Source organism: Oncorhynchus keta, chromosome 26 (assembly GCF_023373465.1).
Source record: "Oncorhynchus keta strain PuntledgeMale-10-30-2019 chromosome 26, Oket_V2, whole genome shotgun sequence".
Taxonomy (NCBI): domain Eukaryota; kingdom Metazoa; phylum Chordata; class Actinopteri; order Salmoniformes; family Salmonidae; genus Oncorhynchus; species Oncorhynchus keta.
Genome location: NC_068446.1, coordinates 27,756,143 through 27,828,231, shown reverse-complemented (window position 1 = coordinate 27,828,231; position 72,089 = coordinate 27,756,143). Strand labels below are relative to the sequence as shown.

At 44.5% G+C, this 72,089-nt stretch overlaps 1 protein-coding gene across 3 annotated transcripts; it reads left to right on the top strand.

Annotated features, from left to right (window-relative positions):
- The first annotated feature begins 13,568 nt into the window (after window positions 1-13,568).
- LOC118359194 (neurogenic locus notch homolog protein 2-like) lies at window positions 13,569-68,775 on the top strand. Of its 3 annotated transcripts, none has more exons than XM_035737550.2 (34): window positions 13,569-14,154; window positions 25,330-25,411; window positions 39,313-39,578; window positions 39,990-40,331; window positions 46,303-46,425; window positions 46,600-46,833; window positions 46,989-47,144; window positions 47,292-47,477; window positions 47,562-47,675; window positions 47,773-47,886; window positions 48,018-48,251; window positions 51,478-51,588; window positions 51,722-51,914; window positions 52,009-52,154; window positions 52,276-52,389; window positions 52,506-52,625; window positions 52,744-52,896; window positions 53,090-53,318; window positions 53,563-53,764; window positions 53,852-54,005; window positions 54,163-54,347; window positions 54,448-54,580; window positions 54,719-54,970; window positions 55,067-55,179; window positions 55,815-56,356; window positions 57,012-57,365; window positions 57,501-57,643; window positions 57,867-58,071; window positions 58,365-58,446; window positions 59,183-59,336; window positions 59,438-59,757; window positions 60,470-60,617; window positions 63,046-63,143; window positions 64,830-68,775. In XM_035737550.2, the coding sequence occupies exons 1-34, from the start codon at window positions 14,082-14,084 to the stop codon at window positions 66,213-66,215; spliced, it is 7,461 nt and encodes a 2,486-aa protein (XP_035593443.1). In that variant the 5' UTR covers window positions 13,569-14,081; the 3' UTR covers window positions 66,216-68,775. The 3 variants fall into 3 exon arrangements, with proteins under 3 accessions (XP_035593443.1, XP_035593442.1, XP_035593441.1); XM_035737549.2 differs by having other exon boundaries at window positions 47,280-47,477; window positions 58,365-58,440; XM_035737548.2 differs by having other exon boundaries at window positions 47,280-47,477.
- The last annotated feature ends 3,314 nt before the right edge of the window (window positions 68,776-72,089 follow it).

The window sequence follows — 72,089 nt, the reverse complement described above, 5'->3', positions numbered from 1 at the left end:
CCATAATAAAACCATTTGCTTACCATTGCTTTACAACAGATTTGTTCCCACCATGATCACATGCAGCTACTGTGTCTGTTGCTGTGTAGCCCTAAACACACATCAAAATGGGAGAATGTATGGCAAAGTCACAGGCCTGGCAACAGAAATATAAAATGTGCACTATGTACTTTATGTCTGAATCGGTCAGATATTAGGTCACTGTCTGCCATTATATTGGGTACACCGAGATACAGACCATTTACAATTTCACCTGACTGTGGAGGCCTATGGTTCTTGTGTTGAGAGGGTCATGCATCATCTGAGTTTATTAATAGTGTCCTATGTGGATCCCTGGCATCTTCTCTGAGCTAGAATGGTGAGGTGTGAATACCAGTCATGCCTGTCCTCTAACAACTCCTGAATGTATGATACAATTAACCCCCGCCTGGAGAAACGACAGGCTCACTCACTTTACACTATCTCTAGGCTAGTGGCAAAGCCCCAAATTTATTTTTAGATACCCATACCCAAGGTATAACAAATTACAAGCATGTGTTTCCATATCTGTAAGGTCTCTTTGTAAGGTCTCCCATGTACTGCAAAAGTGGTTAAATTGATAGATATTCAGCGCTGTATAGTTCTGCCTGACAAAAATGCATACAGTTACATTGTTTTTGATGTTGTGACTTGTAATTGTCTCTAAGAAAACTAAGTGGGCTCAGACATGTTCCTTAAATAATTTTGAAAATGCATCCCCTAGTCTTGCAATTAAATCTGATGATCTTCATATTTAGCCTCAAATCCAATATGGTGTCCAAAATCCAATATGGCTACCATAACAACTTTGATGGAGGTTAAATCACCTGTAAATATGTTTTTTTATTATTTATTATCGTGTACAACACTCACGCCTATAAATACTGTTGGTGTGAATAATTTTTATTCTGAATCCAATATGTCCAACATGATTACACTCAAACACTGTTGCCTGATTGTAAGTAGCCCATGTTAGTTTCGTATTGTGTTATTCTGTCTTTAAAATGGTTTCGTAAGGCTCTTGGTACATCTTATCTAGGACTATGAGTGGCACTGCCATGACTCTGTTGTGTTTGAATAGCTGAAGCCAACTAGTTTTTCAATGTGTGTTCCTGCTTTAATCTCATTCACACACTTACAGCATATCAACAATGGTAAATTTCACAAAATATAATAACAAGCCTTTCATGACACGAGCACACATTAGCGTAACCAAGTTACAGGAAAGCAACCATAGTACAACAGTTAACTACTCTAATAGTTTATATGTATAGCCCTCTTTTCCCCACTACAACTAAGTATGCAAGGTTGATTCAAAGTCTTTGAGGTGACCAGGACATGAGTGTGTCCTTAACGGGTGTGGAGACAAAGTAGCCAGTGGTGGTTGTAGTTCTGGGGCCTGACCAGCAGCAAGTGGTGGTTGTTCTACTGGGGCCTGACCATCAGCAAGCGGTGGTTGTAGTTCGTGGGCCTGACCATCAGCAAGCGGTGGTTGTAGTTCGTGGGCCTGACCATCAGCAAGCGGTGGTTGTAGTTCTGGGGCCTGACAAGCAGCCAGTGGTGGTTGAAGTTCTGGGGCCTGACAAGCAGCCAGTGGTGGTTGAAGTTCTGGGGCCTGACCATCAGCAAGCGGTGGTTGTAGTTCTGGGGCCTGACAAGCAGCCAGTGGTGGTTGAAGTTCTGGGGCCTGACCATCAGCAAGCGGTGGTTGTAGTTCTGGGGCCTGACAAGCAGCCAGTGGTGGTTGAAGTTCTGGGGCCTGACCATCAGCAAGCGGTGGTTGTAGTTCTGGGGCCTGACCAGCAGCCAGTGGTGGTTGAAGTTCTGGGGCTTGACCAGCAGCCAGTGGTGGTTGTAGTTCTGGGGCCTGACCAGCAGCCAGTGGTGGTTGTAGTTCTGGGGCCTGACCAGCAGCCAGTGGTGGTTGTAGTTATGGGGCCTGACCAGCAGCCAGTGGTAGTTGTAGTTCTGGGGCCTGACCAGCAGCCAGTGGTAGTTGTAGTTCTGGGGCCTGACCAGCAGCAAGTGGTAGTTGTAGTTCTGGGGCCTGACCAGCAGCCAGTGGTGGTTGTAGTTCTGGGGCCTGACCAGCAGCCAGTGGTAGTTGTAGTTCTGGGGCCTGACCAGCAGCAAGTGGTAGTTGTAGTTCTGGGGCCTGACCAGCAGCCAGTGGTGGTTGTAGTTCTGGGGCCTGATCAGCAGCCAGTGGTGGTTGTAGTTTTGGGGCCTGATCAGCAGCCAGTGGTGGTTGTAGTTCTGGGGCCTGACCAGCAGCCAGTGGTGGTTGTAGTTCTGGGGCCTGACCAGCAGCCAGTGGTGGTTGTAGTTATGGGGCCTGACCAGCAGCCAGTGGTAGTTGTAGTTCTGGGGCCTGACCAGCAGCCAGTGGTAGTTGTAGTTCTGGGGCCTGACCAGCAGCCAGTGGTAGTTGTAGTTCTGGGGCCTGACCAGCAGCCAGTGGTGGTTGTAGTTCTGGGGCCTGATCAGCAGCCAGTGGTGGTTGTAGTCCTGGGGCCTGATCAGCAGCCAGTGGTGGTTGTAGTTCTGGGGCCTGATCAGCAGCCAGTGGTGGTTGTAGTTCTGGGGCCTGATCAGCAGCCAGTGGTGGTTGTAGTTCTGGGGCCTGATCAGCAGCCAGTGGTGGTTGTAGTTCTGGGGCCTGATCAGCAGCCAGTGGTGGTTGTAGTTCTGGGGCCTGATCAGCAGCCAGTGGTGGTTGTAGTTCTGGGACCTGATCAGCAGCCAGTGGTGGTTGTAGTTCTGGGGCTGATCAGCAGCCAGTGGTGGTTGTAGTTCTGGGGCCTGATCAGCAGCCAGTGGTGGTTGTAGTTTTGGGGCCTGATCAGCAGCCAGTGGTGGTTGTAGTTCTGGGGCCTGATCAGCAGCCAGTGGTGGTTGTAGTTCTGGGGCCTGATCAGCAGCCAGTGGTGGTTGTAGTTCTGGGGCCTGATCAGCAGCCAGTGGTGGTTGTAGTTCTGGGACCTGATCAGCAGCCAGTGGTGGTTGTAGTTCTGGGGCTGATCAGCAGCCAGTGGTGGTTGTAGTTCTGGGGCCTGATCAGCAGCCAGTGGTGGTTGTAGTTCTGGGGCCTGATCAGCAGCCAGTGGTGGTTGTAGTTCTGGGACCTGATCAGCAGCCAGTGGTGGTTGTAGTTCTGGGGCCTGATCAGCAGCCAGTGGTGGTTGTAGTTCTGGGACCTGATCAGCAGCCAGTGGTGGTTGTAGTTCTGGGACCTGATCAGCAGCCAGTGGTGGTTGTAGTTCTGGGGCCTGATCAGCAGCCAGTGGTGGTTGTAGTTCTGGGACCTGATCAGCAGCCAGTGGTGGTTGTAGTTCTGGGACCTGATCAGCAGCCAGTGGTGGTTGTAGATCTGGGGCCTGATCAGCTTGCACAGCTAACTGGTCATTCTGTGCAAGCTGCAGCGACAAGGGTAGTATCCTTTCTGTGACAGTGAAAGGGGTGTCACAAACAGACTTTTTAATGTTGAATGTGGCAAAAAGTCTTGCAGTTCACATCCGACATATTTCTTTATACTCCTTTGGAAGTCAGATAGGATTATAATTTGGCTGATGGGTGGTTGGCATTGATTGCGGACTGGAGCATGCCCAGCAGGAGATGAGGAGAGTAACTGAACCGGTGAGGGTGAACTCAGGTTAATTAGAGGTTACTTGGAGTGTAGGTCATAGATTATGACTAAGAATCGTTGGTTGTGAGGGACGAAGCACAGCTCCACACACATACATTTGAAGATGATCCCTGGGCTTTGATGAACAGTAAAATGGTTGCAGAGCAGGTGGAGCTGATGAAGCATGGTCCGCAAAGACCACTATCTCACAGTCAATACCCAGCCGCCATAAATGATCACATACAGCAAGTTTTACCATCCTACTGTGCCTCTTGTTTGCCATAAATGGCATGTCCGTACAGGGATGTTGGGATTACTGTAGTTTCCCAAACCAATGCATGAGTCACCCCAGCTTGAATGCTCATTCTTCATGTGAGTCCAGTTCAAGTGTAACATGGGCTGGTCAGCCAGGGTTGGTAGCAAAATAGGTACATATGAGAACAATGCACGGCAGAACTTTCCAGACAGCATTTTGGCTGTGGAATGGCCTCCTGACATGTGGCAGTCCAGTTCCATGGTGTCTCTGTCTCTAGTAACTGCCTGAGGGGAGGAGTGATGGTGGAGTGGGCCTATCATGGACAGTTCTGGGAGATTCAGGATAACATTGATATTTGGGAGGTGCAAGTCCTATGACATGAAGGCCCAATAAGTTGATGGTATTTCTTATCAAATGAGTGTCAGGTTGTGTTGGTTCATTGTAGTGAACCATGGCTTGTCATGTGTGGTTGCATCCTCCACATACACCATAACTGTCACCAAGTCAACATATATGGCAACTCCAGGCCAGACAGTCAGGATAGTGGATGTGATTGTCTGGAAGAAGCAATGCGGCAGGTCAACCTGGTCAACCTGCACCGGAACATCCTAATGTACATCACAAATGCTGTGAGCCAGGATAAGATCATGTTGGATTCAAGCAGATGTATTGGACTAGCAATGAATCAAAGCTCACTTCTAAATGATAAGGGAGGTAACTTAAGAGCCCAATCCTGGAGGGGCAAGTTATACCACAGTGGGGGCAAGTTGTAGAGTTAGGGAGAGGATGTTAGAGTCCAGGGTTGGATTTTCTTACCTTTCGTTGGAGCCTCCTAGTTGTCTTATTGATCCTCAAAAAGGCTTGTGACTAAGAATACTTGGTGTTGCCATGCCAAGCTGTCTGCTGCCGTTTTATATATCCAGATAAAGGTGTTTGAGTGTATATGGTGGGCATATTGGATTCTTAACATACAGTAGTTGACACACACAAAAATAGTATTGAGTACAGGTCAGAAGTAAAGTACACAAATCTGAAAAATGGCTCTCATTTAAAACATGTACAGATACAGGTGATTAAACAACCATTTAATGGTAATGTGGCAGCCATATTGGATTTGGAGTCAAATCTAGGGGGGCCCCCTAACGTAATTGCAGGAGTAGGGGCTAAACATATAACATCCACAGAGGAACCTTTGACTGGGAAAAATGACAATTTTCAGTGTCTGAGCCCACTTGCCTTAGAGCTAGTTACAATGGCCATAACATCAAAAAACATGTATTCCTTTTTCTCAAGCAGGACCATACCACAGTAGGTTGGTGGCACCTTAATTGGGGAGAACGGGCTTGTGGTAATGGCTGGAGCGGAATCAGCGGAATGGTATCAAATACATCAAATGGTTTCCAGGTGTTTGATGCCATTCCATTTGCTCCGTTCCGGCCATTATTATGAGCCATTCTCCCCTCAGCAGCCTCCACTGGCACCATACAGCACTGAAGGAGAGCAAATTTGAACAGCAACCAAAAAGTGAGGTTTATGTTCATCATAAATATTCATAGTTGATATTTCAGACTATTGTATCTGTGTGTTTACAAGTCTATATTTCCAAGATGCATTAAGATAACCTAATGTTGTTGTTTGTGTATGTAGTGCAGACAACTGACTACTTGCTCATTTTTTGCAATATCAGAGCTTGCGAAATTGGGTTACATGAGCTGAGGTCACTCACCACCCCTCCAGCCAGGCATTATTCTGCATTGTTTGAGTTAAGGGGGTGTGTAAAAAATATCTATCACTTTAACCATTTTAAAAATATTTTAATTTTTATATGGGAGACCTTAGTGAAAAACATGGCTGTGCTTCGGGAAGGGGACTATCAAAAACCAAAGCCCTTTTTGAGCATTGGCTACTAGCCTACTCAGTGTGTCAAACTCGCACACAGAAACACGCACAAGTACAAACACACACACATGCACTCATACACACACCATTGCATTCACTTGCACAAGCCTGATAAACACTCGCTACTGACTTACAGCACCAGTAACATTTTATTTTCATTTTTTCTCTCTCTTCCCCCTCCCACTCCCTTCCTCTCTCACATTCTCACCCAGTCAGTGTGTTAGTGTGGTTAAAATGTCATGGACTATGGTAAATTAGTTTGACCTCAGTATACCCTGGGGCTAGAGAGGCAGGGGGAGGGATCTGACACTATGAACTCCAACCTCAGCCCATATACCAAGTCAAATGACTCCAACATACACATGCATTTGTTATGGTGTATTAAAGAGGTCCTGGTGTTGACCTCAGGACTCCCCATTTATTCCTCTAACTAATCTGCTCCAGTCACATCAGCTTCAACCCTCCCACCCTACAAGCAGACCTGGACCCTGTGGCAGACAGTTCCACATTTCATGTCTTTGAGCCTCCGGGTCATAAATATTACTTTGAGAAACAAACCCTGCAGAACCCAGCTCACACTGCTGGGGCCATCCTTTTCCCACAGTGCAGTATAAATAGCCCAGGATAGAGTAGGGTGGGGTGACGGCAGGGCCGCTCAGGGAAGATCCCATGCACAGCAGCACATTCTAGCCCACCTGGCCCTGCCAGCACCCAGGTCACCTTTCAGGACCTATTCCTCCTCTCCCACTTCCCCAAAGAACCTCACACCTTCAAAGTGCTTCCCCACCGACCACTGCTTTCTCCACATCCCCCTTAGCAGGACCCATTTGCTCTGAAGGTATCCAGCCTATATCCTGCCTGCCTGGTCAATGGGTCTGCGGTTCGCGCTCAATGACCCTCTAATCCTGACCACTGTGGAACACCATGACTTGGCACGTTGGCGCGCCAATGACAGCACAAGCACAAGCCTCATGCACTGCTAACCAACTTGTTCTGGTGAGGTCTTGAAATAAGCAGATTTGCATGCATTAACATCAAGTGAAATATGATATTGTGTGCTGCTGTAGAACCTGATGGAGTTTTGTATGGTATTTTGTAATAGGTCATTCGCTGCATATCTCAATCAGTGTGTGGAGACAGTACAGAGACCAAGGTCTCAGGCCGCATCTCTTATCTAATGGACATTTACCCTACCCCCAATGGACATTCATCATTGTTACAGTTGTAAATATGTATATACAGTATATATATATATATTATTTTTATTATTGACTTCTGTTTTTGACCTGCACTGTTAGATTTCCGAGTTTATGAGTTCCACGTTAGTCACATGCACACGTTTGCGACCCTGTGCATGTGACTAATAAATTAATCTAATCTAAATGTCAAATCTTACAGGAAGGTCAACAAAAAGAATGCTGTGGTAGCCATCCTGGTTGTGTGCCTTGAATTCTAAATAAATCACAGACAGTATCACCAGAAAAGCACCCCCACACCATCACACCTCCTCCTTCATGCTTCACAGTGGGAACCACACATGCAGAGATCATCCGTTCACCTACTCTGCGTTCCACAAAGACACGGCGGTTGGAACCAAAAATCTCAAATTTGGACTCATCAGACCAAAGGAAAGATTCTCACCGGTCTAATGTCCATTGCTCGTGTTTGCCCAAGCATTTATTTGGCCTGCAATATCTGAGACTGGTAACTCTAATGAACTTGTCCTCTGCAGCTGAGGTAAATCTGAGTCTACCTTTTCTGTGGCGGTCCTCATGAGAGCCAGTTTCATCATAGTGCTTAATGTTTTTTTGCGACTGCACTTGAGGAAACTTTCAAAGTTCTTGACATTTTCCACATTGCTTAACCTTCATTTCTTAAAGTAATGATGGACTGTCATTTTTCTTTGCTTATTTGAGCTATTCTTGCAATAATATGGACTTGGTATTTTACCAAATAGTGCCATGTTCTGTATACCACCCCTACCATGTCACAACACAAGTGGTTGGCTCAAATGCTTTAAGAAGGAAATAAATTCCACAAATTCACTTTTAACAAGGCACACCTGTTAATTGAAATGCATTCCAGGTGACTACCTCATGAAACTGTTTGAGAGGCAAAGGGTGGTTATATTTTGATTTGTTTAACACTTTTTTGGTTACTACACAATTCCATATGTGTTATTTAATAGTTTGATGTCTTCACTATTAATCTACAATGTACAAAATAGTAAAAGTAAAGAAAAACCCTGGAATGAGTAGCTGTGTCCAAACTTTTGACTGGTACTCTGCATATAAGATGAGTAGAGCAGTATGTCAACATTATTTAAACATTATTAAAGTGACTAGTTTTCCAATATTTTCAGTTTCCCCCTCCCCACTCAGACCACTCCCAGACAGTGCTAGAAAAAAATATTGCTTGAGAAATTGCTCTTGCTAAGAAGCTATTTTTGTTTCTTTTTGACCATTTTGATTGAAAACTATCACAGTAAGGTACTTAATTGTTACCTAGAAATGATTTGATATTGAGATAAAAATGGCTGCATTTGGGCTTTTAACATTGGCTGATGTAAGAAAACAGTTGCATCCAATGCAGTGTCCACTCACAAAATATCTGTTCGGTGACAGAGGGCAAATCTTGTCTCTCATCTACTAGGATCTTGTAACTCATCTAGTCCTCTAACTGATAGCCACTGTATATCCACAGTATAGCTGTCTGTAAGTCTAAACAGGTCAGTGACAAGTCGGTGAGAAAGGGGTCATAATCTTCCCTAAATATACCCGTTGCTTCCTGTCACCCGGCTCCCATTTCACTTGAAGGGACATTAAGATGGGTGATGTTTCCGGCATGGTGTGCGTGAGGGGTGGGGGGGGGGGCATCGACACTTCAACACTTTAGGTCCACTGTCCTGTGGTCTTTGATCTTTGTTGGTCTCTGTTCTGTCGACCAGTCTAGGATGCCACAATGAGGGGCCATGTTTGATGCATGAGGTTAATTAAATAACGCCAGCTATCACTAACTGTATAACTATTTCTATCCGTTTGTATGTATTCACTTCTGTTTAGTGGATCAGTCCTAGGCGACATGTTTTATAGATGAGTGTAGTGAATTACATGTAAACAACTCCACTAGCCAACTAAGCCCCTACAGAACGTTACTTCCTTCTAGAATGACAACCGGTGATTTGGTTTCCCACAGTTATCAAATAAGGGTGGGGGAGTTGTGGTGTGGGGGGGGGGACCAATCCATGGCAATTACTCTGCAGCCCTTTATCTGCCCCCTGACACCAATGTCCATCGCTATAAATCTATTGTCTGACAGCTGGAGTATTCCTGATGATCACTACACTGGTGTGAACTGCACTGCTCCAATATCGATTGACAAACACACATGTTGAATCTCCAGTACTAAACATACACAGAACTATACAGAACATTTCAATATCTATTGGCCTACATCTTCCTTAATTGAACAGATCAATTTCTTCATCTTAATAGCTTGTATCCTTGTTTTGCCAATCCACATCAGGAAGTGGGTGCTAAGACGAATTGTTCAGGTCATCCTTTGTGACACTGCACTTTTCAATCAAGGACTCTGAAGTGAGTGGGGTAGTTTCCAGCTATATGTCCTTGGTTATTAAAAATACTTGAGTTTTTTTGTGAGAACAGTAATTAATGAGCATGTGGCAGCCAGACACCAATGCACCAAGAAAGGATTGAAAAAATGAAAGCAGAGAGACATAAAGCAACCCGTATTCTAGTAATAAATCCATTGTTCAGAGTTGATGCTGAGGTATGATGCCATGTGTTATAGCTGACCAAGTAGGGGTTTTCCAACTCTATTATGATGTATTTGATTTATTTTCTCTTAAGTCCCTGCTTCTTTTTCATCAGTGCAATAGTAATGAGGAACTGCAGTAATCGGCTAGTTCTGCACATGGCTAAGCTAGAGGCCCACACTCTCATACACACTTCGGAAGGCCACATCCGGAGTTACATCATATGAATACAGTACACTAGACAATGACCGTATGTAATGTTTCCTTTTACATTACTTTTGACACATATGACCGCAGACTCCATTGTGAAATGTATATCATAGTACCTGTTTAAGTCTGCGTCATTTTCATGTATCTTGGGATTTTCACATTTGGGATAGAGTGTATTTTCACAAGGCCAACTCATGATTTACCATTTACCAACTCTTTTGATATTTTTTTACTTGCATGAATTGTTTCTACAGCAGTGAATTTGTGTCCTGGCTGTTAAAAGAGAATATATAGTGTTTCATGAAGCCAGATGGGAGAACAGAGAGAAAGAGAAATGGATGTTACTGTAAATAAAGGAATAGAAAGTGAGTAAATGTGTGATCAGTTTTGTGCGTTTTTTTGTGCTTTACCTAACATTTACCCTGCAGCCTTAAGGCTTGTCTTGACATTTATTATAGCAACAATAGAGTTAGGTTGAGAGAATCCTGTCGGGTTGTATCACTGCCTGGTACGGCAACTGCAAAGCCCACAACCGCAAAACTCTCCAGAGGGTGGTGCGGTCTGCCCAACGCATTACCGGGGGAAAAACTTCCCGCCCTCCCGGACACCTACAGCACCCGATGCCATAGGAAGGCCAAAAAGATCATCAAGGACATCAACCACCCGAGCCACTGCTTGTTCACTCCTCTATCATCCAGAAGGCGAGGTCAGTACAGGTACATCAAAGCTGGGACCAAGAGACTGAAAAACAGCTTCTATCGCAAGGCCATCAGATTGCTAAACAACCATAATTAGCACATCAGAGGTGGCTGCCTATAGACGTAGATTAGGAATCACTGGCCACTTTCAGAAATGGACCACTAGCCACTTTAATAATGTTTCCGTATTTAGCATTACTCGTCTCATATGTATAAACTGCACTCCACATTATTCTACGCTATCTTAGTCACTTTTAAATTGTGTTTACACATTGCATCACCCATTTCATATGAATCTACTGTATTGTATTCTATACTACACCCCTGACTGTTAAAAAGCCATCTCCAGCACATCAGAAGCTGCTGCCTATAGACATAAATTAGGAATCACTGGCCACTTTAAGGAAATTAAACACGAGCCACTTTAATAATTTTGGGGTGGCAGGTAGCCTAGTGGTTAGAGTGTTGGGCCAGTAACTGAAGGGTTGATGGATCAAATCCCTGAGCTGACAAGGTAAAAATTTGCCCTCGAACAAGGCAGTTAACCCACTGTTCCCCGGTAGGCTATCATTGTAAATAAGAATTTGTTCTGAACTGACTTGCCTAGTTAAATAGAAAAATGGAAGATGATCGCAACAGTCAACAAAGAGCTATTTGAAAGATTAAACCATCAAATTGTTTGGGTTGGAGACAACTGAAGGCGATCCTTGGTAAAGATTGCCACTCCCCCACATTTGGAAGATCTGTCTTGCCGAAAAAGGTTATAACCAGAAAGGTTAACATCAGTATTCAAAACACTGATTACCAACACATCTGGATTGGAGGGGTGAACCCACACTTTCAATTGATCCATTTTAGGTAATAAGCTACTAGTGTTAACGTGCAGAAAACCCTGGCTTTTACTGGAGCAGAAATCAGTGAAGCAGATATCAGAGCAGAATTGGAGCTAGCAACAGTAGATGGGCCAGGGTGTACATGCACATTTCCAGATATCATCAACAGTAATACAATCAAGGCACGGCAGAGGACAGGGAGAGCTCTGCAGTGCTGATTTATGACATCTGAATGTGCATCAGACGGCAACAAGATCATATTGTACAGCAATTTCATCAGGTAACATGAATACAAAGCAGTCGAGAGGTGGTTAGAATGGGATGGGAGGCCAAAAGTCTGTGTAACCAATAGAGAGTCAGAGTCCCGACTGTGAGAACAAAAATAGTCTGTCCCAGTGGGTAAAGAAAGTTCGTAGTCAACAAAGAAACTCATCTCATATGTATATACTGTATTCTATACTATACTGTATCTTATTCCAATGCCGCTCTGACATATATGTATATATATTCTCAATCCATTCCTTACTTAGATTTACGTGTTTTTTGGGTATATGTTGTGAAACTGTTAGATATTACTGCACTGTCAGAGCTAGAAGCACAAGCATTTCGCTACACCCGCAATAACATCTGCTAAATTTTGAGTTGTGCCGTGGCGGAGATCTTTGTGGGCTATACTCGACCTTGTCTCAGGATGGTAAGTTGGTGGTTGAAGATATCCCTCCAGTGGTGTGGGGGCTGTGCTTTGGCAAAGTGGGTGGGGTTATATCCTTCCTGTTTGGCCCTGTCCGGGGGTATCATCGGATGGGGCCACAGTGTCTCCTGACCCCTCCTGTCTCAGCCTCCAGTATTTATGCTGCATTAGTTTATGTGTCAGGGGCTAGGGTCAGTTTGTTATTTCTGGAGTACTTATCCTGTCTTATCCGGTGTCCTGTGTGAATTTAAGTATGCTCTCTCTAATTCTCTCTTTCTCTCTCTCTCTCTCTCTCTCTCTCTCTCTCTCTCTCTCTCTCTCTCTCTCTCTCTCTCTCTCTCTCTCTCTCTCTCTCTCTCTCTCTCTCTCGGAGGACCTGAGCCCTAGGACCATGTCTCAGGACTACCTGGCATGATGACTCCTTGCTGTCCCCAGTCCACCTGGCCGTGCTGCTGCTCTAGTTTCAACTGTTCTGCCTGCGGCTATGGAATCCCGACCTGTTCACCGGACGTGCTACCTGTCCCAGACCAATTATTTGACCATGCTGGTTATTTATGAACATTTTAACATCTTGGCCATGTTCTGTTATAATCTCCACCCGGCACAGCCAGAAGAGGACTGGCCACCCCTCATAGCCTGGTTCCTCTCTACGTTTCTTCCTAGGTTCTGGCCTTTCTAGGGAGTTTTTCCTAGCCAATGTGCTTCAACAACTGCATTGCTTGCTGTTTGGGGTTTTAGGCTGGGTTTCTGTACAGCACTTTGAGATATCAGGGTTATATAAAGAAATGTGATTTTTGATTTGCTAAACACGTGTATGTGACCAATACAATTTGATTTGATTTGATTTAGGTGGAACCCCTGAGGAGATCAATTTGCTCCCCCTGGTCCCAGCTCTTTAATGAGGGGTCAGTAGGGACAGACGGACGTCCTGGATTTAATGTCTATGGTCCCAACTGCAGGGGTCCTGCAAAGTTTCTCTAACAGGGTGTGAAAACAAACAATGGGATGAGCTCTGTGTTTAGGTCATGAGTCAGTGATTTACACCTGGATCAGAATGATGTGACCATAATAGCCTGCAATAACTGTTGTTAGTATCTGTGAATATAAAGTAATTCAGTTTATTGTTATATTGGAGGTTAAATGATACCAATAAAGTGCTGCTCTTGTTCTCTCACCTCATGATGGAAGTAGGCTATGATATCACAAATCACAAGCCTGTCTTATACTGTATGACAAGGCCTAAAATTATTGAAATGTATAGCCTATCACACCATATAAGGTAGGCTACCAGATTGCACTGTGACTGCACGTTTATTGATGTTGCTTATTTGTTTTACTAATCTGGTTATTGAAAGTAATATTGTTCATCAAAGCAACATTGACAGTAAACACTATGGTATAGTTATTGAAGGGAAATATTCTGATCACCTTCATGAGTCACAAATACCAGTAAACCTGCCAATGAGGGCAACCTATAGTAGTACAATTAGGAAAGTGTGGGAGTTAAAAGGCTGAACGGAAAAGCGTCAACATCTAGGCCCATGTGGGGAGAGAAAAATATCTATGAACGGGTTAAATTTCAGTCATACGAAGCTTTGAGAAGTAGAAAATATGTGAAAATTCCTCCGCCGCGGCGACAGAGAAAAATAAAAGTAGAAAAGTGGAATTCTAAAACAGTTCCACAAGTACAAACACAAAAATATCTCAGTAATCAATTTGTAATGCGATGTTGGTTTGGTGAGTGTCAAAGTGTACTTTCAAATGTGCCGACACTCATATATACTGCTCAGATAGATCCTCCTCTGTAACTTCTGCGGAGGAATAGATTTTTCTCTGAGTGACTTCAGCGACGAGGTGAGGAGTGAAGAAAAGCAATAGTCTTTTATAGGAAAATAGAAACGAAAACGAAAATTTTAAAGTAAAAACAGACAGGGACGAAACAAGGGGAACGGGGCCTTTATTATTTTAACTCCGTAATAATATTGTTCTTGACGACACATTTAGAAGATTAGTTCACCTAACCGGAGACAGAGCTCAGCCTCGCGCTGGCGACTCTATGTGGATTTTACAGAAAATATGGGCCAATTACCCGTTTTCTCTTCGGGCAAAGTATTAGTCATCGTCGTCTGCTGTGTTCGACTTTCTTTGGGTAAGTTACTGAGATAAGTTTTGCTTTTGATACATTTCTATGACCTAAATCGTATGCTCTCGCTAATTACTTAGCATCTGTGCTGGCATGGGGCGAAGCATCTGCACACGCTTCTGCATAATAACAGGGGCTGATTAGGCGACTTTTGGATCCAAAGTAACACATATCGACATTAATACTTTGTCACGTGCCTCTTAAGCATCAGTTTAGTAACTTTGTAACAAATAAAGTAGTCAGTAGCAGTTCGCGACAAGATGAAGAATGGGAAAAAGTTACAACACAGCTGTACTGTTTTATTTGGCAGTTTATTCTTTAGAGTACATTGCATACGTCTATCTTAAATCTAGTGTAACCGACAGTACACACACACGCTATCAAGTAAGATTTGTGGATGGTGTTTAATTACAAATTATATTTAGTTGCCACAATTTAGTTATTGACACCTATGCTCGATGTCTCGCAGCGCTGCCCAGATGTTAGTTAACCAGCGCGCTCGCCCAATATATTTAGGGTGAAAGGAATTCAAAATGGTTTTGTTGTGTTGACTACAAATAAGTATATATTTTGTAATTTGAGTTTGATGGAGTATAGATTTGACGTTTTTGTATTTTTTTTTGTTATAATGCTTATTGCTGATTGACTACTTTTGGCTCATATTTTTTATGACAACACAACTCATATTGATGATAATCACAATTATCATATTATGATAATTCATAATCACAATTATCATAACTCTAATACAGTACTTTTAATCGTTACACAATGAATAATTGGGCTAATAGCAATGATACCATACTGAAATTGTTACTATTACTATCTGCTCAGCACTATTATTGTTCCTTTGTGATAGTTCCCAAATTCAACAAAGTACTGCTACAGACTCAGTCATAGCACAGAAATGGTGGTTAATAATAAAACGCATGAATTCCAGCCAGGTAAGGGACATTAACATAAAAGTGATTACATGAGCCATGTTTCTGCCTCGACCTCATGTATGCATGTGACAATCATTTCTCACATTTGGGACAGAGGCCTGACACAAAAGAACACAAGAAAACGTAAAGCTGCTGCATGCAGGAGAAGAAGTGGGTGGAATGTTCCTGTTGGTGTTTCACATTCCTCTCTCTTTCTTTCTCTCTCTGACCCTCTCATGCTTTCTCTCACACACACTCACTCACCCAGCCACTCTTACAGCATAGAAATCGGCTGTTGCCTCCCTATTGTGTCAAGCAGATTATGTCCCTTGAGGATGAAGCTTCTGACTTTTTTTGTGGCACATGACTTGGTGCTGCCTGCCTGCCTCCACTGCTTGGGTCCATGGCTGCATGTATTTACTCAGTCCTGACAGCATGCCTGTGCAATGAAAAGCCCAGTGATTGTGCCTGTTACTGCATTGCTTGTTCTGCAGTCTGACCCATGCTGGAGCCTGGTGTGAAATGTGATTTATCTGTGACATGCTGCACCCTCCACGTGGAACAGAAGCTTCTGTTTATTGACCTGCCTGCATTACTGAGCTGCTGAGCACTGGCTCTCCACAATGCCGGTGGAGGGCACAGTGGTCGGAGCATCAGTTCATCCCAGCTCCGTCTGCCTCCAGACAATTTAAATATTTTTCTATGTTTGTTGATTCTTCTTCTTAACCCATTCCCCTCCCTAAGCTATATGTACATATTAGAAGAAAACACATGTTTTTTTTGCCTGTTTCTTTTGGTTGTTGTAGTAATAAATTACCTCAAATTACAGCAGCAAAGAACAGCTGTGTGATAAGAACGGGATAGGAGTGTGCTCCAGATAGGTTTTTAGTTGAGTAGAGGCGATCTGATGGAAAGGGGGGCTTGGTGTGGTTAATGTGAGGTGCTGCTGTAAAGAGTGGGGGTGATTTACAGAGGGTTGTGACTGCACTGTTGAGCAGGTTAGCAAATGAACAGAGAATTAAGATGTCCTACATTCCTGCCCCAGCAGAGCTCAATAATCCTGGAGCCATGAGGGCAGAGCACTGGTGCCCATGTCCACGGCGCTACACTACACCCCAGCACTGCAGTGTGAAGGCCACTCTGCCTGCAGAGGATGGCCCTCTGTATACACAGATTTAGATCAGGGGTGATAATTCTTCTTCCTAATTGTAACAGCAAAGTTATCATCAGGACTTTACTGTTGCGATTGGAATGGGGCAATTTGTAACGTCCCTTGCTGTATGTGACGTACTAGTCCAAGTACAAACCCAGCTTGATGTTGATGCTGCTGTTTTTGTGGGCCACAGACATTAGTAACCCTCGGGCAAAGTCGTTTAGCTTAGTTTCTGTGCATGCTAAGTCAACTAGGAGTAGTACTGTTGACCAATCATCGACGAAGGGGCGTAGACTTCAGTTACCGAACTTCAACTTGCCTCAAGATGTTTTTTTTGTGTGCACAAACTGCTGAAAGAACTTCCAAAGACAAAAATTAACCAAAACATCACACAATTTTGTCATAATATATGCGCAAACTGTTTCAATTTGGAAGCATACGGTAAGCTTTAGCCCCAAATATATTAAACGTATGGTTCTGCAACCCAATATTTATTTAACTCATTTTTTTGTAATTTTAACCTTTTCTCTCCCCAATTTTGTCCAATTTGAAGTTACATTCTTGTCCCATCGCTGAAACTCCCGTAAGGACTCGGGAGGCGAAGGTCAAGAGCTATGTGTCGCACTGCTTCTTGACACACTGCTCGCTTAACCCAGAAGCCAGCTGCACCAATGTGTTGGAAGAAACACCATACAACTGGCAACCGAAGTCAGCTTGCAGGTGCCGGGCCCGCCACAAGCAATTGCTAGAGCGTGATGGGACAAGGACATCCCGGCCGGCCAAACCCTCCTTAACCCGGACGACGCTGGGCTAATTGTGCGCCGCCTTATGGGTCTCCCGGTCACGGCCAGCTGTGACAGCCTGGGGTCGAACCCGGGTCTGTAGTGATGCCTCAAGCACTGCGATGCAGTATCTTTGACCACTGTGCCACTCAGGAGACCCCTGCAACACTTTTTAACAATAAAATATAACAACAATAGCTTAATTGTCAAACCAACATGCATGACAATCACTGGATTGGTTGCACATGAGAATATTTAGAATCACAACATGAAAAGATGAAACATTATTTCTTGAATACCATCTCAGTAGACTATTTGTGCTGCGAATTATGTTATAAGATGATACTCATTTGTTCTATTGTGTGACGCTGTGGAAAAAAATTGGTGCAACCAAATCATGGGCTGATGCCACGTACTGAAAAACTTAGTGACATCAGGGGAAAATGTTAGTCTGGAGCCCTGCCATGGCAACTGTTTGCTTGTCGTCTGTTAGATATGGCTGCACTGTCGGAACTAGAAGAACATGCGTTTCGCTACACTCACAATAACATCTGCTAACCATGTGTATGTGACCAATAAAATTTGATTTGTTTTGCCAACGGATATGGGCTATAGCAATTCCAGGAAACTGGGTTACTTCCTCAGTTGGTGCGAACAACTTCCTGTCCTCTCCAATATGGGACTAGAGCCTGTGCTTGGGGACGCCCATTCTTGTGCACTCTTTGTCAGTCCGTCACTCATTCCCTCTCCGCAATCAGACTCAACTAACAGAGCCTCCCCTCCCCAGGATTTTGTAGTGGTTTCAGTGACAAAGCAGTGGTGCGTGTTGAGGGAGGAACCAACTTGTGCCAGCCAGCTGCACAGCCAAATGCCAAGGTCCATGACCCTGACTAGACATACTCTTCGTTTGTATGTCCTTGATCTGTTCTTAAAATGGATAGAGAACAACATACAGTGCACAGAGACAAAACAAGAGAGAGGGAAAGAGAGCGAGCGAGCGAGAGATTCACTTCCATTTCTACGAATGTGGGGATTCCATTGTCTAGCCCACACAGTCTTGTCTGACCGCAGTCACACATGCTCCTGCTCACGCCACTACACGTGTGTGTCTGGCCTACTAGCCTGGCCTGAAGGACGATAAGTATGTTTTAGTCATCTCATCTGTGTGTTAAATACCATTCCCCATTCCCCCCCCTTCCTCTTCAACCATCTCCAATTTCCCTGTTTTCCTTCGCCGCCGGGTTCTTATCATGTCTACAATCCCAAGAAAATTCCCCTAAACCAGCTTTCACTGATAGAATAAGAGAGCCTCCATTAGAGAGAAGAAAGAATGTCAGTTGTAGTTACAATAGGCTGGTAAAAGTTATTTGTCAGCGGGGTCTGTGACACGTGGTGGTATTGTTTGTTTGTTTGTTGGGTCTGTGTGAGAGCGGTGGGGCTGAGCTGCGATGGGGGGATCCTCTCCTCTCCTCCCACCCTCCCCACCCTCTCCCCCCACCCTCTCCCAGAGCCTGGGCTGGTGGCCTGCTTCAGAATGGAAATTGAGTAATTAGTGTTAGCCTGTCCCAAATCCTGTGAGATCATTACGCCTGGCGTTGTGACAGCGTGCGTGTATGTGGACTGGAGCTCGTCAAACCAGTCAGGGGAAAGAGATTTCTCCTCTGCTTACTCGCTCACTCTCTCCTTCTCACCCTTTCTCTCCCTGTTGCTCTTTTTAGCACTCCTCCTTATACTATTTGGATATCCTTATACTCAGTTGCTCATTGTCTACTGTCTTTATTTACCCCTGTATATTTTGCTTCCTGTCTATTTCTCTCCTTCGTGTCTAAAAAGTTAAATTGTGTCTGGCTGGAGCAGTTTTTTTTCTGAAGTATTTCCTATTTAATGAGCCAATGTCAGTAGAGAGAGAGTGAAACCCCAGATGCGAACTTCACTGTTCAATCATGTGCATATTTTTGGCACCTCCTTTTTAACCACAGTGACCACCAATGAGACGGCATGTCTGCTTCTAAAGCTTCCAAATACATTTTAGGCCTAAGTACTGTATATATTTTCTTGACATGCATTTTCATGCAAATATCTCATTAATAATCAATGCATAGCCTATTTATGCCTATAGGCTAAGCTATGTGCATTAACCGCATATCACAAGTTAGCCTTGAATGATCAGTCATATGGAGATGAAAGTGAAGGATCCAGACAGGGAGTGACCTCCGTATGATCTGTGATGTCTTACTGTCTCGTAGCATGAGTAATGGGGGTTATTATGTTCATGGTCAGTCATCATGCAAAGTCACACATGATATCACAGCCTAGCTGTATGCGGCACAGCAGTATATTGTGTGATATGTCAGCTGATATTTACTGGCCTTATGAGATGTGTGTCTTGCCACAGGTCTTCCAGGCTCATTGTGTTGCTCTAAATTGTAGTGTGGTTGTGTGTAATACCATTGTTCCTAAATTTGATTTGAACCAATATCCGCTATGATTGACTGAGTTTATATCTGTGATTCTTGGACCTTGGAGTCTGATTCCAACCAGCACTTGGTTGTTGAAATGACTAGGCTTGTCCTTTACAGTCGAAGTTGCTCCAGATGTGTGTGTGTGTGTGTTCATGTACTTCTTCCTTTCATAGTGGTGCATACAATATGCGACGGTCTTGTCACAGGAAGTAGTGTTAATGCTGAGCACACTTCCTGTGCATTGATGATGTGGCTGTCATGTGAGGATTGGCGTTGCTGTGAAGTCATTTGACCTGCCCTTTCTTCCAGGAAAGAGCGCTGTGTTTTGGGTTTCCCAAACTCGGTGCTGGGGCCCCCCCTGGTTGATTATGACAGTGAACCCCAGGCTAAGATTCAGACTAAGTTAAATCAAACATCAATGGAAAAAATAGAACATTTATTTTGTTCTTAAAACAGGCTGGATTGAATGGGCCTTAGTTTGCCCCCCCGCCCCCACACACACACCATTCTAGGAGCTAATGATTTTCACAAACACATGTTCTTTTCCTTCCTGTTATTCATATATATATATATTGGAAGCCCATTGGACGTTTCTTACCGTAATGCTAACAAAATGTGCACAAACTAATAGCGAAATCACAAAGTCAACTAACAAACTAATTGCAAAGCCGTGCAAATCCAGCTCATAAAGTTGTACAAGCATAGCTAGTAGCTACCGAATGTCATTTTTAGTGAGTGTGGACATTTTACAAGTGAAAGTGAATGAGAAATTGTACAAATGAACAAGTTGCGATGCATGCTTTTCTGAAGGAATAGCAGCACGTGTACATGGAACAGAGGGGAGAAGAACAGAGGAGGGGGAGATAACGCTAGTAGGAATCACAAGAAAAAAAAATTGAGCTTTCCAGGCAACTCATCCAGAGCTCTTTGAATTCTGGCAGAAAGCCATTATAAGATTGCAAACATTTAGTAGTGAATTGTTTTATTTATTTTTTATTTCACCTTTATTTAACCAGGTAGGCTAGTTGAGAACAAGTTATAATTTACAACTGCGACCTGGCCAAGATAAAGCATAGCAGTATGAACAGACAACACAGAGTTACACATGGAGTAAACAATTAACAAGTCAATAACACAGTAGGAAAAAAAGAGTCTATATACATTGTGTGCAAAAGACATGAGGAGGTAGGCGAATAATTACAATTTAGCAGATTAACACTAGAGTGATAAATGATCAGATGGTCATGTGCAGGTAGAGATACTGGTGTGCAAAAGATCAGAAAAGTAAATCAATAAAAACAGTATGGGGATGAGGTAGGTGAATTGGGTGGGCTATTTACCGATGGACTATGTACAGCTGCAGCGATCGGTTAGCTGCTCAGATAGCATATGTTTAAAGTTGATGAGGAAGATAAAAGTCTCCAACTTCAGTGATTTTTGCAATTTGTTCCAGTCACAGGCAGCAGAGAACTGGAAGGAAAGGTGGCCAAATGAGGTGTTGGCTTTAGGGATGATCAGTGAGATACACCTGCTGGAGCGCGTGCTACGGGTGGGTGTTGCCATCGTGACCAATGAACTGAGATAAGGCGGAGCTTTACCTAGCATGGACTTGTAGATGCCCTGGAGCCAGTGGGTCTGGCAACGAATATGTAGTGAGAGCATACAGGTCGCAGTGGTGGGTGGTATAAGGTGCTTTAGTAACAAAACGGATGGCACTGTGATAAACTGCATCCAGTTTGCTGAGTAGAGTATTGGAAGCTATTTTGTAGATGACATCGCCAAATTCGAGGATCGGTAGGATAGTCAGATTTACTAGGGTAAGTTTGGCAGAGTGAGTGAAGGAGGCTTTGTTGCGAAATAGAAAGATGATTCTAGATTTGATTTTAGATTGGAGATGTTTGATATGAGTTTGGAAGGAGAGTTTACAGTCTAGCCAGACACCTAGGTACTTATAGATGTCCACATATTCTAGGTCGGAACCATCCAGGGTGGTGATGCTAGTCGGTCGTGCGGGTGCAGGCAGTGCAGCGAATGGTTGAAAAGCATGCATTTGGTTTTTACTGCCGTTTTAAGAGCAGTTGGAGGCAGCGGAAGAAGTGTTGTATGGCATTGAAGCTCGTTTGGAGGTTAGATAGCACAGTGTCCAAGGAAGGGCCAGAAGTATACAGAATGGTGTCGTCTGCGTAGAGGTGGATCAGGGAATTGCCCGCAGCAAGACCAACATCATTGATATATATACAGAGAAAAGAGTCGGCCCAAGAATTGAAACCTGTGGCACCCCCATAGAGACTGCCAGAGTACCGGACAACATGCCCTCCGATTTGACACACTGAACTCTGTCTGCAAAGTAGTTGGTGAACCAGGCAAGGCAGTCATTAGAAAAACCGAGGCTACTGAGTCTGCCGATAAGAATATGATGATTGACAGAAAAAAAGCCTTGGCCAGGTCGATGAAGACAGCTGCACAGTACTGTCTTTTATCGATGGCGGTTATGATATCGTTTAGTACCTTGAGTGTGGCTGAGGTGCACCCGTGACCGGCTCGGAAACCAGATTGCACAGCGGAGAAGGTAAAGGGTGGGATTCGAGATGGTCAGTGATCTGTTTGTTGACTTGGCTTTCGAAGACCTTAGATAGGCAGGGCAGGATGGATATAGGTCTGTAGCAGTTTGGGTCCAGGGTGTCTCCCCCTTTGAAGAGCGGGATGACCGCGGCAGCTTTCCAATCCTTGGGGATCTCAGACGATACGAAAGATCGGTTGAACAGGCTGGTAATAGGGGTTGCTACAATGGCGGCGGATAGTTTCTGAAATAGAGAGTCCAGATTGTCAAGCCCAGCTGATTTGTATGAGTGCAGGTTTTGCAGCTCTTTTAGAACATCTGCTATCTGGATTTGGGTAAAGGAGAAGCTGGGGAGGTAGCTGTGGGGGGGGGGGGCTGTTGGCCGAGGTTCCTGTTAGAGCTACAGGAAAAAAGCTGAAAAAGCTGGCCTTTGCTTTCTTGACTGACTGTGTGTATTGGCTCCTGACTTCCCTGAACAGTTGCATATTCAATGCTTTTGCAGTCCGCCACAGGATGTTTTTGTGCTGGTCGAGGGCAGTCAGATCTGGAGTGAACCACGGGCTATATCTGTTCTTAGTTCTGCATTTTTTTGAACGGGGCATGCTTATCGAAGATGGTGAGGAAGTTACTTTTAAAGAATGACCAGGCATCCTCAACTGACGGGATAAGGTCAATATCCTTCCAGGATACCCGGGCCAGGTCGATTAGAAAGGCCTGCTCGCAGAAGTGTTTTAGGGAGCGATTGACAGTGATGAGGGGTGGTCGTTTGACCGCGGATACAGGCAATGAGGCAGTGATCGCTGAGATCCTGATTGAAGACAGTGGAGGTGTATTTGGAGGGCCAGTTGGTCAGGATAATGTCTATGAGGGTGACCATGTTTACAGATTTAGGGTTTTACCTGGTACGTTCATTGATGATTTGTGTGCGATTGAGGGCATCTAGCTTAGATTGTACGACTGCCGGGGTGTTAAGCGTATCCCAGTTTAGGTCACCTAACAGAACAAACTCTGAAGCTCGATGGGGAGCGATCAATTCACAAATGGTGTCCAGGGCACAGCTGGGAGCTGAGGGGGGTCGGTAGCAGGCGGCAACAGTGAGAGACTTTTGTTCTGGAAAGATTCATTTTAAAAATTAAAGTTCGAACTGTTTGGGTATGGACCTGGAAAGTATGACATTACTTTGCAGGCTATCTCTGCAGTAGACTGCAACTCCTCCCCCTTTGGCAATTCTATCTTGACGGAAAATGTTATAGTTGGGTATGGAAGTCTCAGAATTTTTGGTGGCCTTCCTAAGCCAGGATTCAGACACGGCAAGGACATCAGGGTTGGCAGAGTGCTAAAGCAGTGAGTAAAACAAACTTAGGGAGGAGGCTTCTGATGTTGACATGCATGAAACCAAGGCTTTTTCGATCACAGAAGTCAACAAATGAAGGTGCCTGGGGACATGCAGGGCCCGGGTTTACCTCCAAATCACCTATGGAACAGAGGAGGAGTAGGATGAGGGTGCGGCTAAAGGCTATCAAAACTGTTTGCCTAGAGCGTTGGGGACAAAGAATAAAAGGTGCAGATCTCTGGGCATGGTAGAATATATTCCAGGCATAATGCGCAGACAGGGGTATGGTGGGGTGCGGGTACAGCCGAGGTAAGCCCAGGCACTGGGTGATAAGAGAGGTTGTATCTCTGGACATGCTGGTTATAATGGGTGAGGTCACCGCATGTGTGGGAGGTGGGACAAAGGAGGTTTCAGAGGTATGAAGAGTGGAACTAGGGGCTCCATTGTAAACTAAAACAATGATAACTAACCTGAACAACAGTATACAAGGCATATTGACATTTGAGACATACAGCCAGGCATAAAGTAATCGCAGGTGTTGAATGGGAGAGCTAGCTAAAACAACAGGTGAGACAACAACAGCTAATCAGCTAACACAACAAAAGCAGGTAAAATGGCGATGACTTGGCAGAGTGGGTCAGATTAAGTACACACAGAGCCTGAGTTCGCGGCTGGGGCCGACAGATTAAATAAACAGAATGGAATACCGTGATTAATGGACAGTCCAGCAGGCATCAGCTATGTAGCCAAGTGATCATAGTGTCCAGGGGGCAGCAGTAGATGGAACAGAGAAGCCGCCACTACGCTATCACGCGGGCGACACAGCGTTTAAAGTTAGTAGCCCGGGGCTAGTAGGAGCGTCTGCTCCGATGGAGGCCGGTTGAAGGCACAGCGGATGGAGTATTCATCGGCAGGCCAGTCGTGGTGGTACGGTGGGGCGCCGTGTCGACAGAGAATCCAAGCCAGATGGCGAAAGAGGTATTGTAGAATTTAGTTTGCTAGCCGGAAGATGCGCCTGGCTCACGGCTAACTGGTGCTAGCTTCGTGGCAGTGGCGTTAGCCACTAGCCAATCGGTAGCAGTGGTGATCCGGTGCCAAGGTCCAGAGTTTACAACAAGGATCCAGTGGAGTATGTGACGGGTGAAATGAAGTACGCAATCTGCTTTATCTCCTAACGTTCTGCACAAATTACTGCAGGTATTCATTAATAAAGTAGATACAAAAACTTAAAATAAATAGTTTTGACGGTATTAATAAAAACATCCCTGTGGCTTTTTTTTATACGATATACCGCCCAAGCCTAACTACCACCTGGTATGCATCAGGAGCACTTGAGTGCCGTCTCTGGTTGCATCCTCCCCACACAATAGAGGAAGTGTTTATTTTTTGAATCGTATTTTTCTTAACCTTTATTTTGACAGAGAAGTCACGCTGAGCCTGAGTGTCTGACCCCCGGGTGCACGTATATATTGTTTTTTGCCCTAGTACTACACAGCTGATTCAAATCATCAAAGCTTGATGAAGAGTTTGTTTGAATCAGCTGTGTAGTGCTAGGGCAAAGGCCAAAAGGTGCAACGGGGGTTGTTAAGAAAAAGGTTAAGAAAAATACGATTCAAAAAATAAACACCTCTATTGTGGGAAACCCTGACGTTTGGGAAACCCTGACGTAGATGAGCATTGTGGTCTCTATCAAGACTCACTGATGTCTCTGTCTGCTGCATGTTCACTGGCTGGCCAATGTGGCTCTTGTAGTTTCCTATATTAATATGATCACCTTGGGTGGCAGGAGTGGTAAGATGTGCTTGAGTTTGGATGGCATAAGACTGAAATATATTAGGATTTTTTTTTAAATGCATGTTTTCAAGAAGATTCTGAATAAACAGATCAAGGCCTATTGGAAATAATCCCTAAAGTTATTAATCAGGTTGTGTGTTCTTGACTGATGTGTTGTATTCCTGTCTGTTGCAGCTCTCCAGTGTCTGGATGCTATTAAGCCATGTGTCAACAATGCTACATGTGCCACCTTCACCAACGGGACAGGATACTGCAGGTAAGACTGGCTTGGCCGAGGAGAAACCCCTCAGGTGGTTGTTGGGTCCAGTGCCAACCCAAGGATCACTGAGTAATAACAATACTGGCAGCCCCACCAAAGAATACTTCCACCTCCAAGCTGTTTTTTTGTAGAGATTGCGGGGGATCTCCCAAGTCGTACATTTTCAAAGGGGTCTTGTGTTGCCAAATGAATCAAGACTCTTCCACTGTATTCAATGGCAATGGTTCACTGTCTAAATCCAGATTGGGTATAGCTTTTTAATGTTCTGTAAAGGTCTGCAGTTATTTCGGTTTGTCATGATATATGCCTAGTGCTTTTGACAGTGCTTGTAATTATACATTTACTTAGCATAGAAAGAACGGACACTCCCAATCTATACACCAATTATAGAAACACACAGCTGGGTCATGAACCTATCACGCTGCATGTAATGGGGTGTGAGTCACGCTCTGTTTCTGTTCCCAGATCTGTGGAATCTGAAAAGTTTGCTGCTTCCGAAATAAATAGAAAACATCTAGGCTATAGTCAATGTTTTCAATTCAACTATAAAGCAAATATGTTCCCCTACAAGTGTATGGAGTCCATTAATAGGGCCCTATAAAGTCTGCTTTATTTTTTTCCAAATTCTGTTTTATCCATTTTTGTTTTTCCAGGTTTCATTTTTTGGGGGGAGGGGTTTCGCTCTCAAAATCACACCCTTTGGATGTTTTAAGTGCTTAAACCCCTACAGGAGACCACTTTTGGGGTCTGGGAAAAATCTAATAAATGTAGATGCTCTTTAATTCAACTGAGCACCAGCAAGAGACTTGTTTGGTTAGCTGTACCACACATGTAATTGCAGAGTTTGCTAAATAAATCGCCACTGGATAATTACATTTTATTGGCTACATGGACCGAATACAGCAGTTGTAGACTTTACCGTGAAATGCTTACTTACCAGCTCATCCACAACAACACAGAGTTAAAAAGTAAGACAAATATTTGCTAAATAAAATCATAGTAACAGAATAAATAATCAATGCACGGGCATTCCTGTGCGTTGCCTCTTCAGAAAGTTGAAGGAAATACAAATCACTGAATAATTTTTGAATGTCTTGGGCAAATGTAATACATGTTGTAGTAAGTTGAATACATTATTTGATTTCATACTACTAAGTTCAATACATTTTTGAATGTTTTTGAATTCCGTTTTAATGTCTAGATTCCGTGATTCCGTCTGCGTCCTCCGCTTTATGTATTTTATAGGATCCGACATTGTGTGCCTCTGGTGTAGAACAAGACACTGACCTAAGCTAGGCCTAGCTTTCAAAGTCAGTGGTTGTAATGAGAGCGAGTAGGAGGACATGTGAGCCCAAGACAAAGAACACTGAACAGACCGCTTGAGTCACACACTGGTTTTAACGGTGACTTGTGTAACTGGCTGACTGCCCCAGAAGGAAGTTTCAACATTTGAGTTTGTCCCTCTTCTCTATTATCTATTTGAATTAATTTAGTCCTTTGTCCCATATCGGGCAGAGGGTTTCTCCTCCTGAAGAGAGGAGTCTTTCAGTTCAAGGCCAGTCGGGTGACAGAGGAGGGCAACTGTTAGACTGATTAACCAGTCAGACGGCACACACAGTCCCAGCTCTCTCCCTCCTGCCTGCCCGCTGGCTGACCTTAAAAGTCATTGTGTGAAAATCCCATTGTGTTTATAAGACTTCCAACATGTTAAGGCAAGCAGTGAAAAAACAGTGCCTGGTCCATCCCTCTCAAGACAAGTGCAATTATGGACTGTGCAGCAGCCCAGGGGTCAGAGTTAATTGTAAAGACTACTGTTGTGTTGATATGCTGTCTTTAGGACAAGGCTGAACACTGCCGGGGGACAAGGGAGGCAGGCTGAAATGTGCTCCAAAACAGATTGATGGCTGCCTGTTGGCTTTTGTGCAAAGGGAACAGGAGGATACAGAGAAGGAATTAGGGGAACATTCAGCTGATGCTTAGTATTGCTTTTTTTGTGGAGGTGACACCCAAGCACTCATTTCTGTCTGTCTTTTTGCTTACTGGGAACCTAATGAGAGAATTGTGAGTCTGGGAGGGAGAGGCTGGCTGGCAGAGCAGGGTGTGTTTAAGCTGTTGAACCGGTGGGACTACAAGCCTTCAGCCAGGGTGTGAGAAAGAGGCGTGTGTCACCACTGTGTGTTTGTGTGTCACTGTCTGTTGAGCCTGGGCTTACGTTAGTGCCCAAGTGTACTGGTAAGTCACAGCAAAGTGTGTTGATCTTTATTTATTATTTTACATATTTGACGTGATAAACCCACAGAGGGCCAGGGAGACGCGTGTGATAATCTGAAGGACACAAAAAGGCCACTTGATGTCTTGAGAGAAATTACATCAAATCTTTGAGTTATCAAAATTCTGGTAGTTTACTGGTAAACTTAAAAGGTTTTCAATAAAACATTTATATCTATCTATCTCTCTCTTGCTTTCTCACTCTCTCGCTCAGGATGGATTTAGAGTTGGGCCTAGTACCTCATCACAGCAACCCTGGGGCAAGAGTAATGACATCCAAACCTTTTTTTCCCTGAACAAGATCCCTTTGTCTACTGCAGTGCCATGGTGCAAACTGATAAATTTTCTCTCTCTTGACTGAACAGAGAAGGGGAGAGAGAGAGTTTGGTGTGTAGTAGTTGGTTTGATCTGACAGATAGAATTTAGCTTGGGGCAGAGAGAGGAAAAAAGAGGGAGTAAAGAAAGGAGGATGCCTCTTTAGCAGTAATTTGAGGAGAGTATCTCAGAGCTGACTTGTCACTGATGAGAGGTGTGGGAGGGGAGGAGAAAGGAGAGGGACAGAAATGACCTGTCACTGCCCCTTCCGCATCACTCTATCAATCATCCCTCATTCCGCTGAGCTAAATGCCTCTGGTAACATCTCACCTGGTGTCTTAATCCTTCACTCTCTCTCTCTCTTTCTCTCTCTCCCTCAATTTATCCCCCTTTTCATTATTTCCACCATCTCTTTCTCTTCATTTAACCCCTCCACTCTACTTTTAGTCTCTCAGACCCTCAAATCCTCTGTTACCCCTTGCCTTTGCCCCACTGACTTAACCTCACCCCCTTTCTACTCCTGTCTATGTATGTAAGTTCTCTTTCATCATGAGTTTGCCCTACAGAGAGCCATGATGTGATTTCCTATCCCCATTGAGCCTCCCATAGCCTCAGGTGAAATAGGAGAGAACCAGAAACTCCAGCACAAGGGAGGAGGGAAAGCTGAGTGGAGAAGCACTGCTTTAGCTTAATCTCTCCCTCACTCCTTTCACTGTAACCACTCTGTCTCCTCTAGTCCAGCAGACCAGCACACACAACCACAGTAGCTCATAACACACACTGAGTGGCCAGGCAAACCTGAGTTAACAAAACCCTGTGATTTTGAAGAAACAAACCCAGGGTGTTGATTTTCCACCCAGTCCACTTGCCCACCACAGCTCAATGAGATGTACTGACAGAATGAAACCACACAGATGAGAGACTAAAGACAGGCCCAGGGGCACCTTGAGACAAGATAGTGGCTGGCCTGTCCCTGGGACAGTGGGGCAGGGAAAGAGCTGAAGTGTGGCTGGAACAGAGGGCTAAGAAAGGGGTCTGCCGGTGGGGGTGTTGGTGGATGTTAGAGTGGGGTATGACTAGGCCTGTGTGTATGGTCTATGGCAGGGGTCTTGACGGGGTGGAGACGAGACCATTCATCATTGTCAACTCACTAGATAGGGTCAACATGGCCTGCTGGCCAAGAGGGACTGTCCCTTGTTGTGTGTTTCACCCCTACACCCACTCAATCTGAAAGGGAGGAAGCCCTACAGAATAGTGGGGAATGTAACAACCAGATTCTAAACCCACAAGACACTGCAGTGACGAGCTGTGGTGATAATGACAACAAAGTAGGCTAACCCTGTGAAGTTCAAATGCCCAGTGGTTACATGCCAACATCTTTCATTGAAGTCCTCAGGCCTCCTAGAGATTCATAACTAAATGACACCACACAACAGAGGAAAGCAGATGGAGCATACAGAATCAAAATGGATTCCTTATTCCGTCTGTCAGATCTGGATTACTTTGGAGTGTTCTTTTAAATATAGTGTGCTATTTTACCACAGCCCAAAGTCAGTCTCCACTCTCCGACAGTCTCTTTTTCTACCCTCTCCTGCCTTTCATTCCTTCTCCCTCATCTCTCTACAAGGCACACATTTTCTCTTCATTTCTTGCTGTTCGCAACTTCGCACCCCCACCCCCCCAATCGCTTGTTTTTGCAGCCTTCTCTTTATGAAAGTGTTTGCTTCCAAAAATACTACTAACATTTCCTCTGAGTAAAGAGCATAGAAGGTATTGAGCAAAAAGGAATGAGATAAATTGCTTTATTGTAAAGAAACCAAGGAAGACTTCCTATTATACTGTGTCATATAGCCTAGATCTCATAAGACACACATCTCAAAATCTTCTCAACCTACAACATTATTTTTGGTTTTGAATTGAAACTTTCTACTGTAGAATATAGAGCACTATATTACATACTTGCACCAGAGAGACCACCTCCAGTCCAACCAGCCAAAGTGAATGTGGCAAGTGTGAAATGTGAGCAGGAGCACCTTGTTTATGCAGCCTGGTCTATGTGTGATGGCCGGAGGGAGAGGAGGAGATAGGGCTGTCCTTGACTAAAAACATACTAAAAAATGTAAAAGTTTATTTTTCCATATATAGACCTACACCCTATGTGTTTTAATATATATGCCATTTAGCAGACGCTTTTATCCAAAGCGACTTACAGTCATGTGTGCATACATTCTACGTATGGGTGGTCCCGGGAATCGAACCCACTACCCTGGCGTTACAAGCGCCATGCTCTACCAACTGTGCTACAGAAGGACCAATAATAAAATCAATTATATGCATTGAGCTTGTCTGATGCTTTAAGCTTACTGGTTGATAAAATAAGACATGCCTCAAATGGGTGCCAGAGATTTAGATAACCAGAAGAAAAAAAACCTGGCCCAACTATTCTCCTCCCGCTCCTGTTGGCTTTCAGATTCTGCCATCACTCTCCTGAAATTGCTGGTTGTCGGCTACTCATGGAGTCGGCAACCTTTCTCATGTGGAATGCCAATTTATCCTACCATTTCTACCGATCTGTGTGCCAGTTATGGTTTTCATATGCACATTTTCGTGAAACAGTTTCATATAATTTATAACTTCTTCATATCTAAATATCATTGGCATCTAAATTAAAATTATACAAACCTAAAAAGTAATTTCCAATGCCATTTCCAACAATGTAAAAATAGCCTCCATAAAGCCAACAAATAAAAACATTGCAACCTGCAGGTAGAAAATATCCTGATTTAAAAAATAAATATCCTATAAATCACATTGGTTACACATGGCCTGTCTGCAACAAACTTGAAACATTGTATCAACTATTTAACTTCTTGATGCACCCATCCCGTTAGCGGGATCATTTTCGTCAACATCCGCTGAATTGCAGAGCGCCAAATTCAAATTAAATTACTAAAAATATTACATTTTCATGAAATCACAAAGGCAATATAGCAAAACACAGCTTAGTTTGTTGTTAATCCCCCTGGCGTGACAGATTTCAATAAAGCTTTTCGTCGAAAGCATACCAAGCGTTTATGTAAAGACATCTCTCTCAGCAGACAAAATATTACAAACCGCTAGCAGCCAAGTAGATAGGTCATGAAAGTCCGAAAAGCAATAAATTAAATCGCTTACCTTTGATCTTCAGATGTTTGCACTCACGAGACTCCTAGTTACACAATACATTTTCATTTTGTTCCATAAAGATTTATTTAATATCCAAAATACCTCCATTTGATTTGGCGCGTTATGTTCAGAAATTCCCAGCTCGAGCGGTCACGACATCGCAGACAAATTCCAAATAGTATCCGTAAAGTTCATAGAAACATGTCAAAACGTTTTTTATAATCAATCCTCAGGTTGTTTTTAAAATATATAATCGATAATATTTAAACCGGGACTGTAGCTTCTTCAATAGGAGAGAGAAATGTCTGCTCCAAGCTGTTGCGCATGCAAAACGCTGCTGGCACTATGTCTAAAAGCCTGAAACTATGTCTAAAGACTGTTCACACCATGGGGAAGCCATAGGAAAATGAATCTGGTTGATATCCCTTTAAATGGAGCAAAGGCAGGCAATGGAACAGAGAGCTTTCAGGAAAAACAGCACTTCCGGGTTGGATTTTCCTCAGGTTTTCACCTGCAATATCAGTTCTGTTAAAGGGTCAACCTAGTTAGTTTCTAGTAATCTCTCCTCCTTCAGTCATCTTCTGGAGGTTGGCAACCAACTTTAAGGTGCATTACCACCACTAACTGGACTGGAGTGTGGACCTCAGTACAGTTTTCAATCACCCATGTGGGTATATGTTCCTAAAAACCAATGAAGAGATGGACTTGTAGCACATCAAGTGTAAACATTTATTTATTTTAGGACCAGGGTATGCAGTCGCACGTGAGCAGTTTGGATGAAATGCTTGAATAACATGTACACTACTGGTCAAAAGTTCTAGAACACCAACTCATTCAAGGGTTTTTCTTTATTTTTTAAAACTATTTTCTACATTGAGGACATCAAAACTGTGAAATAACACCTGGAATCATGTAGTAACCAAAAAGTGTTAAACAAATCCAAATGTATTTTATATTTGAGATTCTTCAAATAGCCACCCATTGCCTTGATGACAGCTTTGCACACTCTTGAAATTATCTCAACCAGCTTCACCTGGAATGCTTTTCCAACAGTCTTGAAGGAGTTCTCACATGCTGAGCACTTGTTGGCTGCTTTTCCTTCACTCTGCGGTCCAACTCATCCCAAACCATCTCAATTTGGTTGATGTTTGGGATTGTGGAGGCCAGGTCATCTGATGCAGCACACCATCATTCTCCTTCTTGGTAAAATAGCCCTTACACAGCCTGGAGGTGTGTTGGGTAATTGTTCTGTTGAAAAACAAATTATAATCTCACGGCATCCCATCTGGTTTGGGTATAGTATCACTGCAGAATGCTGTGGTAGCCATGCTGGTTAAGTGTGCCTTGAATTCTAAATAAATCACAGACCATATCACCAGCAAAGCACCCCCAACCCATCACACCACCCCCTCCATGCTGTATGGTGGGAAACCACATGCGGAGTTCCTCCGTTCACCCACACCGTGTCGGTGGTTGGAACCAAACATCTCCCATTTGGATTCCAGATCAAAGGACAAATTTCCACCGGTCTAATGTCCATTGCTTTTGTTTCTTGGCCCAATCAAGTCTCCTCTTCTTATTGGTGTCCTTTTAGTAGTGGTTTCGTGGCAGCAATTTGACCATGTAAGCATGATTCACAGTCTCTGAACAGTTGATGTAGAGATGTGTCTGTTACTTGAACTCTGAAGTATTTATTTGGGCTGCAATTTCTGAGTCTGGTAACTTATCCTCTGCAGCAGAGAACTCTGGGTCTTCCATTCCTGTGGCGGTCCTCATGAGATCCAGGTTCATCATAGTGCTTGATGTTTTTTGAGACTGCACTTGAAGAAACTTTAAAAGTTTGTGAAACTTTATGGATTGACTGACCTTCATGCCTTAAAGTAATGATGGACTGCCACTCTCTGCTTATTTGAGCTGTTTTTGCCATAATATGGACTTGGTCTTTTACCAAATAGGGCTATCTTCTGTATACCACCCCTACCTTGTCACAACACAACTGATTAGCTCAAAAGCATTAAGAAGGAAATAAATTCCACAAATGAACTTTTAAGAAGGCACACCTGTTAATTTAAATGCATTCCAGGTGACTACCTCATGAAACTGGTTGACATAATGCCAAGAGATTGCAAAGCTGTCGTCAATTTTGGCTACTTTGAATAATCTCAAATATAACATATTTAGATTTTTTTAACACTTTTTTTGGTTACTATATGATTCCATGAGTTATGTCATAGTTTTGATGTCTTCACTATTATTCTACAATGTAAAAAATAAAAGGAAAACCCTTGAATGAGTAGGCGTTCTAAAACTTTTGACCGGTAGTGTATGTCTACATTTATTTTATGTAATGGGTGCGGTGTGGTCAGCATGTTACTCAAGATTGACAGTAGCGCTCCAAACAAAAGACAATGAATAAATTGACAACTCTTAAAAGGAATGAAATAAGTGTAGCCTAGGTTGTGCGCTCTGCAAACATGTCCACTCCTACAATGACAACAATAAGACTGTAACAATAATATATTGAATGCAATTTACAGAAAGTACCGTAACCAAACAAACATTGTAAATGTGTGAATCAGACCGGTGTCTCGTGTGCCATAATTGTTTTTTTGATATTTGCCACTGCTCAACTAAAAAAATCTCTATCGACCAACAGCCTATCGACACAACAATTAACCAGTTGATTAAATGGGGTCAGCCCTACATCCAATCAAATTTTATTGGTCACAGATTTGCAGATATTATCACCGGTGCAGCGAAATGCTTGTTTCTAGCTCTCACAGTGCTGCATTTTCTAGCAATACAATGACAGTAAAAAAAATATCAAAAGAGCAAGAAATTGGACGTATCAGAATATATGGACAGTATATGAATAGAAAAGGTGTGTACAGCAGTAGTTGTGTAGGATGGCCATGACTAGAATACAGTACATGCATATCAAGTGGGTAAAACCGGATGTAAACATTATTAAATTGACCAGTGGTCAATGACTATGTACAGTGCATTTGGAAAGTTTTCGGGCCGCTTTACTTTTTCCACATTTTGTTATGTTACAGCATATTCTAAATGGATTAAATTGTTTTTCCCTCATCAATAACCCATAATGATAAAGCAAAAACAGGCTTTTAAAAAACAAATATCACATTTTACAAAGGTATTCAGACCCTTTACTCAGTACTTTGTTGAAGCACCTTTGGCAGAGATTACAGCCTCAAGTCTTTTTGGGTATGACACTACAAGCTTGGCACACCTGTATTTGGGGAGTTTCTCCCATTCTTCTCTGCAGATCCTCTCAAGCTCCCTCAGGTTGGATGGTGAGAGTTGCTGCACAGCTATTTTCAGGTCTCTCCAGAGATGTTCGATCAGGTTCAATTCCGGGCTCTGGCTGGGCCACTCAAGGACATTCAGAGACTTGTCCCGAAGCCACTGCTGCATTGTCTTGGTGTGCTAAGGGGCGTTGTCCTGTTGGAAGGTGAACCTTCACCCCAGTCTGAGGTCCTGAGTGCTCTGGAGCAGGTTTTCGTCAAAGATCTCTCAGTACTTTGCTCCGTTAATCTTCACCTCGATCCTGACTAGTCTCCCAGTCACTGCCTCTGAAAAACATGCCCACAGCATGATGCTGCCACCACCATGCTTCCCCATAAGGATGGTGCCTGGTTTCCTCCATTTCCACACTTCCATTTAAGAATGATGTAGGCCACTGCATTCTTGATGACCTTCAATGCTGCAGAAATGTTGTGGTACCCTTCCCCAGTTCTGTGCCTCGACACAATCCTGTCTATTGGAGCTCTACTGACAATTCCTTTGATCTCTTGGTTTTTACTCTGACATGCACTGTCAATTGAATTTACCACAGGTGGACGGACTCCAATCAAGTTTTAGAAACATCTCAAGGATGATCAAGGGGAACAGGATGCATCTGAGCTCAATTTTGAGTGTCATAGCAAAGGATCTGAATACTTAGGTATTTCAGTTATGTTGAATACATTTGCAACAATTTCTTAACCAGTTTTCACTTTGTCATTGTGGAGTATTGTTTGTAAATTGATGAGGATTTAAAAAAATACATTTTAGAATAAGGCTGTAACGTAACAAAATGTGGAAAAGGTAATGGGGTCTGTATACTTCCCAAAAGCACTGCATAGGACAGTAGTCTCTAACGTGCAGGGTAGAGTACTAATGATGGAGTTTAGGCATCAGTGAGCATGCGGGGGTCCATGAGAGAGTTGGAGAGGCAATCCCAAGCCCGAACCCACGCCCCCATTGACAGGACAGGGAGAGGTCAGCAATCAGAGAGCCGAGGGAGAGGAGGTGCATTGACGGGACCGGGGCTCTCTAATGTGATCCAGCTGTAGAAACCTGACACCCCGAGAAGGGAGGGAGAGGAAAGCTGCTGCGAACTGCACTTAGAGAAGGACAGGGAATGAAAAATCCCACATGGAGGATAACAAAGAATCCTATAGATGAGTTTGGCTGCAGAGCCACTGAGTTCTTCCTGAGTGTATAGCTGACTACTGGGTGGTGACTACTGGGTGGTGAGGAGCAGTCTGGACTGTATTTGACTGTAGGGCCTTGTGCACTGCTTTGTCCAATTTCTTTTTTTGTTAATGTGTTTTATTCGTTTCTTTCAACATGCTTCAGCAAATTGCAGCAAACAGACTACACAGGCCAACATGGTTTGTTGTCTTATAAGTCATATTAGGTCCTCTCCTGTTTTCACCTAGAACCTCCCTGGGAATAATAATGCTATGTGTCATTCACAGCCTTGTTCTTTAGCTGTAGGGTGATTTTGGTTAGGGGCAATATTATATTAAATAGAGCATACAAAGCTGAAGGACAAGACATTTCTTCATGTCAACAGAAATAGAAATGATACAGAAATGATAAACCCAATTAAATGAAATCAAACTTACGTAATTTTTCTTTCAACACAGTTGAATTCAAGAGATTGTATTTTTTGTTAAATATCATGTTCCCCTTTACTCATACATTATAGGTCTTCTGAAATATAAAACGATTACCTACATGGACATGGTCAGCTTTATTTGACAGGCTGCTAATGTGATCTATGTCAGGGGCCATGTCATCATTCTTTCAGAGGGTTGAGAGGTTGCCTTGGAGTAGAGTAGAGGGGAGTGTAAATTCCCAGGGTAGCACATATTGTTGTGATATCATTGACAGGCTGTGCTTAGTTGTGTGTGTTTTTGGGTGGGGTGAGGGCATAGTGTAACCAAAGACGCGGAGAGGAGTGCTGAGACGGAGATGAGGGATGGAGGGATGAGAAGTTATTATAGGGAAGTAGCCTAGTCATGCCTGTGGAGCATGTCCAATCGGAGAGAGGTGAGGTCTGTGTTACAGCTCTTTGAAGATCTGTTTTTTTAAGGTTGTTTGTGTGTGTGTGTGAAACAAGCATGTTAAATAAAACAGGTATGTGAAACCTCTGAAGCCTGGGACGGTGTGATAAATATTAGGGTTACACTTATACACTTTCAATCGATCTACTCTGGAATTCTCACTGTCATGAATCATGACAGCCAGAGTTTCCCATGCTCTCTCAACCTAATATTTTCAAGCTGTGTTTGGGTGTAGTGCAGAATATATATAGTACATGTGAGACTACATTTAAAAATGATTCCCATCTCCATTTCAAAAGATAAAAATTATTCCCGTTTGTCATTCAATTATCTGTGAAATAAAAATGTATTCCTTTTTGAGACAATTGTGTGTGTGGGGGGGGGGAGGGAGGGGCGACGTGTGTCAGTGAATGGAATTTATTCCGTTCCAGCCATTACTATGAGCCTGTCCTCCCCAATTAAGATGTCACCATCCGCCTACGCTGAGCCCCTTCAGGGAGGCAGGTGTGAAGACCTATATCTGATAGTCAGTCATTTACTCTATGGCTGAGAGTCTCTTGATAGTGTATTGGCAGTGTGCCAGACACACACTCCGGTGTGCTGAGAAGCATTAGAGCCCTGAGACCGTGTCTGTCTAGAGCAGCGTGACCACTGATCATGCTTCAACCTCGATCGGTCTGTGACCACAACCAGTAGACAGAACTTAAGAAAATCGACAATACAAAATACAATATACACAGACTTCGAGCTGACTACAGTACAAAATGACAATGTCAAACTGAGAGGGACATGTCAAGAAGTGAAGAAACAGTGAAAGTATGGGGCAGAGTGGGGGTTTTCATTTGTCCTTTTGTGCAATATTGTAATTTCCACTCTGCTGTTAGTCATGTCGTTAAATCACTTTACATAGGGCATTTATTTTTCTGTTCTTTTCTCTGTCTTGTGACTATCTAGCGATGGTGAGCTGGCCTTATGTCCTTGTTTTTATGTTTACAAGTATTTGTGCAACTTCACATAAGATTGTTCTGGTTTTTGTTTTTGCCACTTGGCCAACTTCCGTCTTAACACCACATCGTTGCATCCTTCTGCATAAAAATAAAAAAAAACTTTACCTTGCTGTCACCCTTTCTGCTGCTCAGCTCCATTCAAATGATTTACAGTAGCTCCAGTGACATGAACATGAATAGTCCAACTATTCTGAACAAAAATATAAACGCAACATGTAAAGTGTTGGTCCTATGTTTCATGAGCTGAAATAAAAGATCACAGAAATCTTCCATATGTACAAAAAACGTATTTCTCTCAGGTGCACCTTGTGCTGAGGGACAACAAAAGGCCACTCAAATGTTTTGTCACACAACAACATGCCACAAATGTCTCAAGTTTTGAGGGATTGTGCAGTTGTCATGCTGACTGCAGAAATGCCAACGAGAACTGTTGCCAGAGAATTGAATGTTAAATTCTCTACCATAAGCCACATCCAATGTCGATTTAGAATTTGGCAGTATTTCCAACGTGCCTTACAAACACAGACCATGTGTAACCACGCCAGCCCAGGACCTCCACATCCGGCTTCTTGCTCACAAATGCTGGCATGCTGGAGAATGTGCTCTTCACGGATGAATCCCGGTTTCAACTGTACCGGGCAGATGGTGGGGTTATGGTATGGGCAGGCATTAGATATGGAAAACACACAATTGCATTTTATCTATGGCAATTTGAATGCACAGAAAATACTATGACGAGAGAGGAGTGGGACAACATTCCACAGGCCACTATCAACAGCATGATCAACTCTGTATTCCCAGTCATGTGAAATCCATAGATTAGGGCCTAAGGAATTTATTTCAGTTGACTGATTTTCTTAAGTTAACTGTACCTCAGTCTTTGAAATTGTTGCATGTTGCCTTTATTTTTGTTCAGTGTAGTATTTTCCCTGTATTCATTACATTATCCCACATACCCTCTCTGACTTAATGAGCTCCAGAAGTATTGGGACAGTGACAATTTTATTGTTGTTTTGGCTCTGTACTCAAGCACGTTGGATTTGAAATGATACAATGACTGAGGCTAAAGTGCAGTCTGTCAGCTTTAATTTTAGGGTACCGTTTAGAAATTACAGCACTTTTTGAACATGGCCCCCCCGCATTTTGCTGAGACTCAAAATTGAGCTCCGGTGCGTCCTGTTCGATCGTCCTTGATGTTTCTACAACTTCAATGGAGTCCACCTGTGGTAAATTGCCACTTCCATCTAACACCACCTCGTCGCATCCTTCTGCTTTTAAATATTTTGAGAACTTGACCTTGCTGTCAACCTTTACCCCGCACAAAATAATCCAAAACACCAAAACAAATGACAAATGCATCCAACAAGTTTGCAGAGTCACACGCTTGATGTAATCATTGCGTGCTATGACTATGGGACCAAATACTAAACTTTTGACTACTTTAATACACGTATCAGTGAATTTGTCCCAATACTTTTGGTAACTTAAAATGTGGGGACAATTTCTAAACGATTCACCCAATATGGATGGTTATACCCTCAAATTAAAGCTGAAAGTCTGTACTTTAACCTCATAAGATTTGAAATGATACAATGACTAAGTGCTGGAGTACAGAGTCAAAACAACAACAAGTGTGTCACTGTCCCAATACATTTGGAGCTCGCTGTAAGATTCTTACGCTATGACTGATTTGTACTGTTGTCCACTATTGCTGCTCCTGTTCCTCTTATAGTGTAATGTCATGTCTGTGATGTATTGATGAGACAACTTTGATTGTCCTTTTCTATAGGTGTGCCGCAGGTTTCCTGGGTGATTACTGCCATCACAAAGACCCGTGTCACCCCGGTTACTGTCTGAATGGGGGGAATTGCTCTGTGGCTGTGTCGGGTATCCCGGGCAGCCCTACCTGCTCCTGTCCCCTGGGCTACACTGGGCAGCACTGCCAGACCCCCCAGAACTCCACCTGCTACCCCAACAACCCATGTGCCAACCAAGGAGTCTGCACCCTGCTCTCCCTCGACAAGTACAAGTGCCAGTGTGCCCACGGATGGACAGGTCAGCTTCTCTCTGACTCAAACTGTTGCTTAATACTGTACAAGCGCTCCTGATACGTGCTAAGTGCTGTGCAGTTCACTAGTCCAAATCCATTCTTTCCACTATGTTGTCATTTGTTTGGTGCATGTATTCAGGACAGTCCTTAGCTTTTGCATTGATCAGAAGTCTGTTTTGTATGTTATGGCCATGATAAGTAACCAAGGACATGAGGCACTGTAGCCTAGCTGTTAAGAGCGTTTGCCTGCTCCCCAGGCACCGATAACGTGGACGTCGATTAAGGCAGCCCCCTACACCTCTGATTTAGTTGAGCAACTGACTAGGTATCCCCTTCCCCATTATTTCCTATTTCTCTGTTATATAACCTCGGCTCACTCATCTCTTTTTCCACTGCCTCTCTCCCTGTGTGTCCAGGCATGCGCTGTAATCGTGAGGACAGATGTCTGTCAGGACCCTGTGCTAATGGAGGCACCTGCAGCTCTCTGTCTGGGGGCAAGTTCAGCTGTACCTGTCCTCAAGGTTACTGGGGTCCTCGCTGCCTCAACGACACTGACGAGTGTGCTGCTTCTGCCCCGGTGTGTCAGAACCAAGGGGCGTGTGTCAACACCCCCGGCTCCTACAGGTGTAACTGCGCCCCCGGGTTCACTGGCCGCCAATGTGAGACCCCCTACATCCCTTGCTCCCCCTCGCCCTGCCTCAACGGGGGCACGTGTCGCCCAACCTCTGAGACCAGCTACTGGTGCCACTGCCTGCCAGGTAAGAGCGAGAGAGAGAGGGAAAGAAAGAAAGATGGAGAAAGGCCTAGTGAGAGGCCTGTATGAATGCAGCTTGTTGCAATCAATGTTTGAGGTCCAAACACTAGAATCCTACTGGCGCTATAACACTAGACACTATGTATTAAATCTCTACTGTTCCCAATGGCTCTTTGTGGGCACAACAATCAACTGTCAACCCTAGCTCATGTTATCTGTTTACAATATAACTTGTCATCACTATGTAAATGATACATTATATGACAGATTACCAGCAAGATTGATAGTAGTGAAATACACTATATACAAAAGTATGTGGAGACCCTTTCAAATTTGTGGATTCACCCATTGCTGACAGGTGTATAAAATCGAGCACACCGCCATGCAATCTCCATAGACAAACATTGGCAGTAGAATGGCCCGTACTGAAGAGCTCAGTGACTTTCAATGTGGCACCGTCATAGGATGCTACCTTTCCAGCAAGTCAAGTTTGTAAAATGTCTGCCCTGCTGGAGCTGCCCCAGGCAACAAGTACTGTTATTGTGAAATTGAAACGTCTAGGAGCAACATCGGCTCAGCCGAGAAGTGGTAGGCCACACAAGCTCACAGAACGGGACCAGCGAGTGCTGAAGTGCGGAGCGTGTAAAATTCCTCTGTCCTTGGTCGCAACACTCACTACAGAGTTCCAAACTGCCTCTGGAAGCAACGTCAGCGTAAGAACTGTTTGTCAGGAGCTTCATGAAATGGGTTTCCGTGGCCGAGCAGCCGCACACAAGCCTAAGAGCACCATGCGCAATGGCAAGTTTCGGCTGGAGTGGTGTAAGGCTCGCTGCTGTTGGACTCTGGAGCAGTGGAAACGTGTTTTTAGTTTATTAATTCGACCATTTAAAATAAAATAAAAACAAGCACACAAAACTTAAAAGCCATACATGCACATGAATAAAATCATCGAGGATAACAATAAAGTCTGGGACTAATTTCCATTGTGGTCCTCTTGAGACAAGATGGCTAGACAAGATGGAACACAGTATGGCAGTGAAATAATAAAACAAAAACATAGATGTTCTTCTTTTATCTCATCATTCCAGTTACATCATAGGGGTTACTCATATGGGCACAGAAGACATCAAACATATTTTTACTTTATTTTAAAAGCTGTCCAGAGAGGACGTTGTTTTTATAGGCAGAGGCAACTCATTCCGTTCTGAGGCTCCAGTATACAAGAAAGTACCTTTCCCAGCATTCCTCCTGAACCTGTATAAGCACACATCAGCAACACCTGATCTGGTGCTGTGATTGTGTGCATCCCTAACACAAGGAAAGTAATCACTTAAATATCTGGGCGCATGACCATAAATACTCCTGTAAACCTAACCTAGTCTAATCTGGGACACCCTAGCCTCAACAGGCAGCCAGTTTAGTTCCTGAAAGCAGCTCCTGCCTATGTGCGTACGTGGACTCACATAGGCAGGAGTGATGAATCACGCTTCACCATCTGGCAGTCCGGATAATTCCAGGAGAATGCTATCTGCCCGACTGCATAGTGCCAACCAATGTTCCCTCAATGTTTGGCATTTCAGGTCTGTTGAGTGCAAGCTTTTAGCTTTGTTAGGATAGTTGCATTAAAAGTGACAAATTACGCTGATTCGATCCCATTTGCCACAGTAAAGGGAAACGTTGATAGTGTTAACAGGGAAAGCTCTACTGGTCACCAACCTTTTCTGAGTCGAGATCACTTTCTGAGTCAAAATGCAAACCTAGGTCTACTGCTCAGATTTGTTTTTAACATGACTTAAAAAATGTACACCTGTGCAACATTAACAAATTAAAAACAGTTCTGTAGCAATGATGTTTGTGCAGTAAGCTATAGACCCAATACATTATCACTGCATACTGGCTTTGCTTGAATTGCCCTGTACGGACCATTTAAAAATATATATATTTCAAAATTTGAGGTATTCTATATGATCACACTAGTAATAAATACGTTGTTGTATTACTTGTGAGGCACAACTGAGTGAGCGTTTTAAATAATTTGCTTTTCATTTTACTGGGCTGATGATGCCTGCATCTGATGGTCGGTCAGTCTCCTCTCTCTTTCCTCCACTGACTCTCACCAAAAAGGGACACCATCCTCCAGCGGATGAGGACAACTCCAGTCACACCTCATTATTTCTGCACGGACAAGTTCATGGTACTTCTATGAACAAAGAAAGTGAAATATTCCTAAAGATGAAAAAAGACCCAAGCTGCTAATAACAACTAGAATGCAAGCCTATCGATTTACACTTTCATACTCATTCATTACAGCTGCAGTGCTTGTTGTAGCGCTGAGTGGAAATGGGAAGAATGTGCATTTTTTTGGCTTATAAAAGTGTTGAATACAAAGTGTTGACTGTAGAGGTCGACTGATTATGATTTTTCAGCGCCGATACCGATTATTTGAGGACCAAAAAAGACGATACCGGTTAACCGGACAATTTTCTATATATAATGACAATTAAAACAATACTGAATGAACACTTTTATATTAACTTAATATAATACATAAATAAAATCAATTTAGTCTCAAATAAATAATGAAACATAAACATTAAATAATGCAAAAACAAGGTGTTGGAGAAGAAAGTAAGTGCAATATGTGCCATGTAAAAATTATAACTTTTAAGTTCCTTACTCAGAACAAGTTTTAGGTTGTAGTTATTACAGGACTATTTCTCTCTATACCATTTGTATTTCGTATACCTTTGACTATTGGATGTTCTTATAGGCGCTATAGTATTGCCTGCTTAATCTCGGGGAGTTGATAGGCTTGAAGTCATAAACAGAGCTGTGCTTCAAGCATTGCGAAGAGCTGCTGGCAAACGCAGTAAAGTGCTGTTTGAATGAACGCTTACGGGTCTGCTGCTGTCTACCACTGCTCAGTCAGACTGCACTCTCAAATATAAAATCATAGACTTAATTATAATATAATAAACACACAGAAATATGAGCCTTGGGTCATTAATATGGTCAAATCTGGAAACCTATAATTTATCGAAAGGGTGGAATCCCTCAAATTCTGGAAAACTAACTAAAGAAATGGTCTTCACACAGTTCGCAACGAGCCAGGTGGCCCAAACTGCTGCATATACCCTGACTCTGCTTGCACAGAATGGAAGAGGAGTGACACGATTTCCCTAGTTAATATTAATTAATGTTAATGTTTAATGTTAGTTAATGCCTGCTAACACATTTCTTTTAACTAAATTTGCCGGTTTAAAAAAATTTACTTGTGTATTGATTTTAAGAAAGGCATTGATGTTTATGGTTAGGTACATTGGTGCAACGGCAGTGCTTTTTTTCACGAATGTGCTTGTTAAATCATAACCCGTTTGGCGAAGTAGGCTGTGATTCAATGATAAATTAACAGGCACCGCATTGATTATTTGCAACGCAGGACAAGCTAGTTAAACTAGTAATATCAACCATGTGTAGTTAACTAAAGATTATGTGAAGATTGATTGTTTTTTTATAAGATAAGTTTAATGCTAGCTAGCAACTTACCGTGGCTCCTTGCTCCACTCGGGTAACAGGTGGTCAGCCTGCCACGCAGTCTCCTCGTGGAGTGCAATGTAATCGGCGTCCAAAAATGTTGATTACTGATTTTGTTATGGAAACTTGAATCAGCCCTAATTAATTTGTTAGCACTAGTTGACGGTGCTCAGTAAGAACTTAAACATGAAGTCATAAAAACAGCAGCTCTTTGCTGTATTCGTTGACAGTTTCTCTCTAGTCATGGTTTTAAACATTTTGAAATCTCACAGTATCAACTTTGCTGTAGATTTCTTATGCCTGCTACATTACTGCAGACATGGTAATCTGAGCAATCCGATTGGCGAGAGGTAGGTCTAGAGTGCACAAGGCTTTATCGTTGGGTTATTTACAGAAATGGTTGTTGACCACTACTCTAGAAAGTTGAGTGAAGGTCAATCTCATGCTTCTCTCCGTGGGCTGATATTCGGCAGTGTGAACAGACAACACAGAGTTACACATGGAGTAAACAATTAACAAGTCAATAACACAGTAGAAAAAAAGAGTCCATATACATTGTGTGCAAAAGGCATGAGGAGGTAGGTGAATAATTACAATTTTGCAGATTAACACTGGAGTGATAAATGATCAGATGGTCATGTACAGGTAGAGATATTGGTGTGCAAAAGAGCAGAAAAGTAAATAAATAAAAACAGTATGGGGATGAGGTAGGTAAAATTGGGTGGGCTATTTACCAATAGACTATGTACAGCTGCAGCAATCGGTTAGCTGCTCAGATAGCAGATGTTTGAAGTTGGTGAGGGAGATGAAAGATTCCAACTTCAGCGATTTTTGCAATTCGTTCCAGTCACAGGCAGCAGAGAACTGGAACGAATGGTGGCCAAATGAGGTGTTGGCTTTAGGGATGATCAGTGAGATACACCTGCTGGAGCGCGTGCTACGGGTGGGTGTTGCCATCGTGACCAGTGAACTGAGATAAGGCGGAGCTTTACCTAGCATGGACTTGTAGATGACCTGGAGCCAGTGGGTCTGGCGACGAATATGTAGCGAGGGCCAGCCGACTAGAGCATACAGGTCGCAGTGGTGGGTGGTATAAGGTGCTTTAGTAACAAAACGGATGGCACTGTGATGAACTGCATCCAGTTTGCTGAGTAGAGTGTTGGAAGCTATTTTGTAGATGACATCGCTGAAGTCAGAAGAAAGCCGACTCTATATTTGATTTTAGATTGGAGATGTTTGATATGAGTCTGGAAGGAGAGTTTACAGTCTCGCCAGACACCTAGGTACTTATAGATGTCCACATATTCTAGGTCGGAAACATCCAGGGTGGTGATGCTAGTCGGGCGTGCGGGTGCAGGCAGCGAACGGTTGAAAAGCGTGCATTTGGTTTTACTAGCGTTTAAGAGCAGTTGGAGGCCACGGAAGGAGTGTTGTATGGCATTGAAGCTCGTTTGGAGGTTAGATAGCACAGTGTCCAAGGAAGGGCCGGAAGTATACAGAATGGTGTCGTCTGCGTAGAGGTGGATCAGGGAATCGCCCGCAGCAAGACCAACATCATTGATATATACAGAGAAAAGAGTCGGCCCAAGAATTGAACCCTGTGGCACCCCCATAGAGACTGCCAGAGGACCGGAAAGCATGCCCTCCGATTTGACACACTGAACTCTGTCTGCAAAGTAGTTGGTGAACCAGGCAAGGCAGTCATCAGAAAAACCGAGGCTACTGAGTCTGCCGATAAGAATATGGTGATTGACAGAGTCGAAAGCCTTGGCAAGGTCGATGAAGACTGCTGCACAGTACTGTCTTTTATCGATGGCGGTTATGATATCGTTTAGCACCTTGAGCGTGGCTGAGGTGCACCCGTGACCGGCTCGGAAACCAGATTGCACAGCGGACAAGGTACGGTGGGATTCGAGATGGTCAGTGACCTGTTTGTTGACTTGGCTTTCGAAGACCTTAGATAGGCAGGGCAGGATGGATATAGGTCTGTAGCAGTTTGGGTCCAGGGTGTCTCCCCCTTTGAAGAGGGGGATGACTGCGGCAGCTTTCCAATCCATAGGGGTTGCGACAATGGCGGCGGATAGTTTCAGAAATAGAGGGTCCAGATTGTCACGCCCAGCTGATTTGTATGGTTCCAGGTTTTGCAGCTCTTTCAGAACATCTGCTATCTGGATTTGGGTAAAGGAGAACCTGGAGAGGCTTGGGCGAGTAGCTGCAGGGGGGGAGTCTCCTCGCCTCAGTGCAGTGGGCAGCTGGGTGGAGTTGCTCTTGTTCTCCATGGACTTCACAGTGTCCCAGCCTGCAGCTAAGAGGGAACATTGGTGCCAACTGTAAAGTTTAGTGGAGGAGGAAAAATGGTCTGTGGCTGTTTTTCATGGTTCGGCTTTCATGTAGTGTAATTAGCCTAAGTATCATATCTGTCTTTGTCTCTCTCATCGCAGGCTTCAATGGTACTAACTGTGAGAACAACATTGACGACTGCCCCGACCATCAATGCCGAAATGGAGGGACCTGCATGGACGGTGTCAATACTTACAACTGCCAATGCCCCCCAGAATGGACTGGTAAGGATAAAGAATAGTCCATGGTTTTGTGTCTGTCTGGTTGGCTTTACTTCTTTGTTTCAGTTTTTCGTTCAGTGTCTGTGTTTCTTTGTTAGTCTGTGGTTTCTCTCTGTGTCCAAATTGGGGGAGTTTTTTTTTTTCTTCTCTAATGTTCAACTGTTTTCCCCCCTACAGGTCAGTTCTGTACTGAGGATGTGGATGAGTGTCGCCTGCAGCCCAACACATGTCAGAACGGGGGGACCTGCAGCAACATCCAGGGCAGCTACACCTGTGTATGTGTCAACGGCTGGAGTGGCCTGGACTGCTCTGAGAACATAGATGACTGTGCTACGGCTGCCTGCACCAATGGCTCCACTTGTATTGACCGTGTGGCATCCTTCCTTTGTGTCTGTCCCTATGGAAAAACAGGTGTGGGACAAAGCCTGTCTATAGTATAGATATATACAGATATCTCTTATGGACAGACTGATGGATAAATAGAAACAGAGTGTATTAATCCCCAGGGTTTATCTATAAGCACAGAAAACACACAGGCTGACTGACTGTTGAGTATTCCCTACCAGGTTTGCTCTGCCACGTGAACGATGCCTGCATTAGTAGCCCGTGCCGGGACGGGGCACAGTGCGACACCAACCCCATCAACGGCATGTTCAACTGCAACTGTGCCCCAGGCTACATAGGAAGCACCTGCAATGACGACATCAATGAGTGCATCATAGGTGAGGAGGGACAGATCAGAACACATGATACCTAGAGTGCTTTTGTAATTTGACTGATTCTTTAAGAAAAGTCCTTCCTTTCCCTTTGGTACTTTCGTTACTCCTTTATAGTTATGTGTATCTAACCTCTCTCAGGCTTCCCCTCAGGTCCAAATCCCTGTGAGCATGGAGGATCGTGTGTGAACACAGATGGCTCGTTCACATGTAACTGTGCGAGAGGTTATGGTGGGCCGCGCTGTGAGACAGACATCAATGAGTGTGCGCCCAGCCCCTGCCAGAATGACGGCACCTGTCTGGACCGCATAGGAGACTACAGCTGCATCTGTATGGAAGGTGTGTGTGATCAGTGATTCCCTATCTCTTTATAATTACACACACACACAGTACTGTTGTGTAATATTCTCTCTCTGTTTCAAGGATTTGAGGGAACACACTGTGAGATTGACATCAACGAGTGTGCCAGTTCTCCATGTCTGAACCAAGGGACCTGTCTGGATCAAGTCAAACGCTACGTCTGCCAGTGCCCTCTAGGTTCGTCTGCCTTTTTCTAATCAAATTCATTTGTCATAGTGTTTCAGAAGGTTTGTATCTACAGTATTTGAAACTGGGTTCTGTCCCTGGCCTTTAGGATTCAGTGGGGAGATGTGTCAGATCGACATTGACGAGTGTTCCAGCACACCATGTCTCAACGGGGCTAAGTGTATCGACCGTCCCAACGGCTACGAGTGTGAATGTGCTGAAGGTACTAGACCGCCTTCACTATCTCAACTTTAATTAACGTACCTTTCTCGCATTTTTAAACATGATGTCTAAACTAAAGCATTAATACAGGGAATCTTTAACTGTTACTCAATGTTTGGTTTCTCTCGCCAGGCTTCTCGGGGCCGTTGTGTAATGAGAACATAGATGACTGTGACCCAGAGCCCTGTCACCACGGGGTTTGTCGTGACGGCATCGCAACCTTCTCGTGTGACTGTGACCCGGGCTACACCGGCTCTATCTGCAACGTCCAGTTCATGGAGTGCCACAGCAACCCCTGCCAGAACCGTGGACGCTGCATCGACCTGGTCAACAAGTACCAGTGCAACTGTCTGCCTGGCACCTCGGGTGAGCAGAGACAGAGAATGGGTGGACTATTTTTCATTTTATTGAACAAAAACTAATAAGAGTAATAAGAGGAAAGCAACAAGAGAATGTTTGGACAAACAGAAAAATAAACTTACATCTGCTAAAGTATGTGGACACCCCTTAAAATTAGTGGATTCGGCTATTTCAGTGACACCCATTGCTGACAGTTGTATAAAATCTAACACACAGCTATGCCATCTCCAAAGACAAATATTGGTACAAGAATGGCCTTACTGAAGAGCTCAGTGACTTTCAATGTGGCATGTTATAGGATGCCACCTTCCCAACAAGTCAGCTCATCAAATTTTTGCCCTGCAAGAGCTGCCCCGGTCAACTTTAAATGCTGTTATTGTGAAGTGGAAATGTCTAGGAGCAACAACTACTCAACTGCGAAGTGGTAGGCCACACAAGCTCACGTAGAAATTGTCTGTCCAAACTGTTCCAAACTGCAACGTAAGAGAACTGTTTGTCAGGAGTTTCATGAAATGGGTTTCCATGGCCGCACACTTGCCTAAGATCACCATGCACAATGCCAAGCGTCAGCCAGAGTGGTTTAAAGCTCGCCGCCATTGGACTCTGGAGCAGTGGAAACATTTTGTCTGGAATGATGAATCACGCTTCACTATCTGGCAGTCCGATGGACAAATCTGGGTTTACTGCCAACTGTAAAGGTTGGATGAGGAATAATGGCTGTTTTACATGGTTCGGGCTAGGCCCCTTAGTGTAATCGCCCCTTAGTTACCCCCAACAATTTTGTTGTTGAATTTTACCCCATTTTTCTCTCCAATTTCGTGGTAGCTACAATCTTGTCTCATCGCTACAACTCCCGTAAGGGCTCGGGAGAGACGAAGGTTGAAAGTCATGCGTCCTCCGATACACAACCCAACCAAACCGCACTGCTTCTTAACACAGCGCGCATCCAACCCGGAAGCTAGCCGCACCAATGTATCGGAGGAAACACTGTGCACCTGGCAACCTTGGTTAGTGTGCACTGCGCACGGCCTGCCACAGGAGTCGCTGGTGCGCGATATCCCTACCGGCCAATCCCTCCCTAACCCAGACGACTCTATGCCAATTGTGGGTCACCCCATGGACCTCGCGGTTGCGGCCAGTTACTGGGCGCGAACCCAGAGTCTCTGGTGGCACACAAGGCACCGTTTTTTTCAAATATTTTATTTTTGCATTTTCCAATTAAGAACATTCAAAACAAAAGTGAAAAGATATTAGACAACGTTAGGGCAAAGTGTGAAGGGGCATCTTAACGCTATACCATACAATGACATTCTATTCGATTCTGTGCTTCCAACTTTGGGGCTACAGTTTGGGGAAGGCCCTTTCCTGTTTCAGCATGACAATGCTCCCATTCACAAAGCGAGGTCTATACAGAAATGGTTTGTTGAGATCGGTGTGGAAGAACATGATTGGCTTGCACAGAGCCCTGACCTCAACCCCACCCAACACCTTTGAACTGAATTGGAACACCGACTGCGAGCCAGGCCTAATCGCCCAACATCAGTGTCCGACCTCATTAATGCTCTAGTGGCTGAATGGCAGCAAGTCCCCGCAGCAATGTTCCAGCATCTAGTGGAAAGCCTTCCCAGAAGAGTGGAGGCTGTTTGGGTAGCTAAAGGGTGGACCAACTCCATATGAATGGTCCAATGAGATGTTCAATGAGCAGGTGTCCACATACGTTTGGTAATGTAGTGTACTTACATTTATAGTTCCTTCACTAAGACCTGTTTGCTAACAGACATCGAAACAAAAGCTAGACAGTCAGGGAGCGTCAAAAATGCCAAAAGTGATGTATAGAGCAGGTGTATTCAACCGGCGGTCTGCAATGCATGGGGGTCTGCATAACAAAACATTTTTTTTTGTTGATGTGAAAAACGTGTTTATTTAAAATGTTTTAGAAATATCTCTAGCAACGATAGAAAAACAAACGTAATTACATACAGTAGAAAATATATTTTATTTCTAATTACTTTTTTTCTCAACAAATTACATTCACTGGAGTATTTGACTGGATCACTGGGGTAAAGTCTACACCCACTGTATTAGGCGTATTTGACAAATAACATTTTATAACACTGCTTTTTCAACAAGCGCTGCTGGTTAGCTCTCCTGACTTAGCCATGTGTTGGCAAAAATGTATGTCTAACCTTTGATTAACCAGCTAAATAGCTGGTCTTAGTGAATGTGTTTAGTTACCTTTCTACCTTATTGGCTCTGTTTACACTTCCTCTTCCAATTATGTATGGACATCAAAACAATCAACCAAATCTATTCATTTTTAAATGTTGATCACTTCCCCTTTCCATTATCATTCACCTGATAATAAGACAAGACCTGTTAACTTATTCTATGATGGGGTTCCCTGGGTCGCCGGTTTGCCTGGGAGGGTTCCCTGGGCAAGAAAAGGTTGAAGACCTCTTGGGCTTCCGGACCTCAGTGAATACCCCAATGTGACCCGTGCTGCAAAATGAGTGTGACACCCCTGGGCACAGAGAAGGGAGAGAGGAGCAGCAGAGCACACCTTTAAGTTCATACCTTTTAAATTGTCACCAGAAGTGGCCTCGCAGTCATTCTACCAAAACAATCTCCTGGTGGGGTATCCCCAACCCCATTACCTTAGCCACCACTGCTGAAAAAAGTCCCAGGGAAAACATTGTTATGTGTAAAACTCTGGTCTGTCTTGACCATGACCAAACTATAGTTTGTAAACTTTAGTAGACCATGACTTCATTGGTGTCATGTAGCCCCAAAGCACTGTGCTGTGCTGCTCTGAACCTGAAACACCAGCAGTTCCTACTCAGTTCTGTGGTGTGGAAGGGGCTTCCTGCAGCTCTCAGCACAATGCACTCAGACAGGAGTGGAACAGTCATAAGGGTCGTCTGATCTCTGCCCTGCTGTGCCCAGCACGCTGCCGTGGCCTGGGGGGGATTAGTGCGGCCAGAGCACTGGTGCTGTACAGACACATACAGCCAGTCAGCCATCCAGTTAGCTAGCTTAGGTCACACACACTTTCACTAGCTCAGCTCTCTTTGGAACACACCTGTTAAGCATGATCAGCTAGGCCACAGCTCCCCCTGATGGAGGGAATTAGAACTGCATCTACCTTGTGTAATGGAGAGCCTTATTCAAGTAACTTCAAAATGCATCCTTCCTTTCTTACATTAGACTCAAGACTAAATGGTTTTCTTCTCAGGGGTGAACTGTGAGTTCAATGTTGACGACTGTGCCAGTAACCCCTGTGAATACGGAGAGTGCCAGGACGGGATCAATGAGTACAAGTGTGTCTGTGCTCCAGGATACACAGGTAAACACACACTTCTCCCTCTCATCTAATCAGAAGCATTTCCATGTTAATGACAGCCTGATTTTTTTCCCCCAGTGAATTAATTTACTTTTTTAATTTACTTTTTTAATTTTCTGAATTCCTTGTCTCACAGGTGCAAAATGTGATGTGGACATCCATGAGTGTAATTCCAGCCCGTGTATGAGTGGGGGTACGTGTGTGGACAAGGTAAATGGCTTCATCTGCCAGTGTCCCCCTGGCACCCACGGCCCCTTGTGCCACTCTGGCACCAACCACTGTGCCCCCCAGCCCTGTGTACACGGAGACTGTGTAGAGCAGCAGAGCGGGTACGCTTCTCCTCACCTTATCTCTCTATCTCTTTCTTGAGTTACGAACTTCATGTAAAATAATATTCCTACCCCTCCCCTGGTCTCTATGTAGGTACAACTGTGAGTGTGATTCTGGCTGGGTGGGGCAGCACTGTGACCAGGAGAAGGATGAGTGCCAGTCCAGCCCCTGCCAGTACAGCAGCACCTGTGTGGACAGACTCAACGGATACTCTTGCCAGTGTCGCCCCGGATTCACAGGTCTGAATCTGGGTTTCATTTATCCTTTATTAATATACAGATGATCCCATTAAACTGCAGTACCTAACAGATACATGTGTATTTCTGTTCACCATTTTAGTTAACATCCCTCTCCCCTCAGGTGTGAACTGCGAGTTCAACATGGAGGAGTGTGCATCAAGCCCGTGTGAGAACCATGGTACCTGTGTGGATGGAGTCAACACCTACAGCTGCCTGTGTGATCCTCCATACTCCGGTAACAACACCAGTCACACTACTGTACTATCCAGGATACATTCCCTCTGTTGGAGCTGAGTTGATTTGTACCGTGGCCATTTGGGATATTACCAATATTGCTATGTGCGTCCACAGGAAAACACTGTGAGGAGGAGTTGGTTCCCTGTGCGTCTCAACCATGTGAGAGGGGAGGTGTGTGTCAGCCAACCCCAGACTACACCTTTTACACCTGTCGATGTCCCAGTGGCTGGCAAGGTGAGTAATTCATAGAAAGAGAGAAAAGGTTTGTTTGTGTGTGTCTGTGTGTTGGGGGACATTTTCTACCATTCAGTTATTGCGTTGATGTTAATTGAAATGGTATGTTTGTGAATAGGCCCCCGCTGCACTGAGGATGTGGATGAGTGCAGGAAGAACCCATGTCAGAACAGGGCCCGTTGCATCAACAGCCAGGGCAGCTACGTGTGCAAGTGTCGACCAGGCTACAGCGGTCTCAACTGCCAGACCAACATCGATGACTGCTCCCCCCGTGAGTTATCACACATTTCTCTTTTACTTTTATTTTTTACTTAATTTTTATCAACACGTATACTGCTGGATATTGGGTACTCTCCATGAGCACCTTGTACACTCATCTCCGTAGTTAGTTACTATTCTGGGTCTTTTAAACTTCTTGTCCGACTCCAACCCTTTATTTTTATGTGTCTCTCTCTCCCTCTCAGACCCGTGTCTGAACGGCGGTTCCTGTGTGGACGAAGTGGGAGGGTTCTCCTGTGACTGCCGGCAAGGGTTTGATGGTGAGCGGTGTGAGGCAGAAGTGGACGAGTGTGCCAGTCAGCCGTGTCAGAATGGAGCTGTGTGCCGGGACTACGTCAACAGCTTTGTCTGTGTGTGCCGGCCAGGTTTCGATGGAATCCTCTGTGAACACAACATCCCAGAATGCACTGAGAGGTGGGTTAAAATAGACTGTAACTATAGTCAATATTGTAAAGGGTTTAACGTTGAGACACACTCAGAATTATTCGTCAATGAGTTTCCTTTCTGATATGTGTATTGGGACGCATTTAGATGTATCGAACATGAATTTCCTTTGCAACGCACAAGGAATTCCTATCTACCTACATATGTTCGACTTTTCATCATGCTTGACTACATCTCTTTCTCTCTTTCTCAATTTGTTTCTCCCTTCCTCTAGTTCCTGTCTGAATAACGGGACCTGTGTTGATGACATCAACACCTTCTCGTGTCGTTGTCGTCCTGGCTTCTACGGCACCTTCTGTGAGTATGAGCAGAATGAGTGTGACTCTCAGCCCTGCAAGCACGGAGGAACCTGCACTGACGGCCTGGGCTCCTACCGCTGCACCTGCCCCGTGGGCTACAATGGACAGAACTGCCAGGTAGAGTGTGTTGTAGTATGGTTCTTGCCTGGTTCTTCATTTTAAAATCAATGCTAACATTTTATACTCACTTTTCTCTCCTTGCAGAACTTTGTGAACCTGTGTAGCCAGCCACTGTGCCAAAATGGAGGGTCTTGTTCCCAGTCAGAGACCACCTGGTTGTGTCACTGTCCTGTGGGGTGGACTGGCATGTACTGTGATGTCCCCAACATGTCCTGTCAGGACTATGCTGCTCGGAACGGTGAGCAGGCACTGCCTCTATAGTACCATTTCTTCATTCTGTCACCAGTGAAATATGAAACTTATATAGGTAAAGATAATGACCATTTGATGAAGATATATTACGCATAATGCGTCTCTGATTAACGTGTCTTTGTGTGTGTCTTTGTCTCGGCCAGGTATCCAAATGGAGTTAGTGTGCAAGCACTCGGGTCGCTGTGTGAACGTGGGTAATGCCCACCAGTGTCAGTGCTTGCCTGGTTACACGGGCAGCTACTGTAACGAGATGGTGGATGAGTGCCTTTCCAACCCCTGCCGCAACGGGGCCACCTGCATGGACTACCAGGGCACATATGAGTGTATGGTAAGTTGTGTATGAATGTGTGTCTGCGTATGGGATCTAAGTATTGCACTTACTGTACTGCACCCAGGGAAACATCTAAAAATGTATTTTTCTGTTCTAGTGCAAGGCTGGCTACCAGGGGGTGAACTGTGAATATGATGTGGATGAGTGTCACTCTAATCCTTGTCACCATGGAGGAACCTGCATCAACCTCATAAACCGCTTTTCCTGCGCCTGCCCACCTGGCACTAATGGTAAGCAGATACCGGAAGATTCTCTTCCTTTATCTATCTCTTTCTGGCCCATTGGTTTTGCGTAATTTACAACTATAATTCTGACCTCTGAACTGATGGTCTTCACTCCCACTCTCTCTCTTCTCCCCCTCTCTGTAGGTGTTCAGTGTGAGGTGAATGTGGACGACTGTGCTCCCAAGCCTGGCTCCTGGGAGCTTCGCTGTCTGAATGGGGGCCAGTGTGTGGACGGGGTGGGACGCTACACCTGCTCCTGCCCCCCTGGCTTCGCTGGGGAACACTGTGAGGGGGACGTCAACGAGTGTCTCTCTGGTCCCTGCCAGTCTCCTGGCAGCCTGGACTGTGTACAGCTGGCCAATGACTACCAGTGCCGCTGTCGCTTGGGCTACACAGGTAGAGTGCCCCTCTGTATATGTTAGACAGTATCAAGTTACCTAGCTTACCCCACATTCATGCTGTATAACATGACATGTCTGTCTGTTGTCCAAGGACGCCGCTGTGAGTCCATGGTGGACCTGTGCCAGTCGAAGCCGTGCCATAACAGTGGCACCTGCTCCATGAACATGAGCTCAGTGCATGGATACACATGCATCTGTCAACCAGTAAGTCATATAACGTTACTCTACCCTTTTCAATGTTTGTTTTCCAACTGCCAGACTGCTGTGTTACTAAGTACTCCATGTGCCAGCTTGCTGATCTTTCTCTCTTTGTTTTGAATGGATTTACAACTGCATATAAATTGCATTGTGTTGTATAAAATTGTATTTACCTCTAATGTAGATATGGAGTGAGTTTTTTTTCCTACTGCAGGGTTTCCAAACACTTGTGCATATTTTGGTTTTTGCCCTAGCACTACACAGCTGATTTAAGTAATCAACTCATCATCAATCATTGATCATTTGAATCAACTATGTAGTGTTAAGGCAAAAACCAAAATGTGCACCCATTGGGTTTCCGAGGACCGAGTTTGGGAAACCCTGACCTGCTGGCTTGTTTTCCAAACCACTAACCACTTCCTTCTCCTTATTGTCATGCTTGCTTCAGAGGGTGAAACAACACAGGTCAGGTATGACTGAACAGCAGTGTTCTAGGAAGATACCGAACTTAGTAGATTCTCCCAGATTTTCTGACTAGTCAACTGCAGTAATGCATGTTAGAGATGTAAAACGGAGACCACAGGTATCTGTCTAGCCAGTATGTTCACATGTCTGATGCCCACTCTGTCCCAACCCCTCAGGGCTTCACTGGCTTCAACTGTGGAGAGGTGGAGGGCTACAACTGTGCCAAGCTGCGTTGCCAGAACGGCGGGCACTGCCAGGAGTCTCAGGTTGGTCGTCCGCACTGCCGTTGCCAGCCAGGCTTCAGTGGGCCCCGCTGCGAGACCGTCCACAGCTGCCAGAACCGGCCCTGTCTGAACGGAGGCACCTGTATGAAGGACCCACTCTACCAGTACAGCTGTCACTGCCCAGCCCACTTCTCAGGCAGGCACTGTGAGAATGTCATCTTCGATCCGTCTACCAGCACCCCCGCCTCCTGCCCCTACGTAGAGTGTGAGCAGCATTCTGGGGATAAGGTGTGTGACCCGCAGTGCAACAGCCATGAGTGCCAATGGGACGGAGGGGACTGTTCTCTACATTGGCGCCAGCCATGGGTCAACTGCACCGCCCCGGTGCCCTGCTGGGAGCTGTTCCGCAACGGCCGATGTGACCCCGAGTGTGACAACTCTGGCTGCCTCTTCGACAGCTTCGAGTGTCAGGAGAGCGCACAGTCTTACTGCAAGTAGGTACAAGAATGTGCAACAACATAAAGACATCAATACACATGTACACTGAGTATACCAAACATTTAAGAACATTTTTGAGTTGCACGCCCCCTTTTGCCATCAGAACAGCCTCAATTTGTTGGGGCATGGAATCTGCAAGGTGTTAAAAGCGTTCCACAGGGATGCTGGCCCATGTTGACTCCAATGCTTCCCACAGTTGTGTCAAGTTGACTGGATGTCCTTTGGGTTGTGGACCATTCTTGATACACCCAGGAAATTGTTGAGTGTGAAAAACCCAGCAGTGTTGCCTGGCACCTACTACCATATCCCGTTCAAAGGCACTTCCATTGGTTGTCTTGCCCATTCACCCTCTGAATGACACACATGCTCAATCCATGTCTTAGGTTAAAAATATATTTTTAACCTCTCTCCTCTCTTTCATCTACACTGACACTGATTGAAGTGGATTTAACAAGTGACATCAATAAGGGATCATATCTTTCCCCTGGATTCACCTGGTCAGTCTGTCATGGAAAGAGCAGGTGCTCTTAATGTTTTGTACACTCAGTGTGTATGTCTTATTAATTACATTCAAATGTCAAAGTGTATTAACCCATAGGAACTTCTAGAGTCTTCTGAATTCCCTAACCCTCGCCCTTGTCCTGTATAAAGGTATGATAAGTACTGTGCGGCTCACTATGCCAACAAGATCTGTGATAAGGGCTGTAACACGGAGGCATGTGGCTGGGACGGCCTGGACTGCTCTGGAGACACCCCTGCTGTGGTGGCTGACGGAACGCTGGTGATCGTAGTGTTACTGCAGCCTGAGGAGCTAATGGGAGACATGAGAGGCTTTCTGCGCTCCCTGGGAACCCTGCTGCACACCAACCTCCGTGTCAAGATGGACGACCAGCAGAAACCTATGTTGTATCCGTACTACGGCCTCGAGCACGACGATGCCAATGGAGGACAGCCTTCTACCATGAAGCTTAGAGGCAAACGGGAGCTAGACAAGGAGGTTGTCGGGTAAGGAGATGTGTATTTATCCTGTCTGTCTCCCTCTTTCTCTGTCTCTCTCTCTTTCTCTACTAGATAAGATGAGGTGTGTGTATAGTCTTCCATGTTGGGAAGTAAGACTAACGGAAGTTGTGTTTGCTGCAGGTCTAAGGTGTACCTGGAGATCGATAACCGTAAGTGTTCTGAGCGCTCCATGGACTGCTTCTCCAGCACAGAGCTGGCTGCATCCTTCATCGCTGCTGAGTACTTGAAATCTGAGCTGCCCTACCCTGTGGTCTCTGTCAACAGTAAGTCCCTCTCCTTTCTTCCCAGTGTGATTTCTGAGACACCTTTAAAACACCCTAATGGTTATGTTACATCAGCACACAATTATCTTTGATCACAGACCTGATTAAACCCACTTATCATGTTCTTTGGTAACAAATGGACACTCTATTCCATGCTCTGAATGCAGAGCCCATTTCAGATAGCATCACCTACTTAAGAGTTCCATGTCTCCTCCACCACCAGGTGACCCTACGGAACCCCATAAGCCCCCCTTCCTGCTCTACCTGGCTGTGGGAGCAGCCGTCATCATCCTGCTCATCTTGGTGCTGGGTGTGCTGGCCGCCAAGAGGAAACGCAAACACGGCATCGTCTGGCTCCCCGATGGCTTCCTGGCCAAGAAGGATGACAAGAGGCGAGAACCCGTGGGCCAGGACGACTTCGGCATGAAGTGAGTGGAGAAAAGACAGAAGTTGCGTCTGAAATGGCACCCTATTCCGTGTATAGTGCACTACATTTGACCAGGGCCTGCATGCATACGGTCAATATATATTTATTGTTTTATTAAATTACTGCACTACACCGGGAATAAAGACAAATGTGTACCTCTATACTGTACCATACTCTAGTATGTTCAGAATGATTCAGAATAGAACTGAGACAAATGTTTGACTGGTGTACCATCATGTGGGGTGTAATTCTCCTGAGCCACACACTGACCTCTTTTTCCTCTCCTCCCTGCAGGAACTTCAAGACCCAGGATGGAGGGATAATAGATGGAGGCCAGAGGTGGATGGAAGAGGAGGCTCCGCCAAAGAAAGTAAGGGTGAGCGAGAAAAGGAACCCTTCTTGGCAGCCATTTTGGGTCAGAACGCTCACCAGCTACTGAGTCGTTCCAGGAAATAAGGGAGTTTTGCCTCCCTTTGATATTTTAAGTAGAAATGTTGGACAAATATTGAAATCTGAAAGCCTTGTATATTAAAGGAAGTGCCCTTTTTAATATAGACTATATGGAAAATGTAATAAATCCGGGACATTTTGACATGTCCCTCTGACTTCTAAGAAGATTTTAACCCACTTAACCCCAACTTTTCTCCAACATTGTAAAGCCCTAGTTATTTAGTTGTTTAACATAGTCATTTCTACAGGTTATTATTCATTTCATGTGATAAGTGATTAATTTTAAGGTCAACCTTTGTGAACTGAACTCTTGTTTCCATATGGTGAAAATATCCCTTTTTTAAATATTTTTTTTTCAAAAGAGACATTGAACAGTCAATGTCCTAGTGTAAAAGCAGGTGAACTGGTTGTACTCTTTTTGTGGTGGAAAACTGAGCAAGTTGAGCATAACACGTCAACCATGTTACCCAGAGTTAGGTTTTAGGTTTGAGATTGGAAAACACTTTTTTTAACGTGGTCTTTATGACAGAAAGGTCAAATTAGGTGAAATCCACAAAGTTACACTACTCTAAAGGCACCTAATTGGTAGAACAACCTACTATACATAATGGCATTGAGTCAGTGTCTCAAAATCTCTCCTCCTTTGCCTCCCTCTCCCCCAGACTGAGGACAAGCCCCTGCTGCCCATGGGTGTGGATGGAGGAGTGGACAGACGGGAGTGGACCCTGCAGCACCACAAGGCTGCTGACATCTCTCTCACTCCACCACAGACTGATCTGGAGGCAGACTGCCTGGATGTCAATGTCAAAGGACCAGGTAGAGTTTAGGATTGGTGTCAATTAATTGTAAGGATACCTAACTGAGAAGTGATTGCTGTGTGTTTTTTGACTGACCAAATGGCAAAAAATATTTTCCAGATGGTTTCACCCCCCTAATGCTGGCCTCTCTACGAAACGGAGGGGCATCTGATTGCGGCCTGCAGGCGGAGGAGGAGGAAGAGAGCGGGGGAGATGAGCCGGGACCCAACGCCATCTCAGACCTCATCACCCAGGGTGCAACAGTCATGGCCCAGACAGACCGCACCGGGGAGACGGCACTGCACCTGGCTGCTCGCTACGCCCGGGCCGACGCCGCCAAGAGGCTGCTGGACGCTGGGGCAGACGCCAACGCTCACGACAACATGGGTCGCACCCCTCTCCACGCTGCTGTGGCAGCCGATGCCCAGGGAGTGTTCCAGGTGAGAGGCTAGAAAAACAGACTAATTGGAGCAGCTGAAAACTATTCCTCGTACTGCGCTCACATGGGCACCAGTTCAAAAATCGTATTGCCGTCTTCTACATGTTATTTTGAAATCATCACTGTATGTTTAATGTGGGTTTATTTAATGGAAAATAACTTGAAATATACTGAATAAAAATATAAACGCAACATGCAACAATTTCAAAGATTTTACTATGTTACATATAAGGAAATCATTCAATTTAAATAAATGATTTAGGCCCTAATCTATGGATTTCACTTTACTGGGCATAGGTGCAGCCGTTGGTGGGTCTGGTCAGAATAATCAGATTGTGATGTCATTCTGTGGGCCAAAAGCTCTATCCCACCTGAACAGATTGAAATTCCAGGTGTTTTTATATTTTAAAAAATGTTTTGGCTCTTACAATAAAAGGGCATTTATCATTTTTGTTTTAAATTTCATTGTTATTACAACTTCAGTGTGGAAATATCATTAATATGCAATATTCAGAAATTGTTTCGCCATATCCTGGTTGCTAAATTTCGAATAGTTTGCCTAATTTCAGTTTGTGACAAAACAAGAAATGTATAGTGTAGAGAATCATTGTACCATCTAAACCACTGTAAAATATATACTGAGTGTACAAAACATGACAGAGGGGGAAAAAGTTTTTGGCTGCACTGCCCCTTTAACACGGTTCCCCTCTCAGATCCTGATCCGTAACCGGGCCACTGAGTTGGATGCAAGGATGAATGATGGCACCACACCTCTGATCCTGGCTGCCAGGCTGGCTGTGGAAGGCATGGTGGAGGAACTGGTACATTGCCACGCTGACATCAACGCTGTCGACGACCACGGTGAGCACTAGCAATGTTTTCACATGTATATTGTATGATTTTACATTTGTTTTATACAGGTAATCCCATTGGGATTAGAGATTTGTTCTAAACTGAGATTACGTTGAGAGCAAACAACAAGCTGCACAAGAATTCACTACTGTAATGGTCCAGGTTACAGAGTGGCTCAGTGACTCGTGTTTGCATCTCAATGTGAAAAAAACTGTTTGCATGTTCTTTACAAAGCGGGCAACAGATGCTACTGAACCAGATGCCTGTTTCAGGGGAGAAGCTCCAGGTGGTATCTGATTTTAAGTACCTTGGCATCATACTTGATTCCAACCTCTCTTTTAAAAAGCATGTGAAAAAGGTCATTCAGATTCAACCTAGCTAATTTCCGATTTATACGAAATTGTTTGACTACAGAGGTAGCAAAACTGTACTTCAAATCTATGATACTTCCCCACTTAACATACTGCTCGGCTAGTTGGGCCCAAGCTTGCTGCACAACATTAAGACCTATTCAGTCTGTCTACAAACAGGCTCTCAAAGTGCTTGATAGGAAGCCCAATAGCCATCATCACTGTTACATCCTCAGAAAACATGAGCTCCTGAGTTGGGAAAATCTTGTGCAATACACCGACACGTGTCTTGTATTCAAGATCCTAAATGGCCTGGCTCCCCCTCCACTCAGTATTTTTGTTAAACAGATAACCCAAACAAATGGCAGCAGATCCACAAGGTCCGTCATGAGAGGTGACTGTATAGTTCCCTTAAGGAAAAGCACCTTTAGTAAATCCGCTTTCTCTGTGAGAGCTTCCCATGTCTGGAATACACTGCCATCAGACACACATAACTGCACCACCTATCATACTTTCACAAAATGTATGAAGACATGGCTAAAGGTCAATCGTATTTGTGAACATGGTCCCTAGCTGTGTGATGCCGCTTTCCATGTTGTCTGTAGCTAATGAGGTGTGGAAACACTTTGTTGCTTTTATGAATTTTGTCTTGCTGCTTTTTGTCCTATGTTGCTCTGTCTGTATGCTACGTCTTGATTGTCTTATGTTGCTCTGTCTGTAAGCTACGTCTTGCTTGTCCTATGTTGCTCTGCGTGTGCTCACTGCTCAATGATTATCTATATTGTAATTGTTTTTAATAACCTGCCCAGGGACTGCGGTTGAAAATTAGCCGGCTGGCTAAAACCGTCACTTTTACTGAAACGTTGATTAATGTGCACTGTCCCTGTAAAAAATAAACTCACACTGTTCATTAATACTTAAATAGGAAATGTTGTTTTAGTGATTTTCTCATTGAGCACTGCCATACAGGGCAATAATTAGGAAAGACATTGGGACTGTAAGGTTCTATCTGTGCAAAACATAGTTCTGAGATTTTTATATATTTTTTTACCTTTATTTAACTAGGCAAGTCAGTTAAGAACAAATTCTTATTTACAATGACAGCCTAGGAACAGTGGGTTAACTGCCTTGTTCAGGGGCAGAATGACAGATTTTTACCTTGTCAGCTCAGGGATTTGATCTAGCAACCTTTCGGTTACTGGCCCAACTCTCTAAACACTAGGCTACCTGCCCCCCCTATTAAGCATTGTTTTCAGATCTCAGAACTGTTTTGTAGTGAATTCTTCTTTCATAACCCATTAAGGTCCTCACCTTTTTATAGGTACCTAAAGTGCAGATTATCAAAATCCTGAGACATTTGAAGATCTGTTTTTTTCAGGGGGATGCAATTGAAGATAGAACCTTGTGGCTATGACATGTCAATCTTGGTTCAGCCACAAGGTTCTTTCTGAATTAGACAGAAAACTGTAGCTATTTGAATGCATGATACATTATAGAATAGCATTATTTTACCAAGACAGTCAAGACTCATCAAATACATCAAGAAATGTAATATTATAATCAGACAAATGACTGTCATTACTGAATGACTATGTGACAACGTCATTTACTTGTTTTTTGCTTACGTGCCATTATTGCTGGCTAGACTAGCCCATACATGGAGAAAGATGGCAAGAACGTGTGCTGATTGGTCTGTCTATTTGTTCAGGCTTGTGATTGGATTGCAGATACAACTTTTTAGTTAGTTAATTTTAAGTGAAAAAATGACAATCAAACATTTTACTTCACAGACATATGAAGAACCATCTAAAGATGAATTGTGTGATTTTAACTTTAAAAAAACAAAAAGTCAACCTTATAGTCCCATGGTTTCAATCTCGCTCTCAATGTAGCCCAGTTACCATTACAATTCCATTAAAGCTGGGCCATGAGTTTGTTTTGCGGTTTTGGCATTTGCATTTCGGTCATGCCATTGCTTGAGGACCAACCTTCTCAAAAAAAATAAAAAGTGGGCAGTCAAAATAGTTTTGTGCCATAACAGAGCAATTTGCATGTCTGTCTTTGACTCATATTCCTCTCTCTCTCAGGTAAATCTGCTCTGCACTGGGCAGCTGCTGTGAACAATGTGGAGGCCACTCTGGTGCTGCTGAAGAATGGAGCCAACAGAGACATGCAGGACAACAAGGTTTGTACTATCTCAGTTTGCATTTCACTTCTACCTTGTATTGCACATGTTTTCAAACCTCAAAAGTAGTCTAAGTCAAGCTACAGTGCATTCAGAAAGTATTCAGACCCCTTCACTTTTTCTATATATTTTTAAGTTACAGCATTATTCTAAAATTGATTGATTGAATACATTTTTTCCCTCATCAATCTACACACAATAATACCACATAATGACAAAGCGAAAACTGGGTTTTAGAATATTTTGGAAAAAAATCATTACAAAAATAACATTACTAAATTATTCAGACCCTTTGAGACTTAAAATTGAACTCAGGTGTATTCTGTTTCCATTGATCATCCTTGATGTTTCGACAACTTGATTGGAGTCCACCTGTGGTAAATTCAATTGATTGGACATGATTTGGAAAGGGACACCTGTCTATATAAGGTCCCACAGTTGACAGTGCACGTCAGAGCAAAAACCAAGCCATGAGGTCTAAAGAATTGTCTGTAGAGCTCTTGAGACAGGATTGTGTCGTGGCACAGATCTGAGGAATAGTACCAAAACATTTCTGCAGCATTGAATGTCCCCAAGAACACAGTGGCCTCCTTTCTTAAATGGAAGAAGTTTGGAACCACCAAGAATCTTCCTAGAGCTGGCCGTCAGGGAGGTGACCAAGAACCCGATGGTCACTCTGACAGAGCTTCAGAGTTCTTCTGTGGAGATGGGAAAACCTTCCAGAAGGACAACCATCTCTGTAGCATTCCACCAATCAGGCCCTTGTGGTAGAGTGTCCAGATGGAAGCCACTCCTCAGTAAAAGGAACATGACAGCCCGCTTGGAGTTTGCCAAAAGGCACCTAAAGAATTTTCAGACCAGGAGAAACAAGATTCTCTGGTCTGATGAAACCAAGATTGAACTGAATGTCAAGTGTCACATCTGGAGGAAACCAGGCACTGCTCATCACCTGGCCAATACCTTCCCTACGGTGATGCATGGTGGTGGCAGCATCATGCTGTGGGGATTTTCTTCAGCGGCGGGGACTGGGAGACTAGTCAGGATTGAGGGGAAAGATGAATGGAGTAAAGTACAGAGAGGTCCTTGATAAAAAACCTGCTTCAGGGCGCTCAGGACCTCGGACTGGGGCGAAGTTCCACCTTCCAACAGGACAACGACACTAAGAGCACAGCCAAGAAAACGCAGGCGTGGCTTTGGGACAAGTCTTTGAATGTCCTTGAGTGGCCCAGCCAGAGCCCAGACTTGAACCCGATTGAACATCTCTGGAGAGACCTGAAAAAAGCTGTGCAGCGACGCTCCCCATCCAACCTGGCAGCGCTTGAGATGATCTGCAGAGAAGAATGGTAGAAACTCCCAAAATGCAGGTGTGCCAAGCTTGTAATGTCATACCCAAGAAGACTCGACGTTGTAATCGCTGCCAAAGGTGCTTCAACAAAGTACTGAGTAAAGGGTCTGACTACTTATGTAAATGTGATATTTACGTTGTTATGGGGTATTGATAGATTTCAGAAGAGGAGGGAAAGGTATTTATTCCATTTTAGAATAAGGCTGTAATGTAACAAAATGTGGAAAAAGTGAAGTGGTCTGAATACTTTTTTGAATGCACTGTATGTCCCATATTCTATCACGAGGATGATCTTTTATTTGCTTGGTACATGGGTTGTTTCTCCTGTTGTGTTCCTTCAGGAGCAGACCCCATTGTTCCTGGCAGCCAGAGAGGGTAGTTTTGAGGCAGCCCAGGTTCTGCTGGACCACTACTCTAATAGGGACATCACAGACCACCTGGACCGGCTGCCCCGCGACACCGCACAGGAGCGCATGCACCATGACATCGTACGTCTGCTTGACCAGTACAACCTGGTCCACAGCCCTCACAATGGCCCCAACCACATGGGCGGGGGACACTCTTCCTTGGTCTGTGGAGGCAATGGCGCTGGCTACATGGGCATGCGCCCCGGACCCCAGGGCAAGAAGAGCAGGCGCGGCGGGGCAAAGGTTGGAGGGGTGGGTGGGGCTACAGCAAAAGAGCTGAAAGACATGAAGGCCAAGCGGAGAAAGAAGCCAACGGGAGGAGAAGGGCCTGCAGTGGGAGGAGCCAGTGGCAACGGCACTAAAGCTGCAGGAGGGCTGTCGGAGAGCTCAGTCACCATGTCCCCTGTCGACTCCCTGGAGTCTCCACACTCATACATAGGAGATGCTGCCGGGGCCTCCAAAACGACCAACTCTCCTCTCCTGGGCAGCCCCTCCTCCAGGCCCCTGCTGCCCCCAGTCAGCCACATGCTGGGCCAGCAGCAGAGTTGGGTGGGCCTGAAGCATGGCTATGGTGGCCACATGTTCAACCTCCTCCCCCAGCAGATGGGCAGTGGCCACCCTAGCATGTCCCAGCACCACGGCCAAGGCCTGCTCACCCCTATGAATGTCACCATGAGCCGCGAGCAGCTGCCTCCCATTGTTACCTTCCAGATGATGGCGCCGGGGGGCGGGCAGGCCCTGCTGAAGCAGCCCCAGCCTGGGCAGGTGCAGTCCCAGGGCCAAAACCAGGGCCAGCCCCAATCTCAGCAGGGCCCTACTCACCTCCACTGCACCCAGGGCATGTTGTACCAGATGCCCAACATGAGCCTCCAGCACAGCCTGTCTCACAGCCTCCCTCACCCCCACTCCCATGGCCTGGCCCACGGCCACGGCATGGTGCAGGATGGCCAGTCCCGCCAACAGCTCCCTCCCTATCAGGCTATGCAGAGCCCCGTGGATAAGTACCCAACCCCTCCTTCTCAGCACAGCTACGCTACGGCTGGCTCGGAGGGCACCACCCCAGGGTATCCGGCTCACCCGCCCAGCGAGCACCCTTACCTCACCCCCTCCCCTGAGTCCCCTGACCCCTGGTCCTCCTCCTCCCCCCACTCCAACTCAGACTGGTCTGACGTCACCACCAGCCCCACCCCCCTGGGGAACCCCCATGCACTGCCGCCTCTCCGCCACACACACATTCCGGAGCAGCTGCAGCCGCAGTCCCAGCAGACACAACAGAACCCCCAGCAGCCTCAGCGTGGCAACATGCAAGTGTTTGCATAGACAAGAGGACTCTATTAAAGTGCCCAACTCTTAAATGCTTTGCTGATCTTTGTAGTTAAACACTTAAACTCTTATCCATCACTTCTTTCGTCATTTGTTTTTGTCTTATCGTCTCTCTGATTACAGTAATCACTTTTACACTTCATTGTCACACGATTTTCTTCAATTTTGCACTTAAAGATAGTGTATAGTCTTGTATGTGTATTGTCAACTAAAACCAAAAACTGTTTAAGTACCTTTGACATTTAAAAGAAATCAAACAAGGAACCAGAGCCAAACGGTGATTATGTAAGGAAAACGGACTGTTCAAGAAGACACCAAGACCGAATCGACATTGGACATTGTCTAACTCTGCTTTTTATTGTCATCCCTCTTGGGACGTTTCTTTGGGCTGAGACTTATTTTATTTTAAAAATTAAGGAAATAATTGCTCATTTAACATGCTATCATTTTCATTCACTGTTTTATGTAGACCTCTGCCAAGGACATACGGTTTCATTGAAAATGAACTTGACTTTTTATATGATGAGTTACGTTCGCTTATGTTAAGATGTGTTCACTAAGCGAAGACTGCCTTATGGATTCGTATTATGGAATGAATCCGATTAGGATGTGGTGATGCTATATGAGGGGCTATTGTGTGGTTAGAAACACACACAAGCTAAAAACATGCAGATACATCTCTTCAATGTGTGGTTCTAAGCTAAACTGTGGTGTAAATAGTTGTCATGTACACTGAGTATACCAAACATTAGGAACACGATCCTAATATTGAGATGCACCGCTTTTGCCCTAAGAACAGAGTTCTTGATACACACAGGAAACTGTTGAGCATGAAAAACCCAGCAGCGTTGCAGTTCTTGACACAAACTGGTGCACCTGGCACCTACTACCATACCCTGTTCAAGGACATTTGCATTTTTTGTTTTGCCCAATTCACCCTCTAAATGACACACATACACAATATGTCTCGAGGCTTAAAAATCCTTCTTTAACCGGTCTCCTCCCATCTACACTGATTTTTATTTAAGTGATCATAGCTTTCACTTGGATTCACCTGGTCAGTCTATGTCATGGAAAGCAGGCGTTCTTAATGTTTTGTACACTCAGTGTAAGTTCCTGTATTCTTTTTCATTATTGCCTTTGTTACAGTGTAGCCTCTCTCTCCCCTACACCTTAGGGAGGATGTCAGTTAGTGGGGCTGTGGTGTTCTGTGTCAGGAGAATCTGTGTTACTGAAGAGTTTAAGATGTATGGTACAGTTATGGATACAAAAGAAAATATTGTGACTGAAATACCAAATTAAAGAAAAAGGCATTGTTTGATGTTGCACTGTCGCTCTCCATGTTCTCTCACCATGGGGGTTTCACTCTGGTGTGTGAAATAAGACGAGGACAAAGATGCTTTACATTATGTTACTAAGTCAATCACTTTGATAGAACAGTTGAGCGTTGAGGTACAGTATTTCTTCCAAAATCATGTAATCACTTTTTTGCTTAATTACAATCAGTGTATTTGTATCTTTTTTGTGATTCATAAACCAAGTCGTTTAAGATAAAAACAATTGTATAATGAGTATTTTTGTCGTCCTAATGTTTCTCATGAGCACAGCCTTATGTGAATGCTCTGTGATTACAGACAATCATTGATTGTTTCTATTTTGTACCGATAAATGAAACATCAATGTCTCCAAGACAAGTGATTCATTGCAAATCCATTACATTGGTGACTGGTGAAAGTGTTCTTTGGAAATGTTGCATTTTGGAGGTATTGTCTAATCAAAGTGGATTATTGTTACAATGTATTTGAAAGATGAATGTGGCTTTGACAGAGCAAAATCCAAATACAGTCAATGATTATTGTTATACTTTTTATTTAACTAGGCAAGTCAGTTAAGAACAAATTCTTATTTTCAATGATGGCCTAGTGCTAACGATGGCCGTGGGTTACCTGCCTTGTTCAGGGGCAGAAAGACATTTTTACCTAGTCGGCTCGGGGATTCGATGTTGCAACCTTCCGGTTACTAGTCCAATGCTCTAACCACTAGGCTACCTGCCGCCCCGTCACCCATGGTAAGGTATCATGTGAGTGCCTTTATGAGAACTACATACCAAAATCCCCAAAGTCCTTTCCCATTCCCCCTATCTGGCACTTAATATCCCCCACTACAAATGACTTCTGATGTACTATCCACATAATCAAATCAGCAGAGCTCGTGGCGCATGGTATTTACACCTAAATGCCGCATTATGCAAGGCTATTTTTTTAACGTGCTGTATATAAACAAGTTTTGTATGTTTATACTTTTTCTGCTAACCAAATACATACACGTTATATGAAGTAGCTTCCCCTCATATTTGTATGATGAGGAAAATATGCCTGTTTATAAAGAACAAAACCTGTCTGATTTGAAATAAACTAAACAAATGATACATATTATAGATCTAAAAGTCTGACTTTATTTCTGTATATCTGCCTATTGTGCACGTACGTGCCATTCTCATGGTAAAACACAGGAATTGTTTTTCGAAATAAATGAATAAACTGTTCAAAACAATGTATATTACAACCAATTTGTTTTCTGTATTACACTATGGCATTGAACCAATTCACTGATGAAGCAAATCAAGGGCATTAATATGGAGTTGGTCCCCCCCTTTGCTACTATAACAGCCTCCACTCTTCTGGGAAGGCGTTCAACTATATGTTGGAACATTGCTGTGCGGACTTGCTTCCATTTGCCACAAGATAATTAGTGAGGTCGGGTGTTGATGTTGCCACAAAGTTGCAGTCATACATTGTCTAGAATGTCATTGTATGCTGTAGCGTTAAGATTTCCCTTCATTGGAACTAAGGGGCCTAGCCCGAATCATGAAAAATAGCCCCAAACCATTTTTCTTCCTTCACCAAAGTTTACAATTGGCATTGGGGCAGGTAGCGTTCTCCTGGTATCCGCCAAACACAGATTTGTCCGTCGGACTGCCAGATGGTGAAGCGTGATTCATCACTCCAGAGAACACTTTTCCACTTGGCAGCGAGTCCAATGGTGGCGAGCTTTACACCACTCCAGCCGACACTTGGCATTGCGCATGATGTTTTTAGGCTTGTGTGCGGCTGCTCGGCCTTAGAAACCCATTTTATGAAGCTCCTGACAATCTGTTTTTATGCTGACGTTGCTTCCAGAAGCAGTTTGGAACTCGATAGTGAGTGTTGCAAATGAGGACAGACGATTGTTACGCCCTTCAGCACTCGCCGGTCCCGTTCTGTGTGCTTGTGTGGCCTTACACTTTGTGGCTGAGCTATTGTTGCTCCAAGACGTTTCCACATCACAATTACAGTACTTGTTAACCGGTGCAGCTCCAGCAGGGCAGATATTTGATGAACTGACTTGTTTGAAAGGTACTATCCTATGACGGTGCCACATTAAGACACTGACCTCTTCAATAAGGCCATTCTACTTCCAATGCTTGTGCATGGAGATTGCATGGCGGTGTGCTCGATTTTATATACCTGTCAGCAACAGGTGTGGCTGAAAGACCCAAATCCACTCATTTGAAAGGTTGTCCGCATACTTTTAGTGTAGCATAGCCGCTTCGTGTAAAAGTGGAGAACACAGTAAAGACCTAATTAATCCAAGTATGTGTACAGTAACTGCATACGTGGAATGTGTATGAAAGTGGGCATTGCGAAACAAGTGGGAGGCTCAACACCAGTGGGTGTGTCAACCTAACAGCTAATTGGGCAGATTGGTTGCCACTCAAGACTGTTTTATGTGGCTGCTTCCTTCCTTGTATCCTTTTAGCTAAGCAGGTTAGGAATACTAACATGGCAGGTTAGGTGAATTAACGTGGCTGGTTAGGAGAACTACCCTAGCAGGTTACAAAAATGAGGTTAAGGTTAGGAAAAGCATCTGCCCAATTAGCTGTTAGTTTTCAATAGACCCACTTGTGTTGATCCTCCCACTTGTTTTCCAACCCCTACTTTCAGACACACTCCACATATGCAGTTCACTGAGGTAGATGTAGTTACCCATGACTCAATTCCTCTCCAAATCCACAGACATGGGCTGTGTTCAAAACACTGGTTCAAGAGCATCAAATCCATAATTCACATTATAGGTGTCACTTTTGGGAATGTGGCAGCACTGTAGGATGGAGATTCCAAGATGTGGGACATGTGCAGGAGGACACGGGACAGAGAAATGCATAGTTTCAGTGAGAAAAGTTGTGTGTGTCATCTGTACAAGTGCCCATGTTGCTGGGGATCTGCGATGTCTGGTGCGAGGGAGGCAGGTTGAGGTGGCCAGGGTCAGAGTAGTGCAGAAGATGTCGTATGCCGAGACAGTGAATAAAGTAGAGGAATGTGGATCAAGGGTGAGGGATTCTGAGAGGATCCCTGTGAATAGTAGATATGTGCCAGAACAAAGAGGGATGGGCCAATGGGTGATACATTTCAGTAAGGTTGGCTTCCTAGTGTTCATAGCAATGGTCATCAACTGCACCGCAGAGATGGAACGTCACAGAAAATAGATGTTGTGGTGGCAGCTGCAGAGAAGTACTTGGGGCTACGAGGTTTGAATTCAGGAAACAATTTAATATTTACAGTGTGTGTTGAGTGGTATTGTACCATCCTCTCAGGTCATTGGCCTGGGGTAGGGTCAGATAGGGTTACCGTCCTCTCAGGTCATTGGCCTGGGGTAGAGTCAGATAGGGTTAACATCCTCTCAGGTCATTGGCCTGGGGTAGGATCAGATAGGGTTACCGTCCTCTCAGGTCATTGGCCTGGGGTAGGGTCAGATAGGGTTACCGTCCTCTCAGGTCATTGGCCTGGGGTAGGGTCAGATAGGGTTACCATCTTCTCAGGTCATTGGCCTAGGGTAGGATAGGGTTACCGTCCTCTCAGGTCATTGGCATGGGGTAGGGTCAGATTGGGTTACCGTCCTCTCAGGTCATTGGCCTGGGGTAGGGTCAGATAGGGTTACCGTCCTCTCAGGTCATTGGCCTGGGGTAGGGTCAGATAGGGTTACCGTCCTCTCAGGTCATTGGCCTGGGGTAGGATCAGATAGGGTTTACCATCCTCTCAGGTCATTGGCCTGGGGTAGGGTCAGATAGGGTTACCGTCCTCTCAGGTCATTGGCCTGGGGTAGGGTCAGATAGGGTTACGTCTTCTCAGGTCATTGGCCTGGGGTAGGGTCAGATAGGGTTACCGTCCTCTCAGGTCATTGGCCTGGGGTAGGATCAGATAGGGTTACCGTCCTCTCAGGTCATTGGCCTAGGGTAGGATAGGGTTACCGTCCTCTCAGGTCATTGGCCTGGGGTAGGGTCAGATAGGGTTACCGTCCTCTCAGGTCATTGGCCTGGGGTAGGATCAGATAGGGTTTACCATCCTCTCAGGTCATTGGCCTGGGGTAGGATCAGATAGGGTTTACCATCCTCTCAGGTCATTGGCCTGGGGTAGGATCAGATAGGGTTTACCATCCTCTCAGGTCATTGGCCTGGGGTAGGATCAGATAGGGTTTACCATCCTCTCAGGTCATTGGCCCGGGGTAGGATCAGATAGGGTTTACCGTCCTCTCAGGTCATTGGCCTGGGGTAGGGTCAGATAGGGTTACCGTCCTCTCAGGTCATTGGCCTGGGGTAGGGTCAGATAGGGTTACCATCCTCTCAGGTCATTGGCCTGGGGTAGGGTAGGATAGGGTTTACCATCCTCTCAGGTCATTGGCCTGGGGTAGGGTAGGATAGGGTTTACCATCCTCTCAGGTCATTGGCCTGGGGTAGGGTAGGATAGGGTTTACCATCCTCTCAGGTCATTGGCCTGGGGTAGGGTAGGATAGGGTTTACCATCCTCTCAGGTCATTGGCCTGGGGTAGGGTAGG

Bases quoted from the DNA above. Each gene is read 5' to 3' on its own strand.
- LOC118359194 (XM_035737548.2), top strand. From the start codon at position 14,082: ATGGGCCAATTACCCGTTTTCTCTTCGGGCAAAGTATTAGTCATCGTC. The intron at 54,971-55,066 runs GTAGAGTGCCCC...CTGTTGTCCAAG, and splicing joins CTGTCGCTTGGGCTACACAG to GACGCCGCTGTGAGTCCATG. The intron at 59,758-60,469 runs GTGAGAGGCTAG...TTCCCCTCTCAG, and splicing joins ATGCCCAGGGAGTGTTCCAG to ATCCTGATCCGTAACCGGGC.